Source organism: Pinus tabuliformis, chromosome 1_2 (genome assembly GCF_031772625.1).
Source record: "Pinus tabuliformis cultivar Carrire ecotype Pingquan chromosome 1_2, CPIR1, whole genome shotgun sequence".
NCBI lineage: Eukaryota > Viridiplantae > Streptophyta > Pinopsida > Pinales > Pinaceae > Pinus > Pinus tabuliformis.
Window position 1 is genome coordinate 784,229,617 of NC_142298.1, and position 72,089 is coordinate 784,301,705.

The 72,089-nt window shown below is 36.8% G+C and overlaps 3 protein-coding genes across 3 annotated transcripts; 2 read left to right on the top strand and 1 right to left on the bottom strand.

Annotated features, from left to right (window-relative positions):
- The first annotated feature begins 26,129 nt into the window (after positions 1–26,129).
- On the top strand, positions 26,130–26,906 carry LOC149208204 (uncharacterized). The gene has a single exon (XM_089398264.1). It carries the CDS (start codon positions 26,130–26,132, stop codon positions 26,904–26,906), a length of 777 nt encoding a protein of 258 aa, XP_089254390.1.
- A 243-nt stretch (positions 26,907–27,149) lies between these two features.
- Positions 27,150–31,247, top strand: LOC149208205 (uncharacterized). Its single transcript, XM_089398265.1, has 3 exons — positions 27,150–28,359; positions 28,726–29,704; positions 31,139–31,247. The coding sequence occupies exons 1-3, from the start codon at positions 27,150–27,152 to the stop codon at positions 31,245–31,247; spliced, it is 2,298 nt and encodes a 765-aa protein (XP_089254391.1).
- A 5,978-nt stretch (positions 31,248–37,225) lies between these two features.
- On the bottom strand, positions 37,226–42,610 carry LOC149208206 (potassium channel KAT3-like). Its single transcript, XM_089395956.1, has 12 exons — positions 41,976–42,610; positions 41,309–41,524; positions 40,972–41,188; positions 40,539–40,856; positions 40,183–40,422; positions 39,968–40,066; positions 39,798–39,830; positions 39,015–39,200; positions 38,688–38,882; positions 38,482–38,557; positions 37,510–38,283; positions 37,226–37,388 (listed from the first exon to the last, which is right to left on the bottom strand). Exons 1-12 carry the CDS (start codon positions 42,158–42,160, stop codon positions 37,234–37,236), a joined length of 2,694 nt encoding a protein of 897 aa, XP_089252082.1. The 5' UTR covers positions 42,161–42,610; the 3' UTR covers positions 37,226–37,233.
- Positions 42,611–72,089: the final 29,479 nt, after the last annotated feature.

Sequence of the window (72,089 nt, forward strand, 5' to 3'; positions counted from 1 at the left end):
CATGGGAATGCCCGTCTCAGCTAGATCATGAAAATATTATGAAGATAATGTATTGTATTGTATCTTATTACAGGTCTCCTCCCAGCATTGAAAGAACTTCGGATCCTCATAATAAAGCATTTCACCCGACACCAAAAGGTTAACGGCCTCATACTTTAGGGGGCAACTGTTATAGACATTTTTGTGCCCTACAACACCAAGAATGAAATGTCCATAAACCAAGGGCTCCTAAGTCCCTAAAAGTGTTGTTCTAACCCCTAAAGGAACAAAGTCAACAGATTACAGCTTCTCCCAGAAGTTCTCCATGAAAAACTACTCAAAATTGGTCAAAACAGGATCATTGCAGCTGCTCCACTGGCTAGGTGCGTTGCATCTCACCCAAGTACACTGTGAGGGTGCGTTGCATTGCAAAAATCCCTTCTGTGGGGTGCGATGGGTGAGAAATGACAAATGACAGTGCCATTCCGCGAGGTGGAGAGGCAATGGAAGCTTCCAGAATCTTCTCCTGTGACACTTGCCCCACTGAATTCGACCAAGGATGAGTAAGAGGCCCTCAGTCTCCAAGTGGAAACAAGAACTGTCAGAGAGAAGACACTGATAAAATCACAAGCTGACTCATCCCCCTTACAAATATCTATATATGGATCCCTCATCCCAGAGATCCAGAGGCTGGAATTTTGCATATTGTAAGGAATTGTTGTTGGTTTCTAGAGACAAACATCAGATTGTTGGGTGATCTAAGCTTTGTTTGAGGTGAAGAGGGGCTTCTTTGCTGGGAGGTTGATGCTAGGTCGGAACAACTGGTTGTAACTCCTCCTGGATCTTTCTTGTTTATTAATAAAAGCTATTTGAGTTTTCCTCCATGCTTTTGTATCATTGATGCTTGTTACATTTGTATGGTCAATTTAAATCTAATCCTAAGTTGTTTATGAATATAGATCCATGTCTTTGTATAGTGCTATGCTTCTGTGATCTTATAGGTGCTTTGTGAAGCTGGGCGTGCAAGGGAGCAGGTAGCTGGGGACTATCAAAGAAGAGAGGGATCGAATCAAAAGATTAGCACAAGACAGAGGTTGGTCTTTCTATTCCTCTCTATCTATAATTCATAAAGGAAAAACATAAGTAGCTTTTCTCTGTTTGTTTCTAAGGAAACTGTCACACCTTAGTGGGATAGAGCAGTTCTAAATAGACACTTTTCCGTGTAACAATATGATCTTGGAAGAACCATCATTTTGGAAGGTTCTTAGGAGAAGCCTTATGACAAGGTTGTTAGAAAATTATATATTACGGAGCAATGGAGCACATAAAATATTGCAGAAATATAAAAACAGAAAACGCATAAAACAAGAGAGACACAGATATACGTGGTTCACCCAGTTTGGGCTACATCCACAGAGAAACAACCAGTCCTTCCTTTATTATATTATCCAGCAAACTGAAGAGATACAACCTACAGCAGATCTGTTGTAACACCCTCTTCACTCTCAATCTCCTCTCTCTTCCTCACTCAGAATACATATATGCATAGACGCAATACAATTCCCTCATATATAATGAGGGGTTGCCTTCTAGGGAAAAAACCATAAATTAAACATAACTTCTACCGTCAGATCATCCGCCTAATGAACGGCACAGATTGACTAGAAATTACTAGACTTTTACAAAGCAATTTTACATCTATTTTTAGCTTCTGGGGGACTGCTGGCCCCCGGACCCCCGCAGGGGGGACAAGTCCCCCTCGCGTGGAGGGGTGTACAGTATTCCTGGGATATACATCCGGCTGAAACCCTTGAATAGAGAAGATAATCAAGCTCCACACCCAACAATCTCCCACTTGGAGACTAATTATAGCAACTCCACCGCTGCTTCATTTGCTAGACAATAACTCCACTTTGGACCTAGCTATTTCTCATCTTCTTCATCATACTTGAAGACCAATTGAAATTGAGCAGATTCTCAGTTTCTCCCTGGTTACAACTTTTGTTAACATATCTACAGGATTCTGGCTAGTGTGTATCTTTTCCAGCTTCAAGTGTCCATCTTCCAATGTTGACCGTATGAAATGGTACTTGAGCTATATACGTTTAGTCTTGGAATGAAATGCAGAGTTCTTTGCAAGATGTATGGCACTCTGGTTGTCACTGTATAACCTACCCAACTCCTGCTTCTTACCCAATTCATCCAAAAACCTTTGTAACCAAATCATTTCTTTACTAGCCTCTGTAGCAGCAACATACTCTGCTTCTGTTGTTGAAAGTGCAACAACACTTTGGATTTTTGAAACCCAACTGACAGCTATTCCACCTACAGTAAACACATATCTTGTAGTGTTCCTCCTGTTATCTCTGTCACCTGCCATATCTGCATCAACATATCCCTGTAGAGCAATGTTTGAACCACCAAAGCATAATGCTTGATTTGTGGTACCTCTCAAATACCTAAGAATCCACTTCACTGCTATCCAATGTTCTTTTCCTAGATTGTTCATGTACCTTCTTACAACTCCCACTGCATGTGCAATATTAGGCCTTGTGCCGACCATTGCATACATTAAGATTCCAACTACTAATGCATATGGAACTTTAGACATACGAGCCATTTCTTCCTGAGTCTTGGGACATGCCTCCTTACTTAATTTGAAATGGCTAGCCAAAGGTATACCAACTGGTTTTGCGTTCTGCATATTAAACCTTTTCAACACCTTTTCTATGTACTCACTTTGAGACAATGTTAATTTGTGATTCTTCTTGTCTCTAGTTATTCTCATACCAAGGATTTGTTTTGCAGCACCCAAATCCTTCATTCCAAATGAGTTTGCCAATTTTCTTTTGAGCACATTTATTTCCTGCATGTTAGAACCTGCAACAAGCATGTCATCTACATACAATAATAATATAATATAGCTACCATCATTTTGCCTTTCGAGATAAACACAATTATCAGAGTGACATCTAGTATAACCTTGTTCAGACATAAACCTGTCAAATTTTAGAGACCACTTCCCTGGAGCTTGGTTTAAGCCATACAAGCTCTTCTTCAACCCTCACACTAGTTTCTCCTTCCCTTTTACCTCATATCCTTGTGGCTGCTGCATATATATCTCTTCCTTCAAATCCCCATGGAGAAAGGTTGTCTTTACATCTAACTGCTCAAGATGAAAATCTTCAGCTGCTATGAGACTTAAAATAGTTCTAATTGAAGTCATTTTAACAACAGGAGAAAATATTTCATCAAAATCAGTATCTTTCTTCTGTGCAAAACCCTTCACCACAAGTCTAGCTTTGTACCTCTGTTTTCCTCCATCTTCTTCTTTCATCCTGTAAACCCATTTATTCTGCAATGTTGTTTTACCTGCAGGCAACCTCACTAAGTCCCAAGTCTGGTTATGTGCTAAGGATTCCATCTCTTCTTTCATGGCTTGCTCCCACTTCTTCCTGGTTTCTACCTACACTGCTTTTTCATAACATTCTGGTTCACCAGAATCAGTCAACAATACATAATATAATGAAGGAGAGTATCGTTCAGGGGGTCTACTTATCCTGGTAGATCTTCTAACACCACTTTCAGGTGTTTGAAGTGATTGTTGTTGTTGTAGTTGTTGTTCTAGTTGTTGATCATTATGATTTTCAGGCACCATCACTTTTCCTGTGATATCGTCGAGCACTATGTATTCTCTGTTTTCTTTTTCTTGTTGCTTTTCCTGTAACTAATTCTTATACAAGACATTTTCATTGAATATTATATCTCTGCTCCTAATGATTTTGTGATTTTCATAATCATATAAGCAATAACCAAAATCATTAACACCATATCCAATAAAGCTACAATTCTTTGATTTTGCCTCAAGCTTTGTTCTATTTTCTTTGTTAATGTGGACAAAAGCTTCACAACCAAAAGTCTTTAAAAATAAGTAGTTTACCTTTTTACCTATCCATGCCTCCTCTGGAATACCACCATCCAAGGAACTTGAAGGCCCTCTGTTTATTAGATAAACAACAGTATCTACAGCATCTGCCCAAAATTGTAAAGGCAATCCTGCATGCAATCTCATGCACCTTGCACGCTCCATGACTGTCATGTTCATCCTTTCTGACACACCATTTTCTTGTGGTGTTCCTGGAACTGTCTTCTTTCTACGAATTCCATTCCCTAAACAATACCTATCAAACTGTTTGCTGCAATATTCACCTCCATTATCTGATCTGAGACACTTCAACCTTTTCCCTATCTCATTTTCAACCAAAGCTTTCCATTTCTTGAAAGTATTAAATACATCATATTTATTTCGAATACAGTAAATCCAGGTTTTTCTAGTTGCATCATCAATAAAAGTAACATAATAATGAGATCCACCAAGAGATGATACCTGAGCAGATCCCCATACATCTGTATGCACAGGCTCTAATTTTTTGCTCTTCTTTTCTTTCCCAACTCTAAGGAATATGACTCTCTTCTGTTTTCTATAAACACAATTCTCACAGAATTTTAAATCAACATGCTTCAAACCTGGCAACAAATTTCTTGAGTGAAGAATCTGCATCCCTTTCTCACTCATGTGCTCGAACCTATGATGCCACAATGCCATATCTTCTCAAGTAGAGGTTAAAGCATTAACAGAATTAGAAATACCATTGCATAAATACAATGTACCAACCATTTCTCCTTTCGCTATTACCAGGGATCCTTTATTGACCTTCCAAGTTTTATCTGTGAAAGTAGTTACGCAACCTTCACCTCCTAACTGCACTATTGAAATCAGATTTTTCTTCAGATCTGGAATATGCCTTACCTTCTTCAATAGCCACTGATTTCCATTTTGTTGTTTTATGAAAACTATACCCATTCCAATAATTTTACAGGGTTTATCATCACCCAATCGAACTCGTCCAAAATCTCCTTGAACATAATCATGAAAATGTTTCTTATCAGGTGTGGCATGGAATGAGGCCCCTGAATCTATCACCCAAGCATCAATAATATTTTCTAACGAAAGAATCAAATCATCTTGCAACACATCACATGTTACATTCGCTTCATGATTAGTTTCTTACTGTGCATCTCCTTCTTTTCCCTTCCGAGACTTGCAGTCTTTCTTCAGGTGTCCTTTCTTCCCGCATTTCCAGCACATTATCCCCGATCTAGACTTGGATCTGCCTTTTCTTGACTTACTACGATATCCTGGGCTCTTTCCTCTTTCCATTTTTCTTCCCCTAGTCTCTGCAATCAAAGCATTACCTGATGTCTCACCGGAGCTTTTCCGTCGCATTTCCTCGCTAAGGATTGCACCAACAACATCATCAAACTTTAAAGTACTAGATCTAGAGACAGAGTTACTAACGGCCATAACTAAACCATTCCAACTTTCCGGCAATGAGCACAGAAATAACATTGCCCTAACTTCATCATCAAAATTTACCCCTATAGAACTTAACTGACTTGTAACTGTATTAAAATCATTTAAATGATCTGCAACAGATCCACCTTTTGACATCTTCATATTAAATAAACGCTTCATAAGAAATACCTTATTTGAGGCCGAGGGTTTTTCATATAGTTTGGCCAATGCCGACATTAAACCCTGTGTTGTTGTTTCCTTTGAAATATTAAATGCTACCGACGCCGCTAGGCACAGCCGTATTGTTCCAAGTGCCTTTCTGTCCAGAATATCCCATTCTGTGTCTGTCATACTCGTCGGCTTCTTTGTCTTTCCGCTCAATGGTAGGTACAGATCTCTCTGATACAGATAATCTTCCATCTGCATCTTCCACAGCTAGTAGTTTTGGCCATTGAATTTTTTGACCCTAAACCTACCATCTTCCGCCATTACTCCCACTCGAACCAGGAACCCTTCTCTCCTGCGAGTTTATCAGCCAAATAGACCTTCGGCTCTGATACCAGTTGTTAGAAAATTATATATTATGGAGCAATGGAACACATAAAATATTGCAAAAATATAAACACATAAAATGCATAAAACAAGAGAGACAAAGATATACGTGGTTCACCCAGTTTGGGCTATGTCCACGAAGAAACAACCAGTCCTTCCTTTATTATATTGTCCAGCAAACTGAAGAGATACAACCTACAGCAGATCCGCTGTAACACCCTCTTCGCTCTCAATCTCCTCTCTCTTCCTCACTCAGAATACAGATATGCATAGACGCAATACAATTCCCTCATTTATAGTGAGGGGTTGCCTTCTAGGGCAAAAAATCCTAAATTAAACATAACTTATACTGTCAGATCATCCGCCTAATGAACGGCCCAAATTGACTAGAAATTACTAGACTTTTACAAGGCAATTTTACATCTATTTTTAGCTTTGGGGCGCTGCCCCCGGACCCCCCAGCCAGGGGCGATTAGCCCCCCCACATGGAGGGGTGTACAATTTTCCTGGGGTATACATTCGGCTGAAACCTTTGAATACAGAAGATAATCAGGCTCCACACCCAACAAAGGTTAGTATACATTCCATGTAATGTGGAAAAAATACTGATAAAGGGCTGAAGGAATGCAATGGGTCAAGTTGTAGGCTCTTTGTGATATATATATATATATATATATATATATATATATATATATATATATATATATGATGGAATAAGAGGCATAGTAAGTGACTTTTGGTTAAGATTCATGTGTGTAAGAATCATGTAACATGCTTAGTATGATGGTATGATGCTTTGAAAGGAAGAATTTGACTTAATTTAAGATGAATAAAATATTAAAACTTTCTCTAGAATATGTAAAATAATGATTAACATCTAATATAATCTCTGGCAGAAAAAGATCTAACTTGGTAATCAGGTTCATATGGAGATGGACCATGAGGATGTTTATGGAGCAAAAAGGTCATCACGATGAGATAAATATGATTTTAAATTGTTTTTGGTTATATGGTTAACATATTATCTTACTACCTGGTAAGATGTTGCAAATATACATGGTAACATTTGAAGCAAGTTGAGTTGTAAGAATGAAATATATGAAGAATATTGAGGTTAATTCAATATTTAGTACCTGGAAACTGTGAAGTCAAGATGATATTGTCTTAAGATTGAAAGGTAGCAGTGCGAGAATATAACCCGAAGGTCAAAAGGAAGATCACTTTCATGGAGAAGCTTGAAGCTTGGGAAGGATCAATATAATGTAATCATCTAAAATGATGAAGATGGAAGTGATGAGCAAGAAGAATGACCTAGAACCAGTCACAGAATTGAAGAGTGAAAATGGCTCAATGATACCTCGAAAGGAAGCATTCTCGATACAATGAGATATGGAGAACAGAGGGAGCCATGCAAATATGAGGAAATGGTATCTGATACTCTCATAGACAATCCATAATGTTTGTGGTGTTGGCTTCCACTATTAAAAGGAATTCTAAAATCTCCTCTAGTTTTTGAGAGGAAGTAAGGAAGTCTCCTTGAATAGGAGCAAGGTTATATTCTCAAGTTAAAAGGAGAATAGATATATCATCTCTGGTTGAGAGGGAGTGATGTTGGGAATCCATGTGCATTCTCTTATTTTGGTAATGGAGAGAGAATGACAGAGGATTAGATAAGCATTTGTGGTTTCCTTGAGGATAAAGCATCCAAGAAGGAAAGGTACTGACACTGTTTGAGGATGTGACAGGTATCCAAGAGAAGAGTGGTTGAAGAGGACCTATATTCTTTGAGGACTCGGGATTGGATATCCAAGATAAGAATAGTCTTAAAAGGACATACCTTGTGGACATCCAGATGGGGTATGTTCCTTGTAGAGGTAGTGTGGTATCACACGTAAGACCTGGCATATTGCTCTTGATTAAAGTAGAGTTTTTCTAGTTAGGCCTCAAAGGTAGTGTTGGTCATGATGATGATGATGATTACAGTTGGCTTATCAATATGAATCTACTTATGATAACTGTTCAGTTTTAGAATGATGTTTTACTGGTTGTACAATTATGAATACCTCCGTAGTTAAGAGGGAGTATTGAAAATGTAACTAGTTTCGGTCTTCATAATTATTGTTGTACTCATTTCATATGTATCCTATGTAACAAACAAGAGATGAAAAGAAAATGTTGTTATTATTAAAGCATTGGTTTCATGCTCTTTATTGATGGTCTTCTAGGTAAAACAATGTTCTTCATGCTTCTAGGGTTTGGTAAGTCTTAGGATTTATTGTCATGAGTCAAAGGAGTCAACATCATGTTTATAAGACTATAAAGTCCCACCTTGCCAACCATCAATAGTATAGAGAAGTAAATGTCGCATTGAACACTATTACTTAATTGTGTTTTTTTATATTTTCATAATATCACTTAGTTTTCATGTAATCATGTTCCTTCATTTATTTCAATATAAGAATATAACATAAGAAGTCAGGGATAATTTTCCCTTAAAACCAATTCCACACACATTTCCTCTCAATTTTAAAACATGATAACATGTTCTCTTTTCATAGTTATACATAAGATCTAAGTAAGAATGGAAATAAATTCCACCATAATGCCATGTGTGAGCATTAAGCTAGATCAACCTATTTGATTTCCTAGATTATGCTAAATAAGCTCCACTTATTGACTCTTGATATCATAACCACAAAAGTATGCCACAAGAACCTAAAATGTTATGCTTCTATCACCAAAATCACATATAAGGGTATGAGTATTAACCTACTTATAGCAAGGTAACTGAGGGAAGAATATGTCTCTCTTCATCAGTAAATCTAATAAACACGATATGTTTATGAAATGGAATAAAAAATACATTGACCCAACATCATTTCCAAATTCATCAATTGAAAATTCTCAATCTCAATTATTAAGGCAATACTTCAATCATGAGAATTGTATTATGAATGTTGCAGCAAGGGCAACTACTATTACCAATTCATAAGCATATTATTCGTCAAAAAGTGTCAATTAAAACAATGGACCAGCCAAAACTAGGCAGAAATAGTTGTTTGCTACAGTCACTAAAGCATAAAGTTGCACCCCTAAATACATGCAGCTCGGATGAATTTATTATTCTCATTTGCACAAGTAATTAAATCCTACAGAATTTTTCATTATAAAATTGTTTTCAACAACACCCTTTTTTTATGATAGCTTTAAATGATAAAAGTAACATTGTCTTGTTGATCTATTCACACTTCAACAACTTTACTAAAATTCATTTTCACATTTTTACAAAAAAATTCCATTGAATAATCTATTCATAAGTTTCTGGTACATAAAAGCTATAGTCAATGAGAAATTTACTCTAAGAATTAATGTGCATAAAATATACAACCATTGAGGCCTTTTGACAAACAGTTTGCAAGCATACAATAAATATTCATTGAGGCATTGTGTCAAACACTTGGCGACCATCATCTCTTAACAATTTTGACAACTATTAGCAACATTTATAAGATTTTTACTCAACCTATTTAACTCATAAAATTCATAAATTAAAACTTCAAATATTGGCATATTAAAACAGAAACTAATTCATCTTAATCCTTCACCTAAAACTCGACAACAGACACACATAGTTCGCAGCAATAATCTTCCAAATTGCCCAGATTTACGATATGGGTTTTGAAAAGGCTTTTTTTTAATTCTAAGGGGGTTTATGGGTCCATAAGACACATACACCCCCTAATGTTGACCGGAAACGCAACAAAAATTCCCAGGGATGTGATTTCTTAAAACAACAACAACAAAAATTCCTACTATCTCATTTATCACTTTTGTCAAACACTAAGTATGCAAACTTCATCTACAATTGTACATGGAGAAAGAAAACTCAAATTTATGCTAATATTATATTTTCATCAAACTCATGACAGTCTGAATGCTTTACAATGTAAGACCATCTGTCAAATAGTTTACAACAACACTATACAAAAAAAACCTTATATAAAACGAAACTACAATTATTGTTGAATTTCTTCAAACATTTTGTGTGCAGCATTTTATGTACAACTAAGTTTAAGCTAACAACTCAATTCACAGTAAGAAAAAACCATGCTATCAAACATAGAGTATTGAATTTGGATAATAGATATGACATGCTATGGACAAAGATTCATTATAAACTAAACTTAAAAATTTTGGCAACACATTCTTGTTTTAATCCCCTACATGCACATTCTCGGCTATAATTTCCATTCATTATTGGTTATCTCATAACATAAACGTTCACAAGTAGCAATTTCTCATAAATTGAAATTTCCACAACACTTTAAACTAATGATGAACTAAATTTTCAAGAATATTTATGAATGTACCTGATAATGTATATATACAACTCCAAAGAGAGAGTATGCTCCAGCTCCAATATCCTTACCAACTTATTGTGAATCATCCAGTTTTCCACCCAACCATATCCAAGGAAAACTTCCCCCCCTGGAACCTCCGAGTTTTAAGAGCTCAAAAGAAGTACCAAAATATAGCAGTAGAGAGATATACAAGGAAAATTAAGGAATATAACTTTCACTTCCTCTCAATACTACTCATGGTCAACTCCACCAAGTAAAGCTAGTTAGTAATTTAGTTTAGGAATTTCAGATTCATTTCGACAACATTTGGCAACTCTCCAAGACTCTCCCTCTCACAATCACCTTCAAGTCTCTCCAACTCTTCGTATTACAATGCACCTCCTTCTCCCTTTAAGTGAGAATACATGAGCCACTTATATAGGAGGAGAAACAAATTATTGTCATAAAGGAGGAGTAATATGCATGTCTTTATTCCATTTAGAGGAGTGTAACTCATGCCATTAAGGAGAGGTATGCATTCCTTATTTAAGGAGAGTGTAACTTATGCATTAAAGAGAGCATAAGAGGAATCTTTTATGACATGTCTTTAATAAGTGTAAGAGGAATATGCCATTCTTTGATGAGTGCATAAAAGAGAGTGTAATATTATTAAAAGAGAGAGATTTACATAGAGACATGAGAGTCATCAAGGACAAAGGTGTGAAGTGATTGAGGAGATGTAAGTGATTTGTAATTCCCTTTTAATAATAATATCATAGTCTCATAAAAGATAATAATAATATTAATAATACTAAAGATTAAGTTGAGATTGAACTATTACAATTGATTAATGATAAGTTAAGTGATTTTCCTTCAACTATGCTTGATTACCAATTTATGCAAGTTGATTTACTATTTTTGGAAAGTCATACTTCAAATGCTAGACATGACATTCTATTTTTAGAAAGTCATTCCAAAATTGTCAGAAATGAGATTTTATTAAGGAAACTCATCCCTAAGCTTCCCATGACTGGTATTTTTCTTCCGGAATAAGGATTATGCATCCCTATTTCATACATCTTTGTGCCTTAGTAGATTGAGGACTTCTCTCCCTCGTCTACTCCAAGGATCCAAGATTCCACACCTTGATCTTTTAAATATTTAGGACTCCGCGTCCCAGTCCTTTTATTATAGAGCCAAGACTCCACGTCTTTATCTTTCATGGATTTAGGACTCTGGGCTCTAATCCTTTTATTAGAGATCCAAGACTCTATGTCTTTATCTTTCATGGATTTAGGAATCCGCACCCTAATTTCCATGGCTTATCATCTACTCTACTTTGAAACTCCACGTTTCACCTTAAGGTATTGATTGTGAGGTCATACCCATCTGATAGTTCATTGATAAGGCCTTGTTCCAAGACCTGCACACATCAAAATCTCATAGATCAAAAGAATCAAATGAATTTCATAATTAACTTATTCACATTTTACCAAAGATTGTGCATGACTTCCACAGTCATTTTGGTTCTGGAGAAATGACTTCCGCAACCATTTATAATTTTAACATCCTTGTTTTCAAATAACCACATCCCCTGTCACATCCTGCTCAATACAAGATTAAGCATATATAATCATAAAATTCATGTATCATGACTTCCACAGTCATTTATAATTTGAGCATCCTTGTTTGCAAATAACCATGCCCACTATCACATCTTGCTCAATACAAGATTAAGCATATATAATCATACAAATCATGTTTCATGAATTCCACAGTCATTTATAATTTTAGCATCCTTGCTTGCAAATAACTAGGTCCCCTCCCACATCCTACTTAGTACAAGATTATGCATATATAATCATACAAATCATATATCATCCATAAATCATAATTAACCATATGTTCCACATAACCATGATCATCCATGGATCTATGTGTCTCAATCCTGGATCACCATCCATGTCATACAACTATGTCCAAACTAGAATACCAAAAGAGAAAACGTCGATAATATGCTCTTAACCAAAATCAGTTATTATACACACAACCATAGATATTATCATAAGCACATAGCAACCAGGTGACCCAAACTAGGTCTATAGCATATAAGCATGTGCATAAGTATGTCATGCATAATCTTATATCATTAAATCAAAATCACCCTCTCTAAGTGTCACAAAGCTAACCTTGCTAAGGTGGGACACTACAAAGACCCATCTGAGAAAAATGTAATTATAAGAAAATTATTTTTTAGTCTAGAAAGTCCTGGAAACTCCAAAAGTACAAGTAGGTCTAAAGAATGTAATTTGACCCCTTAAAAAGGCTATATGAAAGAGCAATTCAACCTCATTTGTGACTCACTCATCCACAATTTCAATGACAAAAGAAGAACTTTGATCTTTAGCTAGAAAGCAATAGAAAAGGAGAGAGAAGGTCTAGGAATAAATAAGAATCCAAGAAGGAAGAAAAGTTCTTTGTTTTAGGCTATATCTCTCTCACACGTGTGAGTTCTAGGGTTTCTAGTGTTGCAACAAGAGGTTGAAATTGTAGGCTTGAGTTGTAGTAGGACAAAGTGTAGTATATTGTAGCTCGAAGGAAGAATACTCTATCTTGACCTCATTGACCTTAAGAGGCGTTTTATTTCTCTAAGAAGGTCTCAAGAGGAGGCCATATTAGGGATTCTATAGAAGTTGCAAGGCTAAAACCACAAGGACGAGGGAGCATGACGAGTTACATTGTTGAAGCTGGCATATTGAAGCTGGTTGGTGCAAGATCAAACGACTTGCTGAGGGGCTGACTTGGTACTTGGAGGAGGACTTGGGCTAGGATTTGGGTCCTTGTGTCTCATATGAAGTTGATCCTATAAGAAGAGAAGAGTTTTATGGGTTTTCCCCTTGGAGGGGTTTTGCCATGGTTGAGAGCCTAAGTTTTGTGTCCTTTATTGTTTCCATTAAATTCTTGAAATTTTTTTGATGAAAATATCTAACTAAAGAACATAAAGAAGATTAACAAGGTTCACAAGAAAATATTAAGGTTAAGGAAAATAAAAGTTAATAAATTCCATTTCACATTTTCAACACACCCAAACCGGGAATCTAGAAAGATTTTGACCTTCACCCAAGAGAAATTCACTACACCCTCTACCTCTACTTAAAACAAAAAATCCTCCTCTAGCAAATCCCGCTAGTGAATCTAGTGTTGGCTACTGTAGCGCTAAATTCCTCCATGCATCTCATTTATTTTCTTTTTTGAGTTTTTGTAGCTTGCGAAATTCCCTTGAGAAATATCTCTTTTGTTTTATCCTAAGTAATTTCCTCATGCTTACCCCTTGAGAAATCTCCCTCTCCCCTTTTTTCCTGAGATTTGAATACCTTCAGAACTTATTTGGCCAATTAGTAAAAGCTCATGCCATCCAGTCCCTCCTTTTAATGTCTATCCTCTTCCTAGTGAACTTTTCCCAAAAAAGTATGGGATTTTCCTCCTTCTTGGAGAAGTCCATACGCTTCTTCCAGCAACCATTAATTTCATAGTTAACTTAATTAAAATCTAAAATTATTTAGCCCCATACCTTTCATTAAATGGGCTACTTCCTCAAAATTTCCCGGGAAACCTCCTCAACCCAAAGCTCTAAAATATGTGTCCCTTTTCCCTCCACTAGTTCACTATGATTACATTTTACAATAATAATTACAAAATATTTACAAATGTTTATAAGAGGGAATTTAACAAAATGGGTTGTCGCAAACCCCACCCCATTAGAGGAACATCATCCTCAGTGTTCTATCTCTGAACACATCTTAAAACATGCTTTAAATAACATAAAAAATAACAATAAGATTTATATACACAACTTTGTATAATCATTTACAAAATTATTTAAATTTCTTTAACTAGAAAACATGAATGGATATGTTGTTCGCAAATGACCAACCATCTCCCATGTTGCTTCCTCAATACCAAAGTGCCTCCACTGCACCTTGACTTACTCGATTACTCGATTAGGGAGCATTTGTTTTCTCTGATCTAGGATGCATGGAGGTTTCAACTGAAACTATCCCTTCGGTTGTACATGTAACGTTGATCAATCAATCACATGATTACCATCATGTACATACCTTTTGAGTAAAGAAACATGGAAAACATCATGAACTTTTATAGTGGGGGGTAAGGCCAATATATATGCCACCGACCCCACTCTCTTTAAGATCTAAAATGGACCACAAAATTGTGGTGCTAACTTGGCACAAGACCCAATCCTTGAGGAAATATTCATGGGTTTAACTCATAAGTAGAAATGCTCTCCTACTTTAAATTATTTATGAATTCTATGTTGGTCTGCATAGCTCTTCTGCCTATCTTAAGTGAACTTTGAATTCTTCCTGATGGTTATCATTTCTTATTCCATATCTTTCAACATATCAAACCAAATATGAACCTTGTTCACTAGATCACTCTAGTTGATAGGAGTATTACACTTCCTCCTATAAAGAGCCCCAATTGAAAACATCTTTATTGATTCTTGGTAGCCATTGTAAGCAAATGCAATTAGCAGAAGAAACTCCTCCCATTTCCTTGGTTGGTGCATTGCATACATTCAAAACATGTCCTCCAATATTCTATTTGTCCTCTTTGTCTGCCCATATTTTTGTGGAAGGTATGTCATGCTAAATGACAATTCTATCCCCAAGCCAACAAATAATTATTTCCAAAAGTTTGAAGTAAATTTAGCATCTCTATATGAGATAATTCTCTTGGGTATTCCATGCAACCTCACAACTTCTTTCATAAAAACTTGAGCTATATCACTCGCTGTTTAAGTCAATTTAATAACCACAAACTAAGTAGTGTTTCTTAATTTGTCTATCATGACCATGATGGCATCATGTTTCTTCATTTTCCATGGAAACTCTATGATAAAATCCATTGAAATTACTTCCCATTTCCATTCTGGAATGGGGATAGGATTTAATAATCTACTTGAGTCCTTGCACTTGGTCTTCACTTGTTAGGATTCAATGCACTTAGAAATAAAATCATCGAACTCCCCTTTTAAATCAGGGCAATAATAAAAGTTTTAATAGTTGTTAATGTCTTTTGATAACTTGGGTGGCCTAAATATGGCTTTGTATGAGATTTTTTTAATATGAGCTTCTTCAAGTCACTCTCATTTGGCACATAAATTATATTTTTGAATCTAATCATTCCATTCTCCATGAGGTAAAATTTATTATCTTTCTCACCTTCGAACTCTTGTTATATCTTTTCTTTTAATTGTTGATATTTTTCATCTTGTTGTCCCGCAATTTTAATTCTTTCTTGGATATCAATCCCAAAAGAAATAATGGTTGCAATGTGAGCTAATTGAACTTGTCTTCTAAGCACATTATCAACTCGATCTTCCTTCCATTTGATATGTTTAATTTCAAAATCAAACTCACTAATTAAAGCTAGCCATATCACTTACCTAGCATTTAATTTTGGTTGAGCAAATAAATATTTCAGACCTCCATGATCTGTCATTAATATGACTTTTCTTCCAAGGAGATAGTGTCTCCACATTTTTATAACATGGAACAATAGCAACAAGTTCCTAATCACAAGTCACATAATTTTACTCATGTTCATTTAAAATATGAGATTCAAAGCAAACGACTTTACCCTCTTGCATGAGGACATCGCCCAACCCTTCCTTGCATGCGTCTGTGCAAACCATGAATTTTTTTCCCGGATCAAGAATTCGAAGGAATGGTGTATGGGTAAGCACATACTTCAATTGCTAAAAGCTAGCAATGCACTCAGCTATCCAAAAAAATTTATTCCCATTCCTTTGCAAGTCTATGATTGGGTGACCAATATTGGAAGAATTTTTAATAAATCTCTTATAATAACCTTCCAAACCCATGAATGATCTAACCTCAACTACTTTCTTTGGTGCTAGCCATTCTATAATAGATTTAATTTTCTCTAGGTCAACTGCTACACTTTTCTTTGATACCACATGTCCCAAATATTGAATTTGAGACTGAAAGAATTCACATTTATTGAGTTTTGCATAGAGCTTATACTCTCTCAACAGTTGTATAAAAAATGCCAAGTGTTTATCTTGCTCCTCTTTGTTTTTTGAATAAACCAAATATCATCATAAAATACCAATATAATTTGTCAAAAAATGGACTCAGTGAGTTGTTTTTCAAGCATATGAAAGTTGTTGGTGCATTAGTAAGTCCAAAAGGCAGAACTACAAAATCATAATGGCCATACCTTGTCCAAAAAGTGATTTTATGGATTTCTTCATCCTTGATATGCACCCAATGATACAAAAACCTTAAATCATTTTTTTAGAAAACCATTGCTCCCCACAATTGATTAAACAAGTCATTAATTCACAATAAAGGGAATTTTATCATTATGGTAGCTTTATTTAACTACTTGTAATCTATACACAATCTAAGTGTGTCATCCTTATTCACAAATAAAATTGATGCTCCCCATGGTGACACACCTGGGATGATGTACACCTTGTCTAACATGTCCTTAAGTTGCAACTTCAGCTCCATGAGCTCTGGAGTACTCATTTGATATCGAGCTTTATACATTGATGTTATTCCCGGCAATACTTATATAGATAAGTCAACTTCCCAATGTGAAGGTAATCTAGCGTATCCTCTAGAAATGCATCTTAATATTGTTTTAAAAATGGATGTTTCAATAAATTACTGCCACCATTATTCTCAAAAAATTTTGCCACTTGAACAGCAAATAACTCATATCCTTTTCATCAACTCCTCTTGACCTACATCATTGTCACCAAATATATTGATGTGGGTTTTCTTCTTCCTTGCAACATTATTCTTTTACCCTTCTTGTTGAGACATTCAATTGATTTCTCAAAGAAATCAACATTTGTTCTATATCAAGGAAACTAATCCATTCTAAGAAATGTATCATACACCCCCAATGTTAATAAATTAAAATCAGTTTTTGTGTTCATGCCTTTTAGCACCAAGGGGCATGATTTAATGATATATTCCACTCGTCTTTTGGTCCTTGTTATCACTTATAAAAAACCCTGGTTGTAAAGGGAAAAAACTATGGTAACCTCTAACCACTTTTGATTGAAATCTATCCCTTCAATCTCGAGAGGGATCTCTCTTTAAAACTCTACTACTCATTGTCACTACGCAGCATCCAATCTAGTTCATTTGGCTAGATTCAGTAGGTAACATAGGAAACTGCGTTTGGAAAAAAAATAAACAAGGACTGTATGAACAAATTTAGCAAAGGCAAGATAGCTTTAAGCTTCTTAGACAAGTAATCATTTAGTTATGAAGTAAGGTAGTAGGAATAAATATCAAAACATAGCAGCTTCTTGATTTTTGTGCATGTTATTTAAGTTAAAAACATATAAGCGATTTGGAACATATAAATTTGAGCTTACAGATAGAGTTCGAATTTAACCACTTAATTCAAAACGCAAAAAATTTATGACTCAGACTGTGGGCTAGAAGAAAATAAATACACCATGAAAACTGACAGGAAACTTATAACACATGAATCTTTGTAAATTTGGACAAATAATATTGATTACAGTGACTTCTATTTATGTCAAATTATACGCACTATACAAGGCTTATGCAAAAAATATCAATCCCTGCTACATTACATAGTCATGATTAAATAATAAAATTAACATCCCAAATTGTTTCTATATTTCTGGAAACAAAATCAAAGAAATAATAAAATTAAACTAAATCTTGAATTAGTTGCAAAAAAATATTGAATGTTAGACTTAATCCTTCACCCAAATTGTGCATTTGAATACTAAAGTGTTACCTAAGGATGTGGATATGATTTCCATATGTTCATTTAATGCCCAAGTCGAATGAAATGAGGTGGTTCTCCAACTTAAGGTAGGTTAGGTGTTTCTAGAAATATAGAAAAAAATAATTTTGGCGAATTCCTGAAAAATAGGCTCCAAATATTATTTCATATCTCTCAAACCATGACACCTAGGTAAAAAATGAGAGATTTTTTTTGTTAATGGGTTCGTTATCGATAAAAGCATGTTTCATATTTGGAAAATTCGTTTTCAGCCTCTCGAAAACCGCGCCCAAAGTTGATTGCTAAAACAGGAAATTATTTAATATTTAAATCTGAAAAAATAGACTGAAAATGTTTCTTCATATATTCTAAACCATGACAACTATGTAACAAATGAAAGTGGTTATTTTAAATGGGTTCGTTCCCAACAAAAACCTCTTCTTTTTTCAAAAATTCATTTCCAGCGATTCAAAAATTGTGCCCAAAGTTACTTATTTTATAGGAAAAAACAGAGTAAAACAGAGTGTTGTTATTTAATTTGTCAACACCACATCTCGTTTGAGGGTACATTGTGTTGAAAATTTAACTATTAGCACTTGTTTGATCAAGTATCCGCTCCTTTGCTGATGTGTGATCTGTCAGCACTTTGATTTTGACATAAAAATAAATCAAAATTTTACAATTGTCATTGATAATCTTGTTGTCAACGCTTTTTATTCAACAAATTTACAAAATGGCATTGATAATCCATCTATCAATGCTGTTATTCAACATTTTACAATTGGCAATGACAATCCAACTATCAACGCCCTAAATGTTTTTGAATAATAAAAAATTACAATGTTGAACTTAAAACTATGAAGCAAAACTAACATAACAATTGGCTCTAGTGGGGATGTTGTCCTCCTTGTGAGGTAGAAAATAATTCATAGACCGAGTGCCTGATACATTGGGATATTTCCAACTTCTTACCTAAAATTGACAACCTTACTTGAAACTAGTTAACTATGCAACTAATAACCCCACCCTGCTTACTGCAAACTGAAAACTGAAACTAACAAAGTCATTGTTGACAACCAAACTGAAATTCATGCTTGCCGTAGCAATCTTGTTGCATGCCATTTCCTACTCCAACCTATTGAAATTCTCTGCCCAATCATAGGATATGGAATTTCCAACGAAACCATGAAATGAGATGGCTACTCACTGGAATTCTACTCACACCCTTTGTAATCAGAAAAACAAAAACAAAAACAAAAATGTAAATATTGGCAACTTAAAGTGAAACCTAAAGCCAAAACATGTGCTGGAAAAAAAAACAAACTCCACTGGTTTTTATGACCATGGAAAATTGGCCAAAGGATCATCAAAAATATGAAACACTAGCTCTTCTTGACGATGAAAAGCAAGAAATCAAATCTCATTCCAAACTGTTGGTTTGTCTATGTTCTAAAAATGATTACGCTCAAATAAAATGGTCGCAAATTGTTCATCATTCTTATCATCCACAGCGAGGACAAGATTTGTATATTATTGAATAAAATCAAATGAACAAATAATCTTACGTGTTTGAGAAACATCTGAAAATGAACCCTCATGTCCTCAAAGGAAAACACATCTTACTTTTCAAATGAATCAACACAACAATTTCTTTATCCTTGTCTATATTGAATTCTAAAACAGGGCTACTACATGTAAACATGACTTCTTCATTTAAAATAAACGCATTGTTTGCTTGTGTAAGTGGCTTGAATGAATTTGATGTCAAAATTTTGATTTTCACATAAGGATTCTAAAAATGAATGAGCTAAAAAATATTTTGAATGGTTTTCCTCTCACTCAATCACAAGAAAACTGATCAAATTGTTGCATGTCTTTCTCACCCACAGAAAAAGGAACATGACTGTACTCACTAAGATCCTGAACAATTTTGTTTTCATCCAAGGGATAAAATGTTGTTTGTTGAAAAATCTCCCAAGTATGACAACTAAATTTCAATTTTTGTTCATGATGTTGAAGGGGTTTCATGCAAAACTTCTAGAATATCTTCATCCATCAACTCCTCATCACCATACATGTTTTCCATATGTTTAATGAAGATTTCAACATGTGCACAACAATTTTCAACCAGCAAGAAGGAAAAATAATGCCCTTTAAAATGCTCATAAAGCACTAAATGAAAATATTCAACAAAATACAAGCTATCAGGGGGAAAATTCTCATACCAAAACTTTGTATTTCCCTCGAAAGAAACCATGAACATTTTCATCAAAGAATCCTCGTGCAACTTAACTCTAAGCTTTCGTACATGCATATGAAATCTAATTAAATGAAGAGCAGCATCATCGTCGTCCTAACCTTTAAATATTGGCAAATATGTCTACCAATCTATGTGAGGAATACGATTTGGAAAACCAAGAATGTGAGAGCGATTCATTCGAGCATACCTTGCAAATCCATCATCCATATTGAAGCAGTGGGTTCGCCAAGAAAATATTTTGGCTACTGAGTCTTTGGATAGTGGAGTCACCATGAAAATTTCGAACTCTGGGTTGTTTGACAATGGATTCCCTAGGTGAATGAAATACAACTTCCTTACGTCTGAAAATTGTTCACCATCAGCAATCATATTTGGAACTTGTCATTCTCCTAGGGAAAATTTCACCTTCGCTCCCCAGCAACAACACCAAAATGTTATCACTTAGAAAAAACCTCGGTTGTAAAGGGAAAAAACTAAGGTAACCTCTAACCACTTTTGATTGAAAACTAGCCCTTCAATATCGAGAGGGATATCTCTTTAAAACTCTACTACTCATTGTCACTGAGCAACAAGCAATTTAGTTCATTTGGCCAGATTCAGTAGGTAACATAGGAAACTGTGTTTGGAAGGAAAATAAACAAGGACCATTAGGCAATGGAGTCTTTGACATAAAACTGCTAGTTACAGACTGTATGAACAAATTTAGCAAAGGAAGGATAGCTTTAAGCTGCTTAGACAAGTCATCATTTAGTTATGAAGGAAGGTAGTAGGAATAAATATCAAAACAGAGCAACTTGTTGATTTATGTGCATGATATTTAAGTTGAAAACATATAAGCGATTTGGAACATATAAATCTAAGTTTACAGACAGTGTTCGAACTTAACCACTTAATTCCAAACCCAGAAGACTTATGACTCAGGCCGTTGACTAGAAGAAAATAATTACACCAAGAAAAATGACAAGAAACTTATAACACATGAATATTTGTAAATTTGGATAAATAATATTGATCACAACAACTTCTATTTATGGAAAAGTATATGCACTATACAAGGCATCTGCAAAAAATTGCAACCGCTGTTACATTACATAGCCTTGCTTAAATATTAAAAATCATATCCCAAACTATTTCTATCTTTTTGGAAACAAAATCAAATAATAAAATAAAATTAAACTACATCTAGAATTAATTGCAAAAAAGTCAACGAACGCTGGAGTTGATCCTACACCAAAATTGTGCATTTGAACACTAAGGTGTTGCCTGAGAATGTGGATTTGATTTTCATCTTTTTATTTAATGCCCAAGTCAAATATGATGAGGTGGCTCTCTAACTGACATTAGATTAGGCGTTTTTCTAAATAAATAAATCAAAATTCTGGCGAATTACTGAAAATAGGCTCTAAATATTCCTTCATATCTCTCAAACCATGACACGTGTAAACAATGAGAGAGGTTTTTGTTAATGGGTTCATTATAGGCAAAAAAAAATTTCAAGTTCTCAAAAACCGCACCCAAATTTGATGCCTAAAGCAAGAAATAATATTTAAATATAGAAAAATAATAAGCTGAAAATATTCCTTCGAATCTTCCAAACCATGACACGTGTAAAAACTGAGAGAGGTTATTTTAAATGGGTCTGTTCCCCATAAAAACCTCTTTTGGTTTTCAAAAATTAATTTCAACCTGTTCCAAAACCACACCCAAAGTTACTGTGTTTTGCGGGAAAAACAGAATAAAATAGAGTGTTTCCATTTGATTTGTCAGTGTCACATGTTATTTGAGGATACATTATGTTGAAAATTTAATAGTCATTGCTCACTTGATAAAGCACCCACTCCTTTTCTAACATGTGATATGTTAGCGCTTTGATTTTGACATAAAAATAAATAAAATTTTACAATTGTCATTGATACTCCAGCTATCAGCACTTTTTATTCAACAAATTTAAAAATTAGCGCTTATAATCCATTTTTCAGCGCATTTATTCAACATTTTACAATTGGCACTGAAAATCCAATTGTCGGTGCCCTAAAATTTTACGAATAATAAAAAATTACACTGTTGAATCTAAAACTATGAAGCAAAACTGAGATAACATACCCTGTGACGAGCTAGACTAGCCACAATTCTTTGTGCGCTTCTTTAACCAAATCACACTTTTCGACAATTAGAAGACTGATATAACTGAAATTCAAACTATGGTCAATTAAAATTGAAATACTTTGATCACAAAGAATACCTTCCATTTCAATAATAATTTCCTATTGATTATCTTGTCGATTGTCTACTGTTGCACAAATTCTTGGTACATTACATGCCAAATCCTTGACTATCTCAACCTTTTGTGTGTTATATAGCCTTGGGCCATCCTTCTTGTAATGGGTACAGTCCCTTTTCCAATGATTTTCCCCACAAATCCAACATTTCAAGGGTCCCCCTCTGTAACTCATATTTTCCTCTCCTGTGACTTAAGTAAATCAACCTTTGTTAGCAGTGCAAAATCTCTGTTGATTTTCTCGGTTGGCTGGAACCTTGTCCACTCCTTTGACTATGGGTTGTCACTTCAAAGTTTTCTACCCTTTAAATTTTAGGTTACTCTTTTATTTCTAATCCAACCTATACTCGGGCCCGTGCCTAGTTTTCTCATAGCAATGCTTTAATTTTCTGATTGAATTGTCAAGAGTTTTTAGTTCGTCAAACTCAAATCGGTCTTTAAATGTCTATGGCATACTATTAATATACCTTCAAATTTTTACCCTTTCATCCTTAAGGTAGGGGAAAACCTCAACAACTCCAAAAAATTGGTAATGTATTCTTCATATGATTGTTGCCCCATATTGAGCTCGTAAAACTCTTTAGCTTTGTTGTCATAATAACTCTATGACAAGTTCTTTTCTCTAAAATATTTCTCAAATTCTTTCCAAGACAACTCTTCCTCCCTAATATTCCACATTCTTCAAAACTCTTTAGCTTTGTTGTCAAAATAACTCTGTGATAGGTTCTTTTCTCTAAAATATTTTTCAAATTCTTTCTATGACAACTCTTCCTCCCTAATATTCTTCACATTCTTCAAATCTTCCCACCAAATGTCAACCTTTCTCTTTAGGCTAAAAGTGTCCACCTTAGTTTTCATATTCTCATAGTAACTGTGGAATCTAAATAACTTCTTCATCCCATGTAGCCATTCATAGCATCCTTTGTTCTCTTCAATTCACCATCAAATGTAGGAGGCTTAGCCTTCCTAAACTCCTCAGGCATGTAATCGCTTTCTCTTCTTTTACGGTGATGGTTCCTTCAAGTAGGAACCCCTGAATGCTTCCCATAATTAGTTTTCCTCTTTTAAGGAGCGCTCAATGGCGATCCTTCCCTCACTGTGTCCTCACTGGACTTCCTTTTCTTCTTCCTAGATCTACTTCTCTTAGCATCGACTATCCTCCTTTCCCGTCTTCAATTACCTAAAAGGACTATGTTTAAACTTGAAACTAGCTACGAGATCATGTTGCTTTTTCCTCTATAAATATGATAGGATTTGCAATATCATTGCATTAATCTCTACCTTCCTTTCCTATGCCCTGACAATCCTTTCATTGCCAGCGTTACAACTCCTCAATGCATCCCTTAGGCTTCACAAGGTATCAATCCAATTAGGAGATCCTTCCTCTCCTATTTTCTCAATTGATTCAATTTAATTTCCATACTGATATCTATCAGTGCTATCCTCCACCATTTTGTTGCTCAAACTTTTTGTGTCCTTTTAGGTTCCCTTATGTGTTGTCACACACACATAATTGTTAGCCAACATTAATAACAATTAACACATGAGCATTATAATCCTTGGTACCTTTCCATAAGCACATGGTTGTATATATTATGTTTGAAACATCAAATAACAAGTTAATGCATATGTTAAGCAATAATAATCTCAATAACATCATTTTAATCAACATAAAATATATGTATCTCAAATAACATAAGGCATGATACATTTGTAAACAAAGGGTTTTTGCACACTACCTTAATGTGCTTAAGGCTGAAAACATAATATTTTGAAACTCATAAATCAAACATTCTCTAGTAGGACATGACGGATGTCTGAAGGAATAGAGAAGTAGGGTTTCTGCAAAACCTGCAACGACAAATCTGACCAGAACTCTGCACTACTGTCAAACCAACAGTATCACGAAAGTCTGCATCCGACTAGGAGCAGCAAGAGAATCATGAATATCCCCTAGGGGGAGGACGTTGCGCCTCCCCCAAGCGCTAACGACTCTCCATGGCAGCGTGAGGAAGGTACCAAACAAGCTGAACCAAATGAAGACAAAGAAGAAATAGAACCACAAGATACCAAAACGAATGACAGAGAGAACCCCCAGATCACATCGAACACCTGTAGACCGGTAGCTGCTGAATGCCCGAAGATAGAACTCCCAAGTCATCGGATCAATGCCCAGATCCAGTACATGAGAGACCATGCATTGATAGGCAAATTCATAGGAATGTGGCCAACAGAAAAAGCATTGCACGGCTGGATAGCGGCTAAGTGGAAGCCGAAAGGACACATAACACTGCAACTAGGACCTAAAGGGTTCTTCACGGCCATATTTAACTGCTTAGAGGACCGAAACAGAGTATTAGATGGAGGGCCCTATTTCTTCAACGCAGTTGGTCTTTATCTGAGGGGTTGGGTGGAGCGCTTCAATCCAGACAAAGAAGATCTCAGCTGGGCGCCAGTCTGGATCCGTCTTTATTCTCTCCCCATGGAATACTGGGATGAAGAGACCTTACAAACCATAGGAAATGGTCTCGGCGAATTTGTCAAAACAACTGAGGAGACAAAACTCCGAAGATACACATCTTATGCCCGAATCTGCGTTTATATGCACCTCAGTAAGGCACTCCCGGATGCGGTAAGTATCTTTCACGATGATGTTGAATGGGTTCAGTTAATTGATTATGAACATGTGTCGTTTCGGTGCAGGAGATGCCATGCACTGGGTCACCTGTTTAGGGACTGTCCTTTAACTCAGAAACCCTCGAATATCTCTGCCTCGAATGAGCCTGATCTGAGTGGCTTCACAAAAGTTGCCAATCGCAGGAAAAACCACAAGAGACCTGCTTCAAACCCTAAGAAGCCTCAAGCCAGTACATCAAAGCCCTCCACGAGCAACAGTTTTGAAGCGCTAGCCCGGCAAGATATCCACAACCCTGAGATCCACGCCCCCTCTAAGGAGGATCCTCTGTTGAACATACAATCTGCACATTCTGATCCCAAGGAAAGCCAAAAAGAATCATTACCCACAGATCTTTCCCCCACGGCTGCGCGTACAATCCCCGCTTGGTTCTCTCAAGTAATGGAGGTAGACAACTCGCAGCCCGACCCTACAAAGGCATCAGAAACAACAGAAGGAATAGGTGATATACAACATATGGAAGAAGAACCAGAAAGTATAGATATTGGGGATTTGGATATTCTTGGCCTAGAGCAGGCATGCAAAACAAAAAATTATGACAAAATTCCAGAGAGACAGCTGGAGAATCTGGAAGTAATTCTCTCCAGGGCTCAAAGACAAAGATCACTAGGTATTCAAACTGGAAGCCTCTGGGACGGGAAAAACATCAGCAAAGATATCAAAAAGAGAGGAAGAAAAATGGATCTCCAACGCACCATACGCATTGGGGAAATGCTAGTGGAGTCAGGAAGGTACTCCAAGCTCACAAAGTATTACAACTCTCTTTCCAACCTTCCATCATGAAGCTCATCTCATGGAACATCAGAGGGCTCAATGGCCCCGGGAAATGCAGACTGATTAAAAATATGATAAAGCAAGAAAAGCCCCAAATTCTCTTTTTGCAGGAAACTAAATGCAACTCCATCTCTCTTGACCGAATTGCGGCAAAAGCTTGGCCAGGTAGTCAAGTAGCAGCAGTAGATGCCTCTGGCGCCTCAGGAGGCTTGGCAATTATATGGGATGCTCGTACCATTGAGCTCAACAACACTCATGCTAACAAGAATTTCCTTCAAGCGACTTTCCACATTACAGGAACCAATATACATGGTCTCTTAACTAATGTATATTTTCCCCAGGAGGCTATGCATAAGGTAGAACTTCTGAATACCCTTTCCTCAATCAATGTTGATAGGTCTCATCCACTCTGGATCAATGGGGGTGACTTCAACATGATAACCAAGATGGAAGAGAAGCGAGGAGGAAGGAACAATCTGGATAAGGAAAGTAATAATCTAAAAGAATACATTCAAAGTAATTGGCTCATTGACATGCCATTCAACAATGGACTTTATACCTGGAATAATAAAAGAGCAGGTTCCCAACAAATTGCGTCTCGCCTGGACAGATTCTTAATCTCTGACAACGCAATCCACTTAGGAGGAGACCTCTCAGCTTCAATACTGCCATTCTCAGGTTCAGACCACTGGCCAATCTCCCTTCAATGGTCTCGACCAGGCAATACAAGCCGCAAGCCTTTTCGCTTCGAGGCTTTTTGGATGACACATCCGGACTTCGTTAATCTAGTAAATTCGGAATGGACCAACTATACTCCACCAAATGGTACAAAAATGCTCCAATTTTAGCATAAGCTTAAATACCTCAAAATTAAAATAAAGCAATGGAACCATTCTTCGTTTGGTAACATTTTCCAAGCTCAAATAACACTCGACCAAGACATGAAACGGCTGCAGCACAGATCATGACAGAGGGCATAACAGAGGAATATTCGAACAGGAAAAGTCTCTTGAAGCACAGATCTTAGAAAGGTCCAAACAAGAAGAAGTAATTATCTAAAAGAATACATTCAAAGTAATTGGCTCATTGACATGCCATTCAACAATGGACTTTATACCTGCAATAATAAAAGAGCAGGTTCCCAACAAATTGCATCTCGCCTGGACAGATTCTTAATCTCTGACAACGCAATCCACTTAGGAGGATACCTCTCAGCTTCAACACTGCCATTCTCAGGTTCAAACCACTGGCCAATCTCCCTTCAATGGTCTCAACCAAGCAATACAAGCCGCAAGCCTTTTCGCTTCGAGGCTTTTTGGATGACACATCCGGACTTCGTTAATCTAGTAAATTTGGAATGGACCAACTATACTCCACCAAATGGTACAAAAATGCTCCAATTTCAGCAGAAGCTTAAATACCTCAAAAGTAAAATAAAGCAATGGAACCATTCTTCATTTGGTAACATTTTCCAGGCTCAAATAGCACTCGACCAAGACATGAAACGGCTGCAGCAACGGATCATCACAGAGGGCAGAACAGAGGAATATTCGGAACAGGAAAAGTCTCTTGAAGCACAGATCTCAGAAAGGGCCAAACAAGAAGAAACGCTCTGGAGGCAAAAATCAAGAATCAGGTGGCTAAAGGAAGGGGAAAAAAATACAAGATTTTTTCACAGAACCACTATACAACGCAGAATGAATAACAATATCACTCACATACAAAATGAGCAGGGGATAAGAGTGGAAAAACATGAAGAAATTGAACTTGAACTTCTCAACTACTTTAAGCAAGCCCATCAAGAACCACAGGTTGACAGAACGCAAGCTATAGGAAAAATAACAAGGAACATCCCCAAAGTCATCACAGAGGAGCACAATCAACTTTTACTCAGGCCGATCGACTTACAGGAAGTGGAAAATGTTGTACATCAACTGAAAGGTCCTGATGGGTTCACTTCCAACTTCTTCCATAATTTTTGGGAGTTAATTAAAATGGAAGTCTGGCAGGTTGTGGAGGAATCGAGAACGCTGAGATGGATGCTGCCGGCTATGAATGCCACATTCATAGCGCTAATCCCAAAAGAGGCTCAATCTAATACCCCTGACAAATATCAGCCCATTGCCCTATGCAACATCATCTACAAGATTGTTTCAAAAATCGTAGCCTCAAGACTCAAACCACTATTACCATTTCTCATATCGCCGGAGCAGTCTGGATATGTAGAAGGCAGGCAGATTACGGACGGCATAATCCTAACTCATGAAATCATCCATTCCCTGAAGAACTCCAAGAGATCAGGTATGCTCCTTAAAATCGACCTCTCAAAAGCCTTTGATAGCTTAAGTTGGGTTTATATTCAGAAAATCCTAATTGCTTTTGGTTTCTCCATAACTTGGACTCGCTGGGTCATGAGTCTCATCTCTTCCTCTTTCTTCTCAATCTTGATCAATGGAATCCCCTCTTCACCTTTCCAGCCATCCCAGGGAATCAGACAGGGAGACCCTCTCTCCCCTTTCCTCTTTGTGTTAATGGCGGAAGGTTTAGGATGAAGTATTAAAGCTGCTCTGTCTTCCCAGAAACTCAGAGGCCTGTCTTTTCCTAACACTCCCACCTTCACCCATCAGCAATTTGTGGATGACAATATGCTCTTCGGTCACCCTTCAGTCCAGGAAGCTCGTCACTTCAATTCTATATTGACGGATTTTTCAGATGCCTCAGGAGCGAAAATAAACAAAGCCAAATCTCAGCTATTCTTTTTCCATACTCCCACTGTCACCCAAGCTTCTATAGCTCGAATACTTGGATTCTCAATTGCCACTCTCCCTTCCAAGTATCTTGGTGCTCCTTTGACTGACTCTGCTCTGAAACACTCCTCATGGAGGCTGCTCTTAGAAAAGTTGGAGGCGCGCCTATCCTCCTGGACTCATAGGACCCTCAATATGGCCAGTCGTCTCGTCCTGATCAAGGCGGTTCTCCAATCCATGCCGTTGTATCTCTTCTCGATCCTAGCTGCACCCAAATGGGTCCTCAAAGATATCAAACGTATACAGAGATCCTTCCTGTGGGGCAATACTGAACAAAAACGCAAATGGGCTCTAGTCAAATGGGACACAGTTTGCCTACCAAAGTCTGCAGGAGGAACGGGTCTGCGTGATCCTTATCACAACAACGTTGTTATGGGCGCTCGCATTTGGTGGAAATGGCTCACTATGTCGTTCACCCCCTGGGCCAACCTTTGGACTGAAAAGTATGCTAACAGTCGACCCACAGAAGAAATAATCCGAATTTCAGAAGTCAGCCCAGGCTCACTAATATGGAATGCGGCCAAGCAACACAAGCTCTTAATACAGCAACATAGCTTCTGGGAAGTTAAAAACGGCAACACAGCAAGGTTTTGGGACGACTCATGGCAGCAGCAACCCAAATTAAAGGACTTAATCTTACCTCATCAAATCCCGGAACAGGAATTGCAAACATCGAGCATAGTCAAGCACTTCTGGCTTCCATCCACAATGCAGGGGAACAGGCAATGGTGTAGCACGGATTACATATTAAGACAGGGAATGGAATTAGCAAAACAGATTCTAGGAACTGAACTAACAAAGAGAAGAATACAATATTCAGAGGAAACGAATGTTCTTAGGTGGGGCTATGAGGAAAAAGGCACCTACACTACAAGGGAGGCATATCACATCATTATGAAGGAACACATTGTCAAGGATCCTCTCTGGAATAAAATATGGGACCCCAAAATTTGGCCGAAAATCTCCACCTTTCTATGGCTCTTATGTCACAACAAAATCCTAACATGGGACAACCTCAGGAAGAGAAGCTTCCACGGCCCCTCCTTATGCCCCAATTGTAAGCAAGAAGAGGAAACCACTCAGCATATTATGAACTCTTGCCCACTAGCACACAAGCTCTAGGAAAGGATCAACTTTAGATGCCAAAACGATGGACAGATACAAGGCGATATTATCTCTACTGTTCGCAATTGGGCACAAAACCCATTCAAAAGCAAGCTTTTAAACTCCTTATGGAAGTTAATACCGAGGTTTCTCATGTGGACAATCTGGAAGGAGAGAAATCGACGTATCTTCAAGGATCAATCTATGCCCGTGGAATCTCTTTGGAATACAGTATGTCAGAATATCAGGGAAACTTTACTTCTTCAAACTTGGTCTGAGGAGGACTTCCCCTCCCTCCCACAGGAACAAACCATATGGACAAACTGGAATCTACAGTGGAATCAAGAAATGATAATCAAAGGAAAAACTCAAGCAAAAAGAAGTACTCCAGATAAGTGGATTCCTCCTCCCCGTCACATGTTCCAGCTAAATTTTGATGGAGCCTCAAAAGGGAATCCAGGAAAGGCTGGATTTGGAGGAATAATCAGAGATCATAAAGGTAATCCTTGTCTAATCTACCTCGGCTCAAATGGATGGGACACTAACAACTCAGCAGAATTAGAAGGATTATGGCAGGGTCTTATTTTAGCCCATAAACATGGACTATTCCCACTTGTTATAGAAGGAGACTCGCAGATCCTTATAAATATGGTCACAAAAATCTTGCAGGGAACACCCTCAAGTAAGGTGAGCAACAGCTGGAGAATGGCGAGTCGATTAAAACTCATTGAAATCTAGCTCTCCTCCCACAGGGCAATCAATCTCAAGCACATACGACGGGAGGGAAACAAAGTAGCTGACCTACTGGCAAATATAGGAGTAGAAAGTGGAAAGGATCTACATACAGGTACGCTCTCTACGCTAGCCACTGAACACCAGATACTGGAGTATAAGGAATTGGTGAAGAGTGAAATGGCTCAGGAGGAAGAAGCGCACCCGGATGCGGGTGAAACCCAAGATCATTAATGGCCACCATTCAGATTGTCGGCGCTAGGACCTGCCAGGCGGTGGGTTGCGCTCTGCTCCAGGCTCATCTCAGACGAAACCTGGCCAGCGTGCATGCTGCAATAAATGGCCCCTCAGGCCGAGATTTGGAAGCAGATGATATTCATATGGCGCCTCTCGAACCCTCTGTTCATCCCCCATTCCTTAGCTTTTGTCCGCCTCAGGCTGGAATTTCTTGCAGCAGAACAGCCACAGGGAGACGATGTTGGCTCCTCTGCTGTATTGATCTCGGAAATGGGCACCATTACTCCCACTCCAGGCACTGCCCTTTAAATCCTGCTCAGGAGCCCTGTATTCACAACCCGTTCTCCCTCCCGTCCGCTTGTCCAGCTGATTTGCACTCCAACCTCACTGGTATGGTCCGTCACCACATGAGGAGTCGTAGAGGAGGAACTCGAGGAGACAACACAGAGCTCAACTCCTGCCTCCCCCCAGGTCACCGCATAATCACTATCCCCATACGCGCAATGGACGGGGGCAAGGGTCGACCTCAATGGCTGCACACAGCGATATTAGGCTCCATACTGCAATTTCTCCTCTGCATCCATGCTCTGTCCCCATTAAACCCAATTCAGGTTCTAGAGTAGTCTGAATAGACCCATTATAACTGCCAATGTGACTATCGTTTTCTCTGAAGAAGATGAGCAGAACAATGACCAAGCGAGGAATTCTAAAGAGCACTCTCAGGAGGTGAGAAATCCGGAAATGGGTAGGGGTTCTGAGAAAAAGTCGAAGGATGATGGCGGGGGCGCAAGCCACAGCAGACTGCATGGTGGAGAAGCTCACGCAGGTGACATTCAGCGAGCTGGTGGCAGCTCTGCAGGAGCTGCAATAACGATAGGGTTCGCTGGCAGTTCGAGCGGCACCCAGCATGCAAGGGGGCCTCCAGGTGGTGCAGCGAAAGGCGACGTGGCAGAGAAGGATGAAGATTGGGACCAGTATGCCTGCCTCATTGTCGAGGAGACACCTGACGAGGATGACAACAAATGATGCCACGTGGCATCCGTTACCACCCACGAGCTAGCTCAGCCTTCTGCTGTTGATGGGTTGGTCTAGTCATTTGATGTTTTTGCTGTTTGTTTGTCTGATCAGAGGATTTGTTGTTCTGTTGTCGATTCCGGTGGTGTTGAGTTGTATCTTTTTCTGGGTTTTGCTTCAAAACATGGATCCAAGTCCTATGTATGGGTTTCCTTTGGTGACAGTCCCGAGATATATGTTTGGTCTTTTTGCAATGTCAAACTGGTTTCCCCAATCTGGGGCAGTTTCAACTTTCTTGATGAACTCTAGCAACAGCGGTTGAGGCGGGGCCTCGGTGTAATTATATTTTTTGTTTTTATTAATAGAATTAGCCTTACATAGAAAAAAAAATGTGCTTAAGGCTCATTATCTTCCAAAGGTCTAGTGTTTAACCTTTTATTCTAATACCCACTTTGTAACACCCCTATCCACCTCATAGCCCCTACTAAGGGTAGAAGAAGGTACTACGATCATCAATCCGACCTCCAAAGCCTATCATGGAAATGGATTCTTAATTTTGTCATTTTTTTCAAACTCCTTGAAGCTTAAACCAAACTTTTCCATTGCATCCAAGTTGTCTAGAGCTTTCTAGCGATATAATGTTTTTCAAAAACTAACATCCAAATCACAAGATATTTGAAGTTGATCCATGTCAGCATTGTTCAAGGAAGTTCCACATCATCCCGCCAATCCATATGGCATTGTCACATCACCAAATTGCTACACACACACACACACACACTCAATCGATCAACGACCTTCATACGAGAGAAGGACCAATAGTTGGGATTAAAACAAGCACTGCTAACATATTGAAGGGGGTTCCCTTCATTGTGGTTGCATTCATGGTTCCACACTCAAAATCAAACAACAAACATTCAATAAGCCATATTGACGATATGAGGAGGGGGGTACCCCCATAAGGTGCGAAGAGGAGAGGGGGTCTTCAATAATTGTTATGCCCCTCGCAAAACCTTGCATCCCCTTCTATTTCTCCTGGTGAGATGGAAACATGACAAGCCCTATGACTGCCACATCATCCTACCATCCATGTAATCATGTCTTGGGTCCCACCTTACCCCTCGGACCAATTTTTAGAATTTTACATCATAATTTATCAAGGACATTTGACCTCAAACCCTACAGACACTAGCCCTCACTAAGTCAAGCCTCACACATCTACAGACCTCAAACAACTTAGGGTTAGACCCCTAGTTCAAGCCCAAACACTAGATATGATTGGATCTTTCCGCCCAACTCTCGAACAGGCGGGTCCTACCTTGAGCTTGGATTTTTCGAATGAAATTTTGACATTGTTCTTCACAATTATTCATGTAGCGTAGACCATAACTTTCACGATTCGTTTGCATTCTGAGGAGTTGACATTGCCTCCTATAAAATCGTGGATTGAATTCCAAGATCATCCACACCCTCTACCCGACCTACCTTAGCCATGATGGCAATCAAACAATGCATCCACACTATCATCTAAATATGTTGGAGCACACAATAAGAGCCTATTCCCATGTTTCACTGGGTCAAGAATGAGCATCGGGCCATTGAAATTTTCCATTAAAATACACGAATAGCATACATGTACAAAACAACATAATCACGGGGAAGCTCAGCCTACCCACAAACACATGAACAGATATAATTTTGACTCATTAATAACAACTCAATAACCAAGAGCATAGTAATAAGATTTAACGACAATACATGCAAGATGACTATGTCTATTAAATACAGTGAAATAAGATCATGAAGAACTGAATGTGTAGATTTTAACTACCTATCATGTATTGAATAATGAATTGGCAAGTAAGATTGGGGCTATAACTCTCCACCCAATCTTAGGATGATTGCATTGTGGTCTTTCTTGTAATCATTCACCCTCGAGCCAGATTCAGAGCTTGAGGAAGAATGCTTCAAGGAAATGACCAGAACTCCTCACCACACCAAGGAATCCAAAGATCTCACCATCTCCACCCTTGCACCCAAGGAATCTAGAGACAGCACCATCTCCGCCATTACAACCCAGACAACAATTCGATAATGACTCCACCTAAAACCGAGAATCCAAAGTTCACTAAGTGTAATTTTTGGCCTAAAAAATAAAGCATAGGTAGGCATTCTGGATACTCTTTTACTCAGAATGCAAAGGGGTAGGGCCTCCACCCAAACTGAGAATCTAGAGAGCCTTTGACCTTCATCCAAGAGGAATCCACTGAACCCTCTACATCTGCTTAAAACCAAAAATCCTCCTCTAGCAAAGCTCGCTAGAGAATCTACTGTTTGCTATTGTAGCACTAAATTCCTCCATGCAACCTTTATTTTTCGAGTTGTTGTAGCCTACAAAATTCCCTTGAGAAATATTTCCTGTGTCGTAGGCTTCATAATTTCCTCATGTTTCCCCTTGATAAATCTCCCACTCCCCTTTTCTCCTAAGATTTGAATACCTTCAAAACTTACTTGACCAGACAGTAAAAACTCTTGCCAACCAATCCATCCTCCTTTTAATATTTACCCTCTTCCTTGCGAACTTTTCCCAAGAAGTTATGGGTTTATCCTCCTTCTTGAGGAAGTCCATACGGTTCTTCCAACAACCATTAATTTCTCAGTCAGCGCAATTAAAAGCTAAAACCAGTCAACCCCATACCTTTCATTAAAAGGGCTACTTCCTCCAAATTTCCCAAGCAACCTCCTCAATCCAAAGATCTAAAATCGTTGCCCCTTTCTAGTCCCCAACCAAATGCCTCAAGGCGAAGGTCAGGACCAAATAAGCTAGGCAAGGTCTTAGGTAGCCCAAACCCACTAGGCATGGTGAGGCCCAACCTGGCTAAAGATAACGTAAGGTAAAGGTCGGGTTAGGACCAAACAAGCTAGGCCCCACACCAGATGGGTTATGTAGAATGAATTAGTAGAGGCGATAAGCAAGGTCAGTTATGTCAACCACTTTTAAATAGGAATGCCTATAATAATCTAAAATGATCTCTCTTTTATGAAATCTTACCTTCAAGTCCAACCCTATCACATTTTGTGGGCATGCCCCTTTTTATTTTTTGGATTCTTTTTTTCCTGAGGGCATATGTTTTGCAAGTGTCTTGTTTGGTAACATGATCAGCATCTAAATATTGTATTTTCATAATCTAGAAGTTGGGTCCACTAGAAGATTTTATGTTTCAGATGAATGTGGTCAAATAGACCTTTACTTAGGTATATTTTTGTACATATTCTGGCGAACGTAAATAACCCTTTCTTTTTTCTCTCAAGGTCCATCATTTTTAAAGACCCCAAGGTGTTCCCAATTTCCTCAAGAACCCTGTGATGCCATAAAGGAAGGGGACGATTTGGTAGCTCACCCATACTAACATTGTTGAGACCACCATTGTTGTGGCATCAAAATATGGGAACTAAAGGTTAATTAAGAGCCCTACATTTCCCAAAAACCAGGGCCCTTCTTTCAATGCTCTCTCCACATCTTCCTGGGTATCAAACTAAACAATGAAGAAACCTTTTGAGCAAAGGTATATGTTGCAATTTTTTGTCAAAGTTGGAAAATTTCATTGATGCAAAGCATCAAATCTAGGCTAAATTCCATTGAATATGCAAATCACTGCCATGGATTAAAGAACAAAAAAAAGTTGATTCACTGAACTGTTAGGTTTACTTCCATGGCAGATGCTTGTTGTTGTTGTTCAACGATGTAAGGTCTAGGATTGTATTGTGGTAGATCCGATTGATTAGAGAATTTCACTCACATGCATACTTGTAGAAAATAGAGCCTCCTAGGTTCCTAGCTCTTGAAGCACCCCCTCACAACCTTAGATTCAAACTTATGGTGGAGTTTCTTAAGATGTTGTAATCTTGCAGTTGAAAATGATCTTGTAACTATTTCACTTCATGAAAGAGACTTTTTATATCTACCAGATATCCCAGTCGATTCTCTATCTACTACTTGAGATTTGCCACATAATCCAAACCCAAAATCCAAAAGGGGAGGAATTCCCATTAAGGGTTCCAATGAAGATCTAAAAGTCCTCCCCCTGTTTCAATCCTTCAGACCCTCTAGCCCAAATTGGTTAGTACAAAGGGATTTTTTCCTGTAGAGCTTATCATTTAGATAATTGTGCAAGTTGTGTAAACCTAGATCAGGCCTTACGGCCAAGAAGACTGAAGAAATGAACCAATGCCAACCAGATCTAAATCAGCTTTAGACATTGACTCAGAAAACACGTTTGACGGTTCAAGAGATGCCCCCACCAAGAAGGTATAAATGGTTTCTTCATGGGAGAAATTCGCAGGCTCATAATCACCAATGAATTGTTGCAGTGCTTTGGGTTTTCATCCCATTTAAATCCACAACCTAGAACCCTTTTACTATCCTCCCATTGTTGTTGATTAAGCTCTTCAGTTTCCTTTCGGAGCACCTTCACAATCTTCTCCACCACAGAGCTCACCATTCCTACAATATACCCTCAAAGGCCATCAATTCCACCCAATCTTATCTCATACAATGTCAAGATATACCAGCCTCTCCCCTTTCTTGAGATACAAAAAGTAAAACTTATTTTAATATAAATTTCATTATTTTTAAATCAGATTTCATAACCATTAAACATTTGTTTTCATATTTCAAATATTATATTTATTATTATTTTATATATATTATTATTATTACGAATTAGTTTCAGTATAAATTAACTATCATTATTTTAAAATCAGATTTCATAATTTTTAATTATCATAATAAAAATTTTAAAATAAAGATAATAAACATATATTTTGGTATTTATATTTTTTTTAAGTTTGATAGGACTACATCTTCATCATGTCCAATTTATATTTTTTTTGTAAGTTTGATAGGACTACATCTTCATCATGTTCAATTTATCATCCCGATAAGGGATAGCACAAGATTTGAACCCAAGATAAGGGGATAGCACAAAATTTGAACCCAAGACTCCGGTTCTATATTTCCACGCCATTGCCAATTGAGCTACCCCAAACAGACTTTCATAGATATATTTTAATATTATGATAATTATTATTTTAGATAAGGTTTACTACAATAAAATTTAATTTATAAAATTATAACAAATAAAAGAAATCATTTAAATGATTTTGAAATTTTGCTTTTATATTGAGATAAATATTATGAAATTATATTTTAAAATTTAAATTTAAATTAAATAAAAGACAATTTACAGAATTTACTAAAATTATTTGATAACTGAAATTTCTATAACTTACACTGTTCATCTTTCTTACATGCCTTTTCAATCTCTTCCTTATCAACCAGGAAAAGATGATCACCATCTCTAATGACACTGATATCATCTATTTCAGCACATTCTTCATTCAAAACTTTCTCAGGTAAGTAACCAAACTTTTGCCCTGCAAGAACAACAATTCTGTGAATGGCTAGTTTTAAGGTCTTCTGCATTGTTTTGTTCTACAATTTCGAATACTAATAGAAACCTGAACTCGGGAAATCATCGATAAAATGAATACTTACCACCAATATCCAGGAGCCCCTGAACTGAATCTGGTAAGAGTATCAGTTTCCCTGGTTGCTTGTTTACTTTCTTATATACTGGCTGATGCCTGTGGACCGTCACTCTTTTAGAAAAAGAAGGGCTTGTCCGTGAACATTTAATTGCATCAGAAGTCATGACGCCAACACTATGGTTGCTGTTAGAATTCCTTGTGACAACGCCGAAAAGAGAATTTTCAAAATTAATAGCTCTTTTTGCTCTTTGCTTTCCAGTAGCCGGAGTAGAAATTGTATTTGCAAAATGATGAATGCCGTTTTCCTCTGCAGATCCTGACGAGTTTGTAATCTCCCTGTGATTTTGATCGTCTAAGCTCATTGGGACTGATAAATCTTTCATACATACACGTAGGTGTGAATCTGTTGACTGAGATTTGTCTGGGAATAATTCCAATATTTCATGCCCTTGATGCTCTGCCAAAGCTCTTGGTGTCCGACCACTACTATCTGTTTTTTCCACATCTGCTCCATGGTCCAAAAGAAATCTCACTACCTCTGTCAATCCATCGTTAATGGCAACATGGAGGGCTGTGTTCCCATCTCCATTTGTGGCATTTATATCTGCTCCATAAATTAGCAAATCATTCAACATGTCCAGATTCTTATTTTGTGCAGCAGTGCATAGAAAACTGCCAACACTACCAGACAGTAGATTTGCACCACTGTTCCAAAGTAATTTGGCTATATGTTCATGTCCACCCAGAATTGACTCCCACAGTGGAACACTTCCATCTTCATCTGCAAAGTTTATGAAAGGCTATAAATTATGAGGGTCAAATTCTTCCTTTTGTTAAATAAGAGAATCAGCAATTTGAAATTTGAAAAGCTGCTGAATTGACTGGGCTTGAAAGACATTTTAAGAATAATTGTTTATACTAAGAAATGCACTCCTTCATTGGCAAAAACTCAAAGTATATTAGGGATGAGAAAATATACCCTTGCTATTTACATCTGCTCCAGCTTCTAGAAGAAGGTTGACGCAATCTTTAAAGCCATTTGCTGTTGCAATGTGCTGATAACAAAACAAAAAAGTTATAATCAGTTAACCGGCTCAAAAAGAATTGTGTGCCTTGAAAAGATTGCTTGAAACGAAATACCATGAAACTGTAATGATCAAAATGATTTTTAATTTTGAAATTTACCAAGGGCGTGCGGCTGTTGCCATCTGATTCATTAGGATCCATCCCTCTTTTTAATAGTTGCTCCATTAGAAGAGTGTCTCCTATTGAAGCAACAAAACGGAGACTAACAGGTACATCCATTCTTTCTTTTGCTAGCAACTGCTCAATGTCTTTTGACAGTTCTTCAAAATTTGGGTTCTTCAGTTCCTTCAATTGCTATAATCATATCAACAAGAGGTTTAGCATGCCTGCAGTACTGACGAAGTCATTAATTGGAGCCTATTCCTACAAAATATTTTACTACTGTAAGTTCATTCAGCGTATATATTGTAATTCTTGCTTACATACTTTAAGAAAGTTGTTCATGATAATTGTTCCGTCTGTAATATTGGACTGCACAATATTCATGAATGCATTGCGGTTTAGTCTCAAAAGTTGAGAAAGCCTCTTTGTACGGACTGTGTATAGTTGTGGTTTGTAACAGAGGACTCCAATTTCTCCAAAAACATCTGCGGGCTGGGAACGTCCAAGAATCTGGAATACAGAAGGAATAAGTTTACTACTAATTTCGTCCTGAAAAAAAAGTTTACTACTAATTGAATTATTTAATTTTGTAATTCAAAACACTGTAGAGGCTGCCAATGCCCGAGGGTAAACAAAGTTATTGTGGAAAGAAACATGTCATTTTCTGTGCTTCAAGTTCTCCACTGTGACTAAAAAGCATAAAATAAACTAAATTGTTGTTTCGAATTAAATCGTAGTTCATTTCCAACCCTTCTAATTTCTGTAGACACTGCAGACGCTGCCCATGCTTGAGGAAAAACAAAGTTATTGAGGAAACAAACATGTCATTTTCTGTAGTTTAAAGTCTCCAAAAAAGCATAAGATAAAATAAGTTGTTGTTCCAAATTAATTCCAAATTTTGTGCTTGTCATGTTAAAATTCTAGCATGGATATTTACAGACTCGATAAATTGTTGATAATAATTTTTGAAAACTGTGTATCACAATCATGTGTTTGCCCGAAGTTAAAATTCCCCCAAAACACTGAAGTTTTGGAATGTTGCTCTCTACCGATGACTATATATTAAGAAGAAAAATAATCACTATTCTTTTAGAAATGGTAGCTTGCCTGATCTGTTTTATCCTTGTCTGCTAGTATGTCCTGCAAAATGAAAATGCACTGTTATTTTTTTGCTCAACATGAACATTGCCAAGCATTTGTCCAGAAGACACAAATTTAAGAAAGGGAATATAGCAAACAACTGATAAAATTCTGAAAACATTCAAAAAGATACCTACCACAGCACCTGACACTAACACATAAAAGTCTGTGGGTGCTTCATTTCTCAAAATGACATCCTCTCTTGGGGGAAAGTACTCTGCCTTCATCTCTGAAACCTTTCCAACCATAAGAAACTATCTGGTCATTTCTTTCTCCGTGTTATTGTACTGAAGTCCACTATCAAAGACAAAACCAACAAAGGGCTTTCTTATCGCAAGTACAGGGTATTTACCAGCTGAAAAAGGAAATCATGTGAGACTCCTTGGAAAAGGTACACGTTATCAACAATCGGGAAAAACAAGTGGTTTGCAATATTTGTACGGATTGCCTTTGGAAGATCATTCAAAGTTTCCTCTTCCTGCAAGCCCTCTGTTTTAAATTTCAGGCACAAATGTGCTAACATTTGATCCTGTAATAGCGGTGGCAGCCGATTCCTTAAAGAAAATCTTGAAGTTGCCTGAATTGTGTCCCTCTGCAATTGAAATGAAAGACATATTTTACTATCAGCAGGCAATTTTGTATTGAAAACGGAAAATATGTACATATAATGTTCCCAAAGTCGATTCGAAACATTAACATAGTACTTACAAATCTCCTGGTCCTGCTTGTGCCATGTACAACTAAATTTGTCATGTTCCCTATCAAATATGCAGTCAGACCCAGATTGAACAACATATAGAAGATATCAAATATCATTTCGCTAGTATTTTGAGCATGCAGGTCTCCATACCCAACAGTGGTCAGAGTGGTAATAGAAAAATAGATGGAAGTAACATAGCGAATCCATAGGCTTTCTTTAGCAAAATCTGGGCTTACAGCACCAATCCATGTCCTGGTCGGATTACGATATCTAGCAGCAAGCAGATAATCAAAGCATGCAGCACAATGAACTGCAAACAGTGTTACCTGCACAGTAGAGCCAATACGGTTTCAAATTCATTCTGGATTAATATGCAATTATAGATTGCGTATGGTGTTCCACTTTATTCAGGAAAAATAGGATTCCTGGTGTTTAACTTACACAAATGAGCTTTACGCAGCGTGTAAAGAAATAGTTGAATCGGATATCTTTCTCAAGTCTTGAAAACAGAGCACTGACACGCCTTAATCGCCAGAGGCGAAACATACTAAGATCACTAAAAGAGAACCCGAACCCAGATTTTCTTTTGAACATTAAACTAATTGCCGAAAAGGGCACTGTTGAACAGACATCAAAGAGGAACCATGTGCAAATATACCTGTGTCACCCAAAAAGATGATGAGAGTTTTTTTTCCAATAAGTGGAATTCCTATCTATCCCAGGTTCCAAGTTTATCCTACAATGGAAAAACCCTTTGAAAATTAAAAAATCAACTAGCCTTTTAGCAATGCTTTTGCGTCTGTCCACTAGCAAGTATGTTCTTCTGTCGAGGTAAGCTACGAAGAAGGTCATAACAATGTCAATCGCAAAAAAACCGTCTACAATGAGATCTGCAACAAATAAACCTCCTCTCGGCTCCTCAAGAAACCCAAACTCAAATGGTGAAACCCACGCTGAGTAAATCACTAGCAGGATCAAGAACGTTTCCCAGGCCCTGTAAGTATTGAAAATTGAACATAAATAGCAGTACAGGGAGCTTGGAGGATTCTATAGCCATAATAGTTTGAATATGTATATATATATATATTGGGGGAAAACACAGTAGATATTCCTTTCACATTTTCAGATTCATTCAAGATATGGTTGCTGCTAACTTGTCAGCTCAATCTATAACCTAAATGAAAAGCAGAACACGGAGGATTTGAGAAAAAAATTGGGCAAAAATTCAATGGATGCTTCATAAATTCTGCATAATAATCTGTGATCACGGATAACTTACCAAATCCAATCAGTTTCTTATATTCAAAAAAAAGTTTGACAACTCTCTCAAATTTTATGATGAAAGTAGCATCGCATAACAATTGGATTAATACATACTGTCTACATACACCTTCATAAAATTCTGTGGAAATTGCTTTTATTTTCGCAATTTAAATAACACATACCTGTAACGAGGATCATAAGGAGAGATGATAGATCTCTGCAGCTTGACGCGACGATTGCTTCTGGCGCCTAGGGAAGGCAACAACGCGCTAGAAGTGGTGAAGTGACTTTCTGTTACCGACATCTGTTCATTGCCCAAACCAACATTCCAGGCGCACATGAAGCTTTCCATCCAGCGATTACCCATTGGCAGGGTCGATCCTCGGCCGCACCACTTCTCCAAGCTTTTATCCCGGTAAATTTGGCGTTGTCTAATTTAATTTAATATTTATACCATCCTTCAACTAAACTTTCCAAATATATACAAGAATTAAACTTTATCCATTAATAATACCATCCTCCAACAAAATTTTCCCAAAAATATTCAATACAGTATTTTCCTTAAAAAAATACACAAACATCAAACGCCTGTCCCGACCCAATTCACAGATCAGAATTTGTGATTTTTCATGGCGGGAGATGAAACAGCAGATGACCTCTCACTTGCCTTGGCCTCGTTTCATTCCGAAAAGCGAAGCGGCAGTTGGCTTCATAGATTTCGAGACTAAACACTCTGATATCCGCCCACTAAAATGGCAATTCCGCTATGTTTTTAACATGCGAAGCACATACTCTTATTTTAACTAGTTGTCAAAAAAATAACGATCACGAGATTAGTTAGCGAAACTTGAAGCAGTTGTGAAAAAAATCAGCACCAGATTCGTTAGCGCAGCATAATTTGTCGTGAAAAAGAAACAGCGGGAAGTTGGTTAGAGAAATTCTAAATTTAGAGAGATTCTAAATTTAGAGGGAGAGGCCCGTGCCATAGGGATCCCTGTCTCCATATAAATATCTACCATCTATCTTGTCAGAGCGAACAATCCCATTTACTGCTCTCTAGCGTTCGGCGCTATCCATTAAAATATAACTACCCCACAATAAACTATTAAATATTGAATAAAATTATTTATGTTGCTGAATTTGAAGTTGATCGTTCGTTCTATATATAAGGGCGGTTTAACTATGAGATGCTTTCATATTAAATACAAAATTATTTAAGCCCTTGAATCTGAAGTTCAATTTATCTGAATTTGAAGTTCAATTTGCAATTGATGAGTAGTTTAATTATGAGATGAGTTTGCTTTTCCGGACGGATGGACATTTGAGATATTCACTCATTTTCTCACTCATTTTCTTGATATGATGGGTAGCGACTTTACTATGCTTGGAAATCTTATCTACATTCATAGCTCTTATACTTAAGTCTGGACACTTGAGATATTCATTTTTTTTCTTGATATGATGGGTAGCTACTTACTAAGATGTTTGAGTAACTTAGAAATGCTTGGAAAGTTTTATGGGAGGAATCTAGAAATGTTTGGATAATTTTATCTACATTTATCGTTCTTATACTTAAGCCTAGAAACTTAGAGATATTTACCTTTTTTTTTTTATAGGATGGGTAGTGACTTACTAAGATGTTGGAGTAACTTAGAAATGTTTGGAAAGTTTTATTTATATTCATTGCTCTTATACTTTAGTCTTTTTGTTCTTTACGCAACATTATTTATAAATTGATTTCTAAAATTATTGCAAATCAGTTGAAGGAAAATTTATCAGTTTATATGGAACAGTTTGGTTTCTTAAGAGATCTTGAGATTCAAGATGCTGCGGCCATGGCTCAGGAGTGTATCCACTTCATAAAAACTCTTAAAAAAGAGGCACTTATATTAAAGTTGGATCTCCACAAGGCTTATGACTGTGTAGATTGGAATTTCCTTCAAATGATTATATTCAAGATAGGGTAGTCGATTAGTATCGTTGATTGGATTATGGTTTGTGTCTCCTCGGTAAACTATCTAATTTTGATTAATGGTTTTCCATTGAATTTTTTCAGGGCCTACAGGGGTCTACGTCAGCGGTGTTCTTTATCTCCAATATTGTTCTTGTTAGTTATTGATGGGTTGAGGAGGAAAATACTAGAAGTCAAAGGTGTTGGTAGATTCATAGACCTACATGTCACAAGGAATGTTTCTATTACTCACCTAATGTTTGTCGATGATGTGCTCCTATTTCGTCAGTTTTCCACGTACCAATGGCAACAACTCTTCCTCATCATTTCTAAATTTGGAGAAGCATCTGGATTATTCATGAATAATCTAAAAATCCCTTCTCATCCATGCTTCCAACAAATGAAACATAATAACAGAGATTGCAAATATATTTGGGGTTAGATCTTCTTCTCTTGAGGAAGGCTTCACCTATCTTGGTTTCAAATTGAAGCCAAACAACTATCATATTAAGGATTGGCAATGGCTTATTAACAAATTCGAATGCAGGTTGTCTCATTGGATTCACAGATGGTTAAACTCGTGTGGCAGATCAATTCTTGTGTAATCAATGCTTCAAAGCATTTCAGTTTATTAGATCGATTTATTCATGTTTCCCAGCCAAATCATCCAAAAAATCAAGGCCATTATTGTAAATTTCATTTGTTTTGGGGAAAAGGGTGGGAAAAAAATTCATTTGGCAAGTCAAGAAGATATTACAAAGTTGAAGGATTTTGGTGGTTGGGGAATAAAAGATATCAAGATTTTTTGGTGGGCTTCCTGACAAAGAGATTTTGGCGAGCCATTTATGGGAATGGTATTTGGCAGGGAATATTTAAATATAAATATATGAAGAGCATGTCCTTTTTGGAATGGTTCAGGTTTAGTCAATTTCCAAATCAAAATGCTTCATACATTTGGAATAGTTTATGAAGACAAAAAGGTGGCTATTTGGAAATACCCATGGGGAGATAGGAAATGGATCAAAGGTTTTAGTGGGGATTGACTCGTCCATGATATGCGTGGAGATCCTTTCCTGCTGACTGCAATTACCAAATTTTTAAATGACAAGGGGATTTTTTTCTTATCATATATCTGAGATGCTTATGATTTGATGCAGTATTATCCCATATGGAAGAATGTCGGAGTAATGGGAATGCCTAGAGAAAATGTTGTGATTTGGCAACATTACATGTAAGATCTACTTTCGATGGGGATTACTCTTAGTGAGGAAGATGATTATCTTAGGTGGAATGACATCCTTTACTAGGGACAATTAGTGATATCAGAGGTACACAAACATATTAATCTCTATATAGATGCATGAGGAATTAAGTTGGTTCAGGTATGTTTAGATGTGGAATATGCCACTAAAGATGAAAATTTTCAAATGGCTTGTATGGAAAGACAAGATCCTCACCTGGGAAAATCTTTGTAAGAGAGGTTTTGAAGGTCCGAAAAGATGCTACTTATGTAAGGGTTCCCTTAAAGATATGCTTCATTTTCTCATCCAATGTCTTTTCGCCACTGCCATATGGATCTGTGTTCTTCTGGTTTTAAAGGTTCAAGCGCGATGGTATTTTATATCTATAGAGGAATGTTTCAAATGGTGGATGCTTCACTGTAGAGAGCATCAAAATCTACCATTTTTTATTATTTAGGACTTATGGAGGGGTAGAAATAAACTAATTTTTAAGGAATGTACTTTTGACACTACTCGTATTTGTGAAAAAGGTGTTCTTTATATAGTGAATATGCCCAGAAGTTTCGAAAGGAAAAATTGCATAGACCCTTGGCGGGTGGTATTAATACAACATTTCCTTCCAAATAATTTGATGGGGATGCCCAATATGGGCATTGCAGGTGTGGTTTTCTCGTTGAGATCTGATAGGTACTTCAGTGTCACTTCTATTGGAGTTGTCGCATTGCAACAAACACAAAGGCAGAGATGATCATAATGTGGGGGATATTATACTGCACAAAGAGGCTTAATATTGATTCTATTCATATTTTTGGAGATTCTCAGGTCATAATACATTGGATCAATGGTAGGTCTTCTTTTGCCCCTCCTTTTTTCTCCAACTAGGCATGTCGGATCTATTTTTTGAAGGCATTTTTTCAACACATATCCTTTGAACATATTTTCGGGGAATTTACTTCTTCTATAAATGTTCTTTCAAAAAAGGGCCTTTTGGCATTGCCTAGAAGAGTTCATTGTAGTTTTCTATGTCATGGTGTGTTGAGGAGTGCTATGTCTTTTCCATTAGTTTGATTTTTCTTTATGCATTTTATGTCCCATATGCCACTCAGTCTGTTGGTTTGAATGGTTTATTGCAGATTCTACAACTGCAATGTTTTTTAATAGGTTTATGATATGCATAGTTGAATTATAGTTCTTTTAGCTATATGTTGATGGATATGTAATGTTAGCAACTACCTCTCAGTGGAACATGTTTTATCTACTAGATTTTTCTCTAATCTGGACATAATGGAGTTTCTATAGCATCATTTTGAATTATGTAAGCAATTTTCTTATATTAATATGATAACTTCTTATTTTTATTCCTTATATATATATATATATATATATATATATATATATATATATATATATATATATATATAGAACATTTTTGGAATTATGAGTTGAAATTTATATAATTTGTAAAATTTAAAACATAAGTCGATCCATATATTCAAAATCTTATTAAAAATTATCCAATAAAAATAAAAATAAAATAAATATAAATTCTAATAATTAATAGTTAAATTGTGTCTTGAATATGTCGCTCGACACTATCAAACTAGCACAACCACATTAGTAAATGTGTTTGATATCCGTTGAACGCATCATTTTCCATCATTTATACACCAATCAATAAATATGGGCTATCTTACAATTTTCCCAAGTTACATTGCAAAAGTTGAGCAATGGTATACATTTTTGAATAAATAATTAAGACTGAAAAATGATTAGCAATTGCAGAACTTGAGAGAGAATAGAAGAAATCCACAAGTCATTTATTGTTCATCATTACTTTGTATTAATAGATTTAAAATAGCACTAGAATTAGAACCATGCCAAGGTGCAAGGCAGGGTAGCAAATAAAGCAGAAGTCTAATTCTATTTCTCTCTTAAAATTAGCATCATGACAAGGTGCAAGGAAGGAAATAGAGAGGAAGTCTACATTGAAAATCTACACGATTTAAATACATAGTACATATAATGAAAGCCCTCAAACTTTGGTCAGATTACATGAATCATATGGAGTAAAAATTTAAATATGCAATGTATGTATCATGAAATCTCTTTTATGTCGCACTGACAATACATGGAAGAGACAAAGGTGCACTAAAGATAAACAAAAATCATCTAAAGTTATATACACAATGTATCTATGGCAAATATTTTAATATTCAAACAACAACCAAACTATTATATATATGCACTGTGTATAGAATAAAATCCATAAAAATTTGGGCAACTTGATGAACTATTTGAAGTGATACCTATTTACCTCTTTATCTATCAATCATGCCTACATGGTAAATTAGGAGTTGCACCATTTGAGTTCTTCTCCCTGTGAAATTATGTTAACATCTATTTATTTGTTAATGGCCAAATAGAGCATGCAAGAAATAAATCATATGTTATTTTATCGTAACGTCATATAAAATAATAGATAACATCATATAAAATAATAGACAAAATTACCAATGTTAATCTTACTCAACACCACAATTGTGATCCGTGAGGTCCATGGACAACTATTTCCATGCCTTTTGCCTTTAATATGATCTTCTTCTTCTCATATGAGTCGATATTATGCAAGGAAGTCTCTCTCTCGGAGTCTTAATCACAATTAAAATAACAAGAATGATTTGTCAGTGGGAGAAAATAGAATGGAACAAAGAGACAAAGACAACACTAATGAAATGATAGTCATCATTTCATTTATTTGTGTTTGAAATTTGATCAATTTATCCACTTTTTATCAAGACCCTTCATGGCCATTAAAGTAGTTTTATCACAGAAACGGTTGATAAATAATTTTTCAATAAATTATAAGGCCAACCACTCTTCATTAATTATTTTTTAGTAAATTAAAGATAGGATCATATTAAATAAACTGAAAAACCATTCATATACCTTTTATACTATCATGTATTAGATGAAGAATATTCCCAGATTATCAAATCGTGACCATTCATAATTTAAAATTTTGAAATTCCTATAACCCAATTCCAATATAGACCATGCCTCCACGTGTAATAAAATATAACTAATTCACGTAGCGCAAGTGTGTTGATACAGAGCATCTCCTCCAATTCTTCCATCACGATATAGAGCACCGCCCATTCGAAACCATCCATTGTTGTCGCCCCTCACACTAGGGATTCGCTGCTCGCTTCCAATGATGAACCCTCGAGAACCGACAATGTCATTGCTTCCCTACGTTTCCAATTCCTCCATGAATATACATAAAACCACCCATTTTAAACCCTCCATTTATATCGCCCCTCACACCTGGGTTCTGATGCTCACTTCCAATGACGGATCGAGGTTCAGATCTTGAGGGGGAATCGACCTGGAATGATGGCATCGACTCTGTAGCTACAGCTGACAAGGATCAAGTAGACATGGATATATATGCCCTCAAAGCCCTCGTCACACCTCTAGATGTCACTAGAATTGACGATTTTCTTCCTCATGCTTAGAGTGAGTCGCCTTTGAGAGATCCTGGACTTGGGTTGTCATTGCAATTTACGCAACACCGGAAGTCTTCCCACGAAGTGGTTGATGAAATTTATAACCAACTTCCTAAGAGGGTACCTTTCGTTCCTGATCCTTATGTCACTTAGCTGTTGGATGGTTCTAGTGCCCTAGACTTTCAAAAATTCCCAATATTTGTTAAAACCATATCTGGAAAATCTATGTGTCTTAGGGTATGTGAATAGGAGGTTGTATCTTCACTTGCAGACAAAATATTTAAATTGACAGGTATCCTAGAGGGGAGTACGAGAATCCTCTATGAGGGAACGCAATTAAATTTGGTAAAAGCTCTAAGGGATTGTGCCATTAAGAAGGATCCCTTTGTCTCCCTCATTTCCGGATTGAAAGGAGGTGCCACGGGAACTAGGGCATCTTCTACCTCAAAACCCCTCTCATTTAAAGAAGCTCTCAATGTAGGCTATAACTCCCAACCATCGAAGGCTCTTGCCAGCTAGGCCTTTGTGGTTGAAAATTCATTGGAAGCTCCAGCAATCCAGATGAATCATCTTTTCACCATGATAAAGATTCATTATTATATTCAGCATGCAGTCATTTGTTGTTTTAACAGATTATGGCCCTTGCTTTCTGCCCTCGAGGCGTGGGTTTTCTTGAACTAGACAAAGAACATAGATCTGATATTATGTTCTAAAGGTTATTTTGTAGTAGTCTTCAAAGATCTGGAGGAACGAAAGAGGGTTTTTGATCGGGGTACCTAGTTTTGGGGTCGTGTAGTACTCTCAATTCAGCCATGGTTTCCTGAGTTCAACCCACTCTCCATGAAGACTTTGGCCACTCTGATTTGGGTAAGACTCCCAAACTTACCCCTTAAGTGGATTACTTCGGATTTCCTTAAATCTATTGGAAATTCAATCAGACGCTTTGTCAAGATAGATAGTGAGGGAGTAGCTAATGGGTCAATCTCTTTCGTCTGAATCTGTTTTGAACTATATTTAAGCGCAGTTCTATCAGATAAAATTATCCTAAAATGGGATGGAAAGGAACTTCATCAATCTCTAGTCTGTAAAAACATAACTTTTAGATGCAGAAATTATCAACAACTCAGACATCTTTAGGTGCGTTCCCTAAAGGAGTGTCAGGATCCCTCATTAGGGGAATTTTGAGGTCTAAAATGGGCCTCTTAAGAAAAATGTACAACTAAAATAAAATTTATAAGAACCAATAGGATTCAAGATGATGATGTCAACCATGGGGGATAATTCACTATTTTTGGAGTGAAAAAGTAAAAAGATTAAAAAATAATAACATAATAAAATTTATTTTTCAACTCGTATTTTCAACTTATCACCTTAATATTTTACTCAAATTTCGAGTAGGAGTACTCGTTGGATGCAAAATTTAATTCCTTATCCAAGGAGTACCCATGTTGCAGACTTTTGATGGACCCTGCTACACGAAAAATGAGAAATACATGAAAAAACATGATTACAATCACATTTTTCATGTTGTAGGGTCCATTAAAAGTATGCAATATGGGTACTCCTTGGATGAGGAATCAAATTTTGCATCCAACGAGTGTTTCAACTCAAAATTTGAGTAAACTCGTAGGGAGATAAGTTGAAAATACGAGTTGAAAAATAATTTTCTCTTTTTTTCCCTCTAAAATTTGATGATGTAATCTAATATTATTTTATTATTTCCGTTATTGTTTTATAATTTCCTTAGGAGGCCCATTTTAGACATCAAAATTCCCCTAATGGGAGCCATGAAAACCCAACCATGGATGGCATGATTATAAGACAACTTCAAACATAAAGAATACAAATAACAATAAGAAAGGAAACCCTCAGTAGGAAAAGGCATGTCTTGATTCTTCAGCCTCCCAAGATCCTGTGCAGCCCATGGTTGATACGCCTCTGGCCTCAATGGAAAATAATTTTTCGGCCATGGAGAATGAAAGTCCACCAGCACTAATTGTGGCTACCCCACTAGGAAAAAATGACATCACGAGTCTGATCATTCAGATAGTGACAAGGATGTCCCGTGCCATGAGGAGGTAGAAGCGATGGAGATTTCTTTGAAAGAAAAGGATATGGAATATTCCTCATGTAGTTGGTAAATATGTAGGATGGGTAGATGTCCGTAGGAAAAGGGAAAGAATGAAAAACCCTTGAACACCTCTGGTGTTTGATATCTTAGTATGTCATACCTAGTAAGGGGCATGACCTCTCAAGTTAGTTTCTTTGGATCCGTTGATAAATATATGTACTCAATGTAATATTTTTTTACCATTAATAGAATATTTTGAATCAACTTAAAAAAAAATATAACTACTAATCGTATATGTAAATATTAAATTTGAGAAAAAATTATATATGTTGTTGAATCTGATATTGATCGTCCCCGTTGAATTTGAATTAAACATCATTTAATATTCTAGTGGGATAATTGTAATCACATTAAAATATCAGTTGAAAGCAATCCAACTTTAATCATGTGATATCAAAAGTGTGTTAACTTTCGATCCAAACTAGTTTAACTGATCTTCATGATTACGAAATGAGTCTAGTTTATGATCGATGCTCTCTTTGAGTGTGCATTGGAGTTACACTTTCTCCTTTAGTTTATAGATACTTATTGTTGTGTCATTTTAATAAATCAATCTTTTTCCTCTTAAAATCATTATTTCTAATTATGAATTCCATTTTGTTTTGTTTTGTAACCAATCTCCTAGTGTGATTTGTGGACGGTTGTTTTAGACTAATACTTAGGGAAATCCCTTTGATCCAACTTAAGTTTTTTTTAATCACAGGTAACAAGTTTACCAATTTTCAAAAAAAAAAATGAAGAAAAAACCTTGTTTTCCAAACACTATATCAAAATTCCTATAGAGATCCACTCTTATTCTTGATTCAGATCTTGAACTTATGTCATTGCATTAATAAAGAACTTATGGATTATATTATTTTTGAACATTTTTAGGTTAAGTGGACCACATTTCAAGTTGGAACTCTTTTCATTTCATCTAAAAATGTTTATTTTTATCTTATTTATGATTGATTCAGGGGATCAAAAATATGTTCAAAATGAAAGTGCTCAAAATCACCCGCAACTAGCACCAAATCGTAGATCTCATTGTTATGAATCCACTGATGCACCTAAATTCGACATCGTATGAGGAATTTATCACGTTCTGAAGTTTTAGGCAAACAACAAAAAGTAAAAGTGCATGGTTGACTATGTAGGTGCAGATGTCGTGTGGAAGTCAGTACGGTGACGTGGTGCTGACGTTAGCAAGGTGACTGGAATGTATGGATAGATAAGTAGGCAAAACTCATGAGGAAAAGTGGCAACTAGTTATTAGTGGATGGAATTATTTTTAGGCCAAGCATAGGCCACCACATGGGCCAATCATAGGGTGCCACATGACACTATGAGAGGTCACCATGTGGCCTCAAAAATAGCACCGAATTTTTTTTTAACTAACCGTCAAGCTCCGCAGGGTTCAATTCGATGACCTCCAACAAACAAATCGACCCCCCAACAGTTCGGCCTACATTATCACTTGTTAATACAACGTGGGAACATTTTATTTATTTTAGTACAATGGAGTGGTCATGGGGAAGGGCGGGCCAGTGGGCGCACCTAATTGACCCGACCCACGATTTAGTGATACCACATGACCATCGACAATGTTATATGGGGGCGGGGCGCATGACACCCTGCCCACGCCCAAGGCCCAAGCCCCCAACTATATTCAACAACCACATGACCAGAGCGTTAGGAATGAGTGTAATGGGAGGCAAGTGGCCTATGGCCCACGCCCCATGGTCTTGTGAACCCATACGACTGGAGGTGTGGAGTTCGGGTGGGGCTTCGGCCCACATATTAAAATTGATATTTTAAAATAATACAACACATATACCAATGGGAGGTGTGGGTCGAACCCGTGACCTACGCCCAAATATCATTTGGTGCCACAATTAGGCCACAGATGGTTTGTTTGAATGATTAGCAGGGTCAAGAGATTTTGTAGAACAATTTGCAAACTAGTTTGGTAATAGGGTCATATTTTGCTCACTTTTCAGCCTTTTTGAGCTCAAGAAGATCCTAGACAAGTGTTTTTGATTATTCTGGACACGATGGCAGTGTTATTTTTTCATATTGAAGCTTGTAGGTTGATGTCTTGATAATTTAAGAAAATAAGAAAATACCACCATTAGAAGATAGATCTAGAGACGTAGCCCATGAAGGGTGAACTCTATTATAAATTTGCTTGTGTTTGACGCTACATGTTTGTCCATTTTTAACTATTAAAATTTTGCAAAACTTACTTAAATTTGTGTACTTTTGCGACCACGATCCATTTCCTAAAATACATGAACTAGCTTGCAAATCATTTCATGAAACCTTCACTTTTTTAATTTTGGATTAGTTTGGTATCAGAGCATGGTTTTTGTGAAGGTTTTACAAAATTTTCAAGGTTTTTGAATGCTTACAAGGTCTAAATTGAGAAGAGGATAAGGAGCACTTGAAGAAACTAACCCTCAAATTGGATCAAGGAGGCCACAAACTCCACAAGTCATGGCACATGAAGAAGGAAAAGGACAAGAGTTGATGTCTAAGGATGAGAGAGCTTTTAGAAAATATTTCTTTGATATGATTGAGATGGTGAAAGTGTTGTACAATGAGAGAACAACATAGTTTCAAGGAGAAATTTCTAATCAACCAAAAGGTGATGGTGGTAATGAAAGCAAACCTCCACCTCGTCCTCCTCCTTCACCTCCATCTTCACCTCCATTCTCACTTCCTTCTTCACCTACTTCTTCACATAGACCTACTCCTCCTACATCTCCAAGAGGACATGTTAAGTATCATTTGCTTAAACTTGATGTCAAGTTTGAATTTCCAATGTATAATGGAGAAGTAAATGTTGAAAAATTGGATAATTGGGTTCATAAAATTGAATTTTATTGCAAGATTCAAAAGATTGATGATGATATCATAAAGATCCAGCTTTCTTCTCTTCACTTGGAAGGTGCAACTCTCATCTGGTGGGAGGCCAGAACTCAAGAATATTTGAAGAAAAGTGGTAAAATGATCTCTTCTTGGAATGATTTTATAGTTGAATTAAGAAGGCAATTTTATCCATTGGTTTACATGCAAAAAGAAATTATGGATTGGAAAAAATTTAGGCAAGCTAAAGGTTAGAGTGTCCAAAGTTACACACGATAATTTAGAAAAAGAGCATTAATCTTGGGTGTTGGTTTGACTTCTCAAGATACTCTCCTTAAATATATAGGTAGATTACATCGTTATTTGAGACATACTATCCTTATGTTTAATCCCACCAATATAGATGAAGTATGTGTTCAAGCAACTCATTTAGAATGAAGAGGCTAGAATGTTCCTCAAGAGTCCAACAACAAACCTTTTAAACCTAGAGACAAAGGAAAGGGAAAATTTAAGGGAAAAGGTAAGAATAATGCTACCATCAAGAAAGATGAGAGAAAATTGCTTGTAAACATTGTTCAAAATATGGCCATGATGAAGACCATTGTTGGAAATTACATCCAAAATTGAGACCAAAGAAGTTCAATAGCAAGGGGAAACAAAAGATTGTTTCTACAACTCAACAAGATCTAGGATCCGATTCAGGGGATGAAACCAAAATCACAACCACGGGAATGAAAGATATGGCTTCTAACACAAGTACTAGTTCTTCTAGCAAGCATGTTGAATCTTTAAATGATAAAGAAATAAGTTATCTTTTCCATATCAGGATCATTACAAAACATACAAAGGTTGATACATTATTTAATAGTGGATCTCAAGTCAATCTTATCTCTTAAGAAATTGTCAAGAAACTTAACTTGGAAACTACACCTCATACAAAACCTTACCCTTTAGGTTGGGTATGTGATGATGTCAAATTTCAAGTGACAATAAAATGTAAAATCAACTTTTCCATCAGTACTAATTTTATAGACAAGGTAGAGCTTGATGTTGTACCACTTGATATTTGTGGGATCGTCTTAGGGAGCCCATATTTGTATGACCAAAAAGCCATATTTTTTCGGTCAAATATGGAGTTGAGTATATTGTTAGAGAACATTGCAAGAAGATGAAATTATCTCTTGTTAGTGCAGGTCAAATGAAAAGACTTGTGAATGTTAGTAAGAATTTTGTGTTGTTGATGATTAAAACTAAATATATTGTTGAATCTAAAGATTTCTTAGGATGTGATTCTAAAATCAAGCATGAATTGGTTTAAGTTGTTAACACTTATGACAATATGTTTCAGGAACCTAAAGGGTTACCTCCAAAAGGAGGAATCCAACATGAGATACAATTGCAGTAGGATTCACTACCTCTGAATATTGGCATGTCTAGAATGTTAGTTTTGGAGAATGCAGAGATTAAGAAGCAAATCTAATAGCTGCTTGACAAAGGGGTCATTAGACCTAATACATCTCCTTGTGGGTCTCCTATTGTTCTAGTTCCAAAGAAAGATGGTACATGGCACATGTGTGTGGATTTTTGAGCTTTGAACAAGATTACGATAAAGAATCACTTTCCTCTTCCTCACATTGATGATCTGATAGATCAATTAAAGGATGTTGTTTATTTTACTAAGTTAGACTTGACTTCATATAAGGATTGTTGAATATGATATTTTGAAAATTGCTTTCAAGACAAAAAAAGGTCTATTTGAATGGTTAGTTATGCCATTTGGGCTTTGTAATGTATGCCACATTCATGAGAGTTATGAATGAAATATTGCGACCATTCCTTGAAGATTTTTTCATAGTCTACTTAGATGATATTCTGATTTTTAGTAAGACTTATGAAGAGCATGTCAATCATGTAATACAAGTGTTAGATGTCTTGAAAGAGGAAAAGTTGTATTTGAAGATGTCTAAATGTGAATTTGGGAAAACCTCTTTGTCTTACTTGGGTAATATTGTAGGAGGTGGTGAAATTGAGATTTATCCCTCCAAAGTTGATGTTATTGTGAATTGGCCTAAACCCAACAATGTAACAGAAGTTAGGAGATTTTTGGGAGCAACCCAATATTGGAGAAAATTCATCTCTAACTTCTCATTCATTGCAACACCATTACATGTTTTTTCAAGTGTGAAGCAAGGCTCTCAGTGGGGAGGCAAGCAGCAAAAATCCTTTGACACTTTGAAAGAAAAAATTAGTACAACACCAATTCTAGCACTTCCAAACCTCAAACAACCATTTGAAATACAAAACAATGAAAGAAAACATGCTATGGGAGAAGTATTAATGCATCATGGTAAGCTAATATGTTATCACTCTGAAACCTTTTCTAACGTAGTAATTAACTATCCAACTTATGATAAATAGTTGTATACTTTGGTACAAACTGTGAAGAAGTAGAAGCATTATTTAATGGGTAAAGAAACAATTATTCACGTTGTCCATCAACCTTTGCAATATTTACAATCACAAACCAAGCTACAACAAGCTAGACATTTTAGATGGATGGGATTTCTACAAAAAAATTATTTGGTTATCAGCTATAAGAAAGGTATATACAACATGTAGATATGTTATCAAGGCTTATTGTTAATGCATTTATCATTCTTAAGCATAACTCAATCATGCGTGAAAGTTATATTGAAGAATATGCTCAAGATGAAGATTTTAAATATGTTTATGAAACTTTGAGTCAAGGAAATCATGTTGAAGAGTTGGATTATCATGCTCATAACAAGTTTTTGTATCATCTTGGAAAGTTGTGTATTCCAAAGGGTGAAAGAGTTAATGTCATAAGGGAAGCCCATACTTATCTTATTGCTGGTCACTTTGGTGTAGGAAAAATAATTGCTCAGTTATAGAGGTATTGTCATTGGCCTTGTATGAATGTAATTGTATCAAGATATGTAAAAGGATGTTCTATGTACACTACTAGCAAACCAAGCAATAAGAAATTGGGTTCGCACACTCCACTTCCTATCCCTTCTCGTCCTTGGGAAAGTATTTCTATGAATTTTGTTGGGGGACTACTAATGTCTAGGAAAGGTCATGATTATTTATATATTGTAGTGGATCAGTTCAGAAAAATGTGTGTGTTGATGCCTTGTAAGAAACATGTTATAGTTGAACAAACTGCAAATATGTTCTTCCAAAAAGTATGGGTTCATTTTGAGTTACCTACATCAATTATTTCTGATCGATATTCTCAATTTATTGGGAAGTTTTGGTCAAGTTTATGGGAACTCATGGACACAAATTTGAAGAAGAGCACACCATTCCATCCACAAATAGACAACCAGACAGAAGTAGTGAACATAATAGTAGTGCATCTCCTTTGAGGATATTGTGATAAGCATCCTAAACTTTGGGATGATCATTTGCATTACATCCATCATGCCTATAATTGTGCCCAGCATTCATCTACACAAGTATCTCTATTTGAAGCTTGTTTGGATCATTTTCCAAAGTATCCTTTGGATTCCATCTTTGGTAAAGATATTGATGTAGATGGACATAGTGATGTGGACAAAGTCAAGAATTTCATTGAACAAATCCAATTAGTGCATCAAAGGGTGCATGAAAAACTAGAGAAAAGCCAAGCCAAGTACAAAGTAAGACATGATAAGCATCAGTTTGATTATGATTTCCAAGTAGGAGATAAAGTTTGGTTGTACACCAACAAAGAAATAATACAAGGTGAAGGTAAAAATCTCAAGCCAATCAAATATGGTCCATTCAAAATCTTGGAGAATATTGGCAACAACTCTTTCTGATAAGATTTGCCACCTTACATGCAAATTTATTCTATTGTGAATGTGGAAAATTTAATATTGTATGAGCCTCCTATGATCGTTGATCAAGAAGAGAATTTTCAGATTCCATCTATAGAAAATTTTGCTCCTAAATATTTAAATGAGTTGCAGGAAGACTATATTCTTGATAGGAGGATAAGAACACCACGTAAGGCAATGTGGATTATCTTCATGTGGGGCTCAAAGGTACCAATCCAAGAAAATAAAGGTGGATAGAGATTGGGAAAGTGAGGGAGTTATACCCTCGCTGAGTAAAAATAGACTTTTGGTGGTCTAAAGCTTCTAGTGGGGAGGAGTGATCCAAGGGATAAAAAATATTCTCGAAAATGAAAGTGCTCAAAATCTCCCAAAACCAGCACCAAATCATAGATCTCATCATTCTTAATCCAATTATGACGCTTGAATCACCTCCATCTAACACCGTATGAGGAAGTTATCACATTCTGAATTTTTTGGCAAACAAAAAAAAAGTTAATGTGCATGGTTGACTGTGCAGGTATGGATGCCACGTGGAATTCCGTACACTTATGTGGGGTTGATTTCAACAGGGTGAATGGGATTTACGAAAATACAAGTATGCCAATCCTGTGAGGACAAGTGGCGACTAGTTATTAGCGGATGGAATTATTTTTGGGCCAATCACAGGCCACCACGTGGACCAATCAGAGGGTGCCATGTGGCCCTATGAGAGGCTGCCACGTGGCCTTAGAAATCGTGCCAATTTTTTTTTTAACTAACCAATAGGCTCCAAGGGGACCAAGGTTTGACCCCATGACCTCCAACTAACAAACTAATTGCCCAACCGTTCGGGATACATTATCGCTTATTATTACAACGTGTTCACATTTTACTTATTTTAATATAGTACTGGAGTAGTTGGGGGGAAGGGCAGGCCAATGGGTGCACTCGGCTAGCCCGACCCACGGTTTCGGCGATACCAAATGATCACCAATAGAGTTGTATGGGGGCGGGGTGCGTGGCACCTTGCTTGCGCCCAAGGCCAAGGCCCACGATTATATTCAATAGCCACATGGCCGGAGTGTTAGGAACAGGTGTAATGGGAGGTGTATGGCCTATGGTCCATGCCCCATGGTCTTGTGAACCCATACAACAAACGGCGCAAAGTTCGGGCAAGGCTTCATCCCACATATTAAAAAATATAATATTTTAAAACAATACAATGCATATACTGGCGGGAGGTGCGGGTTGAACTCATGACCTCCGTCCAACTATCCTTTGGCACCATTGTTAGGCCACAAATAGTTTTGTTGAATGATTAGCAGGGCCAAGATATTTTACAAAATAGTTTGGTAATAAGGTCATATTTTGCTCATTTTTCAGCCTTTTTGAGCTCAAGAAGAGCCTAGACAAGGGTTTTTGAGCATTTTGGACACGAAGGTAGTGTTATTTTTCAGATTGAAGCTTGTGTGTTGATGTATTGAGCATTTGAACATATAATAAAAAGGAAACCATTGGAAGCTAGACCCAGAGACGTAGCCTAGGAGGGGTGAACTCTGTTATCAATTTTTTGTGTTTGACATTACATGTTTGTCCATTTTTAACCATTAAAATTTTGCAAAACTTACTTATGGTTGTGTAATTTTGCAACCACGATCCATTGCCTAAAAGACATGAAATAGCTTGCAGATCATTTCATGAAACCTTCACCTTTTTAATTTTAGATCAATGATCATATACCTAATATATACATAGATATAGTTTCATTTTTAAGTTTTTCAAAATCTTATATATGTATATATATAACTTTACTTTGAGGATTTATATTACATAAACTTAGCAACAAAGAATACATTCTAAAAGGTTATGTTCTTCAGTTTACAAACCAAAAAGGAAAGCTTTTCTACCGAGAATCCCAAAGCCTTATATTCTTAAAATACATCATGAACCTTTCAAAATGATAGATCTAAAATTTATAGAAGATTCCTAATAACTTAATAACTTTAAAATACGTAAGTAAAATTGACTAAGCTAGAGTATTATTCAAATGAAATTCATCCTTTGAGTATTGGATAAGGTGCTTGCTTTTTAGATGGAACAAATTTCAACGTGGTTTGCTGAGTTGGGGTTTTTTTCTCTCTTAAAGATCCATGTTGTATGGTTGAGTAATGGGCAGGTATTCTGGGTCCATGCTACTTTTGTTTGACTAATGACATTGCAGTATAATATAAATTGACAAATTCATTTTCAAAAGTAAATATACATTTTTATTGAGATAACAAAATACCCATAATGATTTCCATGTGAGAACAAAAAATTGAACTTTGTTCTGCTAATTTTTCTTAAGGAGAATGAATTAGGTTTCCATGTCTCTCCAAATATGCCTTTGGGTCTCTTTTAGCTCCATGTAGTCCATTGGTTTTGGAATCTTGAGCCAAGGATAGAGCAAGGAAAAACTACAAAGTGGCCTCTTGGATTGAAAGGAAATAGAGGGATGAAGAGGCCCCTAATGATAAGAGATCCATTTCTCAACTAGGGAACCTGAAGATCAAACAAATCTAATATCATAAAAATATACTCCCTCCAAAAGAGTCTATGAGAGTGAACATAGAAAAGTCAAAACTTAAAATCGATAACAACAAAAATGAAATGTTGCAAAATGAGGAACCAAACTTGAATCTTGAGAGTAAAAATGGATAGTAGTAAACTTGGTTATGCTAGTTGAGTATTTGAATGAGAATTTTGAGCGAGCAATTGAAGAACCAAGGCCAATCATTACCCTACTAAAATTCTAAAAGGACCTCTCCTTGAAATTTCCTAACTTATAGACATAGAATAGTAGTGATTGGAACTAAGAGACAAGATTTCTAACCATGAATCTAAATTTTTTAGTTCCTAGGAAATTGAGAGCCTTTAGGCCAATTGTTATGGGAACATGTGAGAATAACCATAAAAAAATGTAACACCTCAATTTCCCCTAATATGTAATTGTAATTATAACTCAATGTCATCATAAATCATGGCATAGATGTTTTGATGAGTTTTGAACTATGATAGACCAATTTTAAATTATGTAAATGTATTTTGTTGATTAATGAAGAGTTATTCACGAACTAACTAATGGTGGGGTATTCTTATTAGCCATGATACCACATGTGAGAATCAATGGAGGGGTTGGGGAAATAAATTCACCTACTAAGTAAACAACCATAACCAAAAATCCCATATTTCTAAAGTACCCAAAATCCAAATTCAAAATTATTTCCCTCTCTCCCCTTTCCCCAAAAGCAATTATTGAGAGAGAGATGGTAGTTGGGCATCCACTAACCCATTAGTATGAAGGTATGAAGAAGCTAGTTGGGATAGCTAAAATCTATCACAAAAGGGTATAATAAGCACCCATCCTTATATTCCAAGTTTCACACACAAAATCTTGACACAAGCCAAAAAATCATGAGTTCTCTTTGGATAGAGGAGAGGAATTCATGTGTAACCATCCCATCCCACATTTACTCTCTTTTACAAGCTCTCCAAGGTAAACATGAGCTGATTACTACGACATGATACAACCTCTAGCTTGTAGTCATGGAGGTGGGGTCTACTAACCAAAAACATACTATCATCCCCTAGGGACACCATATCACCCAGGTGTCTGACAACAACCCCTAGTGATCAATTCTTGAGCCAGAATTTTCTCTTTTCAATATTTTCGCCCCAACCACAGGCTTTACACGCTGTGCATGTGATTGGAAGGGTTCAACCACATGCATAAGATTGCCTTTGTTCGGTTACAACTGAATTTCTCCACTTCAAAGGGCATGGTTGTGAGATCTATGCCACGTTTTCAGTGCTAGCCTATAGGCTACTTCTCATAAAAACCTAGAACTCTTTAGAACTCGATCTAAGGTGATAGAAAGCATGTACAATGAATACTAAGGCTAGAAATTACTCAAAACATGCCAATAACATGATAAAATTTCATCAAACATGTAGTGAACATAGTAGCTACAGGTCATGAATGCATATTTGATCATGATCTTCTTAACTTCATTAGAGAATCATCAAGAAGGCTCAATGCCCTCTCAAGCTAGCTACAACAACACTTGTTAGCCCATGCATACATTAACCATTCAATATCTTATCAAATCATGAAAAATATCCATAGCAAGAACATATCCTTCACCCATTCTTATAACTAGCATATAACTAGAATAAATCCATGACAAATCAACCATTAGATCAACATAATAAACAGTACATGTGCTCATCAATCACAATAAAAAAAAAGATCATATTAAGATATGCAAATTCCAACTAAGTCAAGGACTTCCTCGTACCACCCAACCATAGATTGGGTTGAACCATATTCCAAGCATGAATGTGGGATCATGTGGGTTAAACTAAAATAGAACCAACCATGGCTTCCAGAGGCCAAACTTCCTCAACCCTCAACCACAGTGATTTCACCTAAACTGGTCCATAAATCACTAATATCAAAACAAGATTGGATGTCTATGACTTCCTTCACCAGTTCCAGAGGAATTTTACTATCTCCACCCATCTATCAAGAGCTCTAGGAGAAATCCCATCTCCACCCTTGACCCTTGGGAATTTTCTCATGACCACCTTAACCAGGGTCCAAGTCTACCGACCATCTAAAGCTTAATCAAAATAGAGAACCCACTATACTATGGCTATCCAAGAAATGAAAAGGCAAGGTTGAAACCACTATCAATTCAAGAAAATCCCATGCCAGTGACAACAAAATGATCAAAGAACCACATGTATGTACCATGCATCCAAATCTCGGCAAGGAATTCACACATGCAACATGTTACCTACAATGATCTCCCATTGTAGTTGTTGATCCAACTTTATTTTTTGTTGCCCACAAGTTCCTTTGTTGGTCCTTTACTTACTTCTCTCCAAGTCCAAGTGAATGCTAGGATGCTCTAAAAATGCTCTAAGAGTGTAAGAGTGTAAGAGATATAGAATGAACAAAAGTTGAGACAAAAACTGTCAAAAGCTAAACTAACAAACATTGTCAATTGTTTCTATGATGCCTTTTCATCATTGATGTCTAGTCTCTTCCTTTCCTTTTTCCTTTTTCTTTCATTTTCCTTCATTTTCTCTCCAATTTCCATTGCATTAATATTTGTGTCTCTTCATCTTACTTTTCTCCTATTTTTATTTATTTTCTTGATTAAATGTCATTTATTACCTCTTTGTATTTGCCAATTTCCATAGTCATTAATAAACCACAAGCGATGTCCACTATAATGTTTTCCCATCATTCAACTTGGAATATGTGTCCCATGACCTTGGTTTTTATTTTATTAAATGAAAAAATCAACCATGGGTTGTTATAGCATGTGGGGCGTCAAAAGTAGCCATTGTTCAGAGCATGGGAAGAGTGTTGAACACATAATGAGTAGAAGGATAGTTTCCTAATAGCCTAGAGAACCCATAAGTTAAAAATAAACCAATTCACGAGTGGGTTTGTTGTTGATATTTTATAGGCATTTAAAACTTCCTATGGTGGTCAAAAATCATGCTCAAATGCTAAAATTTGAATGGGGTCCATTATTGACTAATAGCACCTATTAAATTTCAAATTTCACATAAATTTGGGGCAAGAGTACTAGATCCCAAGCTATAAAAGAGGAGTTACAAATTGATTCTAGCTAGCTAAATTAGGAAGCTGGCTAAGTTAGCATGAAATAAGAGAGGAGGGAACTGAAGCACAACACAAATAGTGAAAGGATTCCCTTGTGTGAAGGATTTTAAATTATGAAATGGAATGGTAATAAACTAGACCAACCATAGAAGTCCACCAAAGAATGAAAGGTTAGGAGAAATTAGTGATGTTAGAGAGAGATGAAGATTGCTTAAAAGATTTAAGGAGAGATTCATGGAGATATTGTGGAGGAAGTTAAAGAAATGGTTTCAACCAAAAATATAATTATAAGATATTTTATTGTGATCACTTACCATTTATATAATGAAAATTTGTAAAATAAAAATACATATGAAAATGTTTATTTAATATAATTTCCATTTTGATCATTTCTTGCATATAATTCTTTGTTTCCAGTAAAGTTTGCAGTGTGAAGCTTGAGATGGAAGGTTGAAGTTTGCAACATGAAACTTGAGGCCTGAGTTTGTTGTGTGAGAATTATTAGTGCGACGAGCATGGACACTTGTTGTGAAGATTGCTTCTACGTGTGAATGTGTGTTGTGTAAACCTATTGGTACATGTAGTTTTCTACTTCATGGACTCATGCAATATGGAAAGTATAATGTTGCACCGTGTGCGTTGAAGCTATTAATTTTTCTTAGGGCCATATTGTTCTTTGCTTTAGATAATTGCATTTCTTCATTTTCATATTAAATTCACCCCACAACATCATATCATTATTCGGTTTTACAACATTATTCAACAACATATGCAATTATATAGAAATAACAATATCATCATCAATGCAGCGGAACATAAAGGAACAATAGAATAAAAACATTCACACATAGAGAAACCAAGATTGGTCGAAGACTAGGGAAAAACCCACTACGGGGAAAACACTTTCAAATTCTTCTTCTTATTAGAATGTCATTGAATGATTAAACAAAGAGAGATTACAATGATCCATGTATTCAACAATAAATCTATCAAGAAAAAATAAACTACACAACATCCATGAGATGAACCCAAAATTGTTAATAATCAAACCCCGCTTTAGAAGCCTAGTGCGGTCAACTATCATTGTCTATGGTCAACTGATGAAATCTTTGGTCCACTGATAAAACCAAACCCTAGGTTCCAACCACACACAAAGAGTGATGTGCATGCAGATGAAACCCTCCAACCACACACATGAGCCTGCATGCCTACGGTTATAGCAAAAAATTGTATGCGACAAGCTTGCGGTCGAAACCAAAACCCTAGCATAGGTGTGAGCTTCAGACCTTGCAATATTGAACCTATGTGAGTGAAATTCCACAAACCATCTCAGACTTGTGTGATGCAAACCAAAGAAAGAAGAAGAATGATCATAATGATATCCAAATGAGGGTCACTTTACTTGCATTTATAGCCATCCATGGGTGTCCAATTTCTCTTTTGGGCCGACCTATCCTTTTGTGCACATGCAGGATTTTATTCAAAAATACACTTTCCCTTGTCCAAATTGAGTGCTTCAATAGTCAAAATTAGTCCTCTTGAAAAGAGGAATCTAGTTCCATAATTGTAATTTATCATTGAACTGCCAAAAATTAATAGTCCAGGCTCTCAACTAGGGAGAAATTCCAATCCTATCATTATATCATGTCCCATCTGAAGTATCTCGTCATCAAATGTTGTCACTTATCATATCAGTTCATCTCGGCCTATCCTTGCTCATCTATTGCTTGTCTCTGCTCATATGTTGAACACTCTTGAATTCAAAAGAAGAATAATTTGACATTGTAGGGGAGCTCAATCTACCACCCTATATCCATTAGGGAACCACTTCTACCACCCAGAATCACTACTAGCAGGGAGCCAATGTTGCTACCCAGGAATTTCTGTCAGCGGGGATTCAATGCTGCGACTCGGGAATCTCTGCCAGTGGGGAGCCAATGCTACAACCTAGGAAAATCTTCCAGCATGGAGCCAATTCTATGACCTAAGAAACTATGCCAACAAGGATCCAATGTTACGACCTGGGAAACTCTTCCAGTGGGGAACCAATGCTATGACCTGGGAAACTTCTCTAGTGGGGAGACAATGCTACAACCCAGGAAACTCTACCAGTGGGGAGCCAATTCTATGACCCAAGAAACTTTGTTGATCTTCCCAACATGACCTTTAACAGTTAGTTGTGTAACACCTACATCTCTAGCTTAAGTGGGATGCCACTTACCATAAGTAGTAAGGATCGCGCCTAACTCAAGAAAATGACACCTATTAGCAGATGGGTGGGAAAGACAGATGCTAACTAGGGTATACTCTACATATACCAAGATAAGGGAGCGACATCTTTGACCCTATGGGTGACAAATAGGGGTGATACCCTATTTTCTAGAGATCCATCAACCTCAGGAGTCCTACATCTCAATTCCTCACCATGGGAGCTCACACATGGGGGAATAACCAGTTCAATGTCCTCAATCAGCTCGAACCCTTACTCAGGAGGGTCACATCCATCAATCCATGTTTTTCTCTATAGATCAATGTGCTCACATCTGGTACCAACTTAACCATCTCACTGAAGGGTTGCCTCAAACATTACCAAGAGAAGTAGTCTTCTGTTTTCCTGTTCATGCAGGACATCAATTCAAATATTATGTTAAAATAAATATATGTCACAAAAGGATACGCTATTCATCCTCCTTCTCACAGAGGCAGAAACCACAAGCCTAAGATTGTCTTGCACAATAACACTATCTCAATATATGAAGATGCTTTAGTCCCAGTTATATATGGGGTTCTTTGCCAATAAGATCCCACTCTTTATTGTCACAATGTATCATTGTCACATGTAGATCCTGCTCAAAAAACTCTCCAAAGAGCATCCTCAACCAAACAGACCCAGAGCTATCCATGCTAGTAAAAATGTACTCAATGTTCTCTTTCAACTATCAGAGTATCCATGCAGACTCATATCTCCGGAAGATCTTTCGTCTCGAACTCAGTGGATAGCTCCCTTTTACGCTTGATCATTAGAGGCTAATTACCTATCAAGAATAGATCTTTAGCATATAAAACCAAAATCAAATGCATACCTTAGACCAACTTAGAGGTATGGATCGGAATTGCTTCCAGAATTTAGTAAATGTATATTCACACTCGCGGAGCTTGTTACAAACCATACATTGTTATATTAAAAAATTCCCTACTCAAAGAGCTCTTTCATCATCAACTCCATGTCTATAGGTCTGTCATACTCCTCGTATGATCCTGATCGCGTGCACAAGACTTTAGTATTTGTGACCTATAGGAAGAACCGCACCCATAGGCCTTCTTCCGTTCGGTTATGAGGCCTATAACCACTCTCTTAAGCCTTTCTCCAAGCAGTTGTGGCTTGGACTAGGAGAAACTTTCTCTGCTCAAAATAAAACTTGGAAAAACTTCTTCAACAACATTAGATGGTTATTCATGTCCAAAATACTTCCTTCAACAGTTAAGTACTGGGTGTTAAAATCTCATGAAGTGTTTCTCCCTTTGAATGAGAAACCCCTTCAATCATCACAATAACCCTGTCTATCATAATGTTATCATGCTACAAAAAAATTGTTAGATCACAACTATGTCAAGTTCTTAAACATATATCATAACAAGTCACCATCATGTTATCAAACATTCATCAATGGTTAGTGTCATATAATAGTATCTTCATACTTCAAGGATCATGATAATCAAGTTAGGGCTTCCAATTCTACCACATGTCATATTTACTAATATTTACCAATATCAACAAGAGAATCAATCTTATTGTCACACTTTCATCATGCTTATCTCAAGCATTAACAACAATATCAAACTATAATATATCAAAAATAATGTGCTATATTTCTTTATGAGATCAGGAAATCCATCATATCTAAAATGAAAGATGCTAGCCAAATATCAAGAGCACCAATATATATCACATGTACCATAAATCAAACTTACTTTCGTATTCTTGTCATACCTCATGGCTTACCTTGCCATCCACTATTGCAACTTACATACCTTGTAGTATTCATGCACCTTTGCAGCTTGTGACACTTATTTTTCATTGAAAGTTGTAGTTCTTCTTTTCTGCACTAGTTGTATTTTCTTGCACCACAAATGATCCTCGAGAAGGATCCACTTATCACATCTCATCAGGAGGTTAGAAGTAACCACATACTCAAACATTCATGCAGGAAGAAATAATCAAATCAGTAATCATAAACAAGAATATGATCACAAAGAGATAACATAAATCTAAAAGGTACTTATCTTTAACGAGAGGAGATCAACTCCTTCCTAAACCTACTTGCCTTCAATATATTTCAACCAACTTCTTCATCAACTGGGCCTAATTGAAACTATCCCATCTAGGGTTACATCAATTTTGTCACAAGTGCTAGAGCATATTCACACTAATCATGCTATAAAAGTCAAGCCATTATTTTTTCCTAGGGTTTCTTCCAAACCCTAATCTCATTATATCCATCAAACCCTAATAACCAAAATACCTAGGATTTCCTTCAAACACTAGCATTCTTTTAGATCTCCTACATCTGCCATTGCTTGAATCGAAGGTGTCTTCTCAGGGGTGATCTCAATGACTTTTCTTCATCCCATCTCTGATCCCATGTTAAATTTTCTTAAGGTCATATTGATTTTTGCTTTAGATAATTGTATTTCTTCATTTTCATATTAAATTCACCCCACAACATCATATCATTATTCATTTTTACAACATTATTCAGCAACATATGGAATTATATAGAAAGAACAATATCATCATCAATGCAACAGAACATAAAGGAACAATAGAATAAAAACATTCACACATAGATCCACCATGATTGGTTAGAGACTAGGGAAAAACCTACTACGGGGAAAATCCTTTCAAATTCTTCTTCTTATTTGATTTTCATTGAATGATTTAGCAAAGAGAGAGTACAATGATCCATTTCTTCAACCATAAACTTATCCAACAAATTTCAACTAAACAACATCCATGAGATGAACCCAACAATGTTAATAATCAAAACCTTACTTCAGAAGCCTGCGATCAACTGTCATTGTCTCCGGCCAACTGATAAAACCAAACCCTAAGTTCCAATTGCACACGAGAGTGATGTGCGTGCAGTTGAAACCTTCCAACCACACGCATGAGCCTGTGTGCCTGCGGATATTGTTGAAAATTATTTGTGACAAGCCTACAGTCGGAAACCAAAACCCTAGCACACATGTAAGCTCCAGACCCTACAATCTCAGACCTTTGCAAGAGAACTTCCACGAACCATCTCAGACCTGTGCAAGACAAACCAAAGAAAGAATAAAAATGATCATAATGATATCCAAATGAGGGTCACTTGACTTGTGTTTATAGCCATCCATGGGTGTCCAATTTCTCTTTTGGGCCGACTTGTCCTTTTGTGCACATATGAGCTTTTATTCAAAAATACACTTTCCCTTGTCCAAATTAAGTGCTTCAATAGTCAAAATTGGTCCTCTAGAAAAGAGGAATCTAGTTCTATGATTTGAATTTGTCACTAAGATGCCAAAAATTAATAGAAGCTTGAAAAACATACAATGTATACATCTACTTGGTTTTGGTAGAGGTACTTGTGAGAAAGAGTGCAATAAATTAAAGTGTTACTGTAGTTCAAATTTAATCATGGTTCAAACTAAGTGTCAATTTCATGTTTGAAGAGGTCTATCTGTGCAAAAATGGAAGCTCTGATTTGAATATGGATGACTGGTGTAGACCAACATGAATAAAATGATTTACTGTCCAAGTTGTGTTGATATAATTCAATTGTCTTACGACGAAACTCAGCATGGAAATCAATCATGGGGCAACCCCAACATTAGGTGAATTAGATTGAGTGGGAAAACACTTTCAAATTATTCTTCTTATTAGATTGTCATTGAATGATTAAACAAAGAGAGAGTATAATGATCCATGTATTCAACCATAAATATTTCAAGAAAAAATCAACTACACAACATCCATGAGATGAACCCAAAATTGTTAATAATCAAAACCCCACTTCAGAAGCCCAATGCGGTCAACTATCATTGTCTACGATCAATTGACGAAATATTCGGTCAACTAATAAAACCAAACCCTAGGTTCCAACCACAAACAAATAGTGATGTGCATGCAAATGAAACCCTCCAACCACACACATGAGCCTGCATGCCTACAGTTATAGCAAAAAATTGTCTGTGACAAGCTTGCTGTCGAAACCAAAACCCTAGCACAAGTGTGAGATTCAGACCTTTCAATATCGAACCTATGCGAGCGAAATTCCACAAAACATCTCAGACTTGTGTGATGCAAACCAAAGAAAGAAGAAGAATGATCATAATGATATCCAAATGAGGGTTACTTTACTTGTATTTATAGCCATCCATGGGTGTCCAATTTCTCTTTTGGGCCGACCTATCTTTTTATGCACATGTGGGATTTTATTCAAAAAAACACTTTCCCTTGTCCAAATTGAGTGCTTCAATAGTCAAAATTAGTCCTCTTGAAAATAAGAATCTAGTTCCATGATTGTAATTTATCATTGAACCGCCAAAAATCAAAAATCCCTCTTAGCTAGGGAGAAATTCCAATCTTGTCATTATATCATGTCCTATTTGAAGAATCTCGTCATCAAATGTTATCACTTCTCATATCGGTTCATCTCTGCCTATCCTTGCTCACCTATTGCTTATCTCTACTCATGTGTTGAACACTCTTGAATTCAAAAGAATAATAATTTGACATTGGAAGGGAGCTCACTATACCACCCTCTATCCATTGGGGAAGCTCTTCTACCACCCATAATCACTACTAGTGGAAAGCCAATATTGCTACCTAGGAATTTCTGTCAGCGGGGATTCAATGCTACGATCTGGGAATCTCTACCAACAGGGAGCCACTGCTACGACCTAGGAAACTCTTCTAGTAGGGAGCCAATAATATGACCTGAGAAACTATGCCAACGAGGATCCAATGCTATGACCCGAGAAACTCTGCCAGTGGGGAACCAATGCTATGACCCGGGAAACTTTTCTAGTGGGGAGCCAATGCTATGACCCAAGAAACTTTGCTAGTGGGGAGCCAATGCTATGACCCAGGAAACTTTGTTGATCTTTTCAACATGACCTTTAAGAGTCAGTGGTATAACACCTACATATCTAGCTTAAGTGGGATGCCACTTACCATAACTAGTAAGGATCGCGCCTAACTCAAGCAAATGACACCCATTGACCAGATGGGTGGGAAAGACAGATGCTAACTAGGGTATACTCTACATATACCAATATAGGGGAGCAACTTCTCCAACCAAATGGGTGATAGATAGGGGTGATACCCTATTTTCCAAAGATCCATCAACCCTAGGAGCCCTACATCTCAATTCCTCACCATGGGAGCTTAGACATGGGGGAATAACCGGTTCGGTGTCCTCAATCAGCTCGAACCCTTACTCAGGAGGGTCACATCCATCAATCCATGTTTCTCTTTGTAGATCAATGTGATCACATCTGGTACCAACTTAATCATCTCACTAAAATGTTTCCTCAAACATTGCCAAGAGAAGTAGTCTTCTGTTTTCCTGTTCATGCAGGACATAAATTCAAATATAATGTTAAAATAAATATATGTCAGAAAAGGATACGTTATTCATCCTCCTTATCAGAGAGGCAGAAACCACAAGCCTAAGATTGTCTCGCATAATAAAAATATCTAAATATATGAATATGCTTCAATCCCAGTTATATATGGGGTTCTTTGCCAATAAGATCCCTGTCTTTATTGTCACAATGTATCACTGTCGCATGAAAATCTTGCTAAAAAAACTCTCCATAGAGCATCCTCAACCAAACAGACCCAGAGTTATCCATGCGAGCAAAAATGTACCCAATGTGCTCTTTCAATTATCATAGTGTCCATGTAGACTCATATCTCCGAAAGATCTTTCTTCTCAAACTCAGTGGCTAGCTCCCTTTTACGCTTGATCATTAGAGGCTAATTACCTATCAAGAATAGATCGTTAGCATATAAAACCAAAACCAAATGCATACCTTAGACCAACTTAGAGGTATGGATCGGAATTGCTTCCAGGATTTAGTAACTGTCTATTCACACTCGGGGAGCTTGTTACAAACCATACAATGTTATCTTAGAAAATTACCTACTCATAGAGCTCTTTCATCATCAAATCCATGTCTATAGGTCTGTCATACTCCTCGTATGATCTTGATTACGTGCATAAGACTTTAGTTTTTGTGACCTATAGGCAGAACCGCACCCATAGGCCTTCTTCTGTGTGGTTATGAGGCCTATAATGTGATTACCCAACTATAGGTCCTCTAACTACTACTACACTCATTCAAATAAATTTCGCTAATTTTCATAACAAGGAAAATTTTAGGTTTATAAAACTTCATAAGCATGAACATAAATTAATTTAATATACAACATGTATAACTTGTAACAATTTATCTGCAACATGTATAACTTGTAATAATTTACATAACTAAAATAAATGACTGATAATACATGTTCCAATAACTTAGTTGAGATGCTCCTGAGCTCCATGCTCCTCTTGACTACCCGAATGGATTTGCCTCCCAGCCAACTAGGAAGTAATTCCTAGCCCAGGAAACCTCCACAGGTTCCCTAGCCCTCCGAGCCCAAGTCCAACCAGATGTAGTGTGTCCAAGTTTAACAAACACTCTCCAGATCCAAGTTTGATCTCCCTCCTCTTTCTCCACATCCCTCCTCCAAAACAAAATCCTCCCAAATAGAACCAAACCAAAACCAAGACCAAGGATCCCCCCCTCCTCTCATCATCCTTCCCCTTTTATGTCTCTTCCTCCCATCCACATCAACCATCTATTATTAATGTAATAACTACCCCCTCATCCTTGCATTTGACTTTTCTTACCATATCTTCTCTCAAGTAAATTTGAGAGGACATTTTGGGGATAAGATATGGATATTTAATTTGGTAATTAAGTGGGGAGGACAATATCTTCTCCTAAGTAAATTGAGAGGAAATTTTGGGGATAAGATATGGATATTTAATTTGGTAATTAATTGGGGAAGACCATATCTTCTCCCA

Excerpts from the sequence above, each read along its gene's own strand:
- LOC149208206 (XM_089395956.1), bottom strand. The coding sequence starts at position 42,160 with ATGGGTAATCGCTGGATGGAAAGCTTCATGTGCGCCTGGAATGTTGGT. Across the intron at positions 40,423-40,538 it reads CAAGCAGGACCAGGAGATTT|AGGGACACAATTCAGGCAAC; the intron begins GTAAGTACTATG and ends TTTCAATTGCAG. Across the intron at positions 38,883-39,014 it reads TCATGAACAACTTTCTTAAA|CAATTGAAGGAACTGAAGAA; the intron begins GTATGTAAGCAA and ends ATATGATTATAG.
- LOC149208204 (XM_089398264.1), top strand. The coding sequence starts at position 26,130 with ATGATAAAGCAAGAAAAGCCCCAAATTCTCTTTTTGCAGGAAACTAAA.
- LOC149208205 (XM_089398265.1), top strand. The coding sequence starts at position 27,150 with ATGCCATTCAACAATGGACTTTATACCTGCAATAATAAAAGAGCAGGT. Across the intron at positions 28,360-28,725 it reads GAAGAACTCCAAGAGATCAG|TCCAGGAAGCTCGTCACTTC; the intron begins GTATGCTCCTTA and ends GTCACCCTTCAG. Across the intron at positions 29,705-31,138 it reads GAGGAAACGAATGTTCTTAG|GCTGGAATTTCTTGCAGCAG; the intron begins GTGGGGCTATGA and ends TGTCCGCCTCAG.